The sequence below is a fragment of the Miscanthus floridulus genome, chromosome 10 (assembly GCF_019320115.1).
Source record: "Miscanthus floridulus cultivar M001 chromosome 10, ASM1932011v1, whole genome shotgun sequence".
Taxonomy (NCBI): Eukaryota; Viridiplantae; Streptophyta; class Magnoliopsida; order Poales; family Poaceae; genus Miscanthus; species Miscanthus floridulus.
This window is the reverse complement of record NC_089589.1, coordinates 108,534,166-108,606,254: the sequence shown is the minus strand read 5'-3', so window position 1 is coordinate 108,606,254 and position 72,089 is coordinate 108,534,166. Positions and strand designations below refer to the sequence as shown.

The 72,089-nt window shown below is 48.8% G+C and overlaps 1 long non-coding RNA gene across 1 annotated transcript; it reads left to right on the top strand.

The window, feature by feature from the left end:
* The first annotated feature begins 56,759 nt into the window (after nt 1-56,759).
* LOC136485285 (uncharacterized) lies at nt 56,760-57,769 on the top strand. The gene is made up of 3 exons (XR_010766390.1): nt 56,760-56,831; nt 57,439-57,510; nt 57,692-57,769. It is a non-coding gene; the product is annotated as an uncharacterized lncRNA (long non-coding RNA).
* Nucleotides 57,770-72,089: the final 14,320 nt, after the last annotated feature.

Sequence of the window (72,089 nt, the reverse complement as noted above, 5' to 3'; positions counted from 1 at the left end):
ATCGAAGGAGGGAGGCGGCAAGGATCCGGCAGCCAAGAGAGGAGGCGCGGCCTGAGGAGTGCATCATGATCTTCTGCGGGTCCGACACCATCTGGACTAAACGCCAGCATAAGGTACGCTACAGGGAGGCATGCACCGCCGAGACAGCCGTCCCCTCCATCCTCAGCTGGTCGGAGTCCCCGATCACCTTTGATTAGAGGGACCATCCCTCCTGCGTCACGAGACCAGGACGCTACCTGCTCGTCGTCAACCCCATTGCCCGCAAGAAGTGGCTCACCAAGGTGCTGATGGACGGAGGAAGCGGCCTCAACATCCTGTACATCGACACCCTCGATGCCATGCGCATCCCCTGGTCGGAGCTCCGCCTGGTGGGCTCCCCCTTCCATGGGGTGATCCTAGGAGCATAGGCATACCCGCTCGGACAGATCAATCTGCCCATCACGTTCGGCAGCCGGGCCAACTTCTGCTCGGAGGTCCTCACCTTCGAGGTGGTGGACTTTCTAGGGTCCTACCATGCCATCTTGGGGCGGCCATGCTACACAAGATTCATGGCCATCCCCAACTACACCTACCTCAAGCTGAAGATGCCGAGGCCGAACGGCGTCATCACCGTAAGTAGCGCCTTCTAGCATGCATTCACGTGCGACCGCGAGCACTACGAGCTCGCCACCGTGGTCGTCAACTCGTCTGAGCTCCGCGGCTTGGGGAGTCATCAACCCCAGCAGTCCTAGGCTGCAACAAACTGACCTCCTCGATGGCCTTCCACCCGCTCGAGGAAACCAAGGCGGTGGGTGTCAACCTCGCTGACCTGGCCAAAATGGTGCGAATTGGGACCCAGCTCCTAGCCAAATAGGAATGCGAGCTCGTCGACTTCCTGCATGACAATCGTGATGTCTTCGCATGGCAACCTTCTGACATGCCAGGGATACCACGGGAGGTCGCCGAGCATGCACTACGCCTTATCCCGGGCTCAAAGCCCGCCAAGCAACGCCTACGTCGTTTCGATGACAAGAGGCGTAGGGCCATTGGCGAAGAGATCGCCAAGCTCCTTGCGGTCGGATTCATCAGGGAGGTTTTCCACTCCGACTGGCTCGCCAATCCCATCCTTGTCAGAAAGAAGACCGGAAAATGGAGAATATGCGTCGATTATATTGGACCCAACAAGGCGTGTCCTAAGGATCACTTTCCCTTGCTGCGCATAGACTAGATAATCGACTCCACCTCGGGTTGTGAGATCCTCTCCTTTCTAGACGCCTACTCAGGCTATCACCAGATCATGATGAAAGAGTCCGATCAGCTCGCGACCTCCTTCATCACCCCGTATGGTTCATGCTGCTATGTGACCATGCCTTTCGGCTTGAAGAATGCTGGTGCCACCTACCAAAGGTGCATGCAGCAATGCTTCGCCGACCAAATCGACCCACCCGATCAGCCTGATCAGGCCGAATGGCCGAAACCAACAATCACCGTCTATGTTGACGACATAGTGGTCAAAATAGCCTGAGCGTGTGACCTAATCGCAAACTTGCCCGTGACATTCGCGAACCTCCGAAGGTTCAACATCAAGTTGAATCCTAAAAATGTGTTTTCAGGGTTCCAAAGGGGAAGCTGCTCGGGTACATCGTGTCCGAGCACGGCATCGAAGCCAACCCCGAAAAGATCGTAGCCATCTCCAACATAGGTCCCATACGCGATGTCAAGGGCATGCAGAGACTCACCGGTTGCCTAGCTGCCCTAAGCCGCTTCATCTCCTTGCTCGGCAAACGGGGGATGCCACTCTACAAGCTCCTCAAAAAGACGGACGCCTTTGTCTGGACTGAGGAAGCCCAGCAGGCTCTCGAAAGCCTCAAAACATCCCTAACGTTAGCCCTGATCCTCGTCACTCCCGAGTGGGGAGAACCCCTCCTCCTTTACGTTGCAGTAAGTAACCATGTGGTGAGCGCCGCCCTGGTCGTCGAGAGGGAGGAACCAGGACACCAGCTCAAGGTACAGCAACCCGTACACTTTGTCGGAGAAGTATTGACCGACCCCAAGGTTCAGTACCCCTAGGTGCAGAAACTCCTATACACCATGCTAATGGCCACTAGGAAGCTCCTACACTACTTCACCGACCACGAAGTCACAGTCGTCACTTCATACCCACTCGGAGACATCATCCGCAACCGCGATGCCACATGATGAATCTCTTAGTGGGCCCTTGAACTCATGGGCCATGACATTAGGTATACCCCCCACACCGCTATTAAGTCTTAGGCTCTCGCGGATTTTGTCACCGAATGGACGGAGGTTCAGCTACCGACCTCGGACGTCACCCATGAGTACTGGACAATGTACTTCGACGGGTCCGTAATGGCGCCCGGCTCAGGGGCTGGAGTGGTCCTGATCTCCCTAGATGGGAGTAGACTCCACTATGCCATCCGCCTCCACTTCTCAGCTTCAAACAATGCTGCGGAATACGAGGCCCTTATCAATGGACTCCGCATCGCCATCGAGCTCGGTGCCACGCGACTCTACGTCCGCGGCGACTTAGAACTAGTCGTTGATCAGGTCATGAAGGAGTCCTCCTACAAGAGCCCCCTCATGACAACATAGTGCCAAGAGGTGTGCAAGCTCGAGGACAAATTCCAGGGGATCGAACTGCATCACGTCCCTCTAAGGGACAATGATGCCGCCGATTTCCTCACGAAACTGGCCACCAGGCGGGATCCGTCCCCAAGCGGTGTCTTCATCCATGACATCCACGAGCCGTCCGCCCGCATCCTAGAAAGTCCGGCCCAGACACACCCCGACGCCTAGCCAGCACTCGGGGGCTCTGACCCCGACGCCCAGCTAGCGCCCAGGGACTTTGACCCTAGCACCTCTACGCCACCTATGAACATCGCCATACTAGCGCTCGATGAAACCAACTAGCGGGTAATGCTACTCACCTACCTCCTCGAGGAGGTTCTCCCACCTAAAAGGACCAAAGCCCGAAGAATCGCTCGATGCGCCAAGACCTTCATCGTGCTCGACGACGAACTCTACAAATGGAGTCCATCAGGGCTGCTCATGAAGTGCGTCCCCGCCAGCCGGGGGAAGTAGATCCTCCTCGAGGTCCATGCCGGGATCTGCTTGCATCACGCGGCCCCAAGGTCTCTAGTCGGAAAAACCTTTCGCCAAGGATTTTACTAGCCCACCGCGCTACAAGATGTAGAGGAGGTCGTCCACAGGTGCGAAGGATGCCAGTTCTACGCTCGGCAAACCCATTTACCGGCGTAGGAGCTCCAAACTATCCCAATCACCTGGCCATTCGTGGTCTAGGGTCTCGACATGGTGGGACCCCTCAAGAAGGGCCCGGGCGGCTTCACTCACCTACTTGTAGCAGTCAACAAGTTTACTAAGTGGATAGAGGCCAAGCCCATCACCAATCTCCCCTCGGAAGAGGTGGTCAAATTCTTCCTCGACACCATCTACCGATTCAGCGTTCCTAACTGCATTATCACTGACCACGAGACCAACTTCACCGGAAAGAAGTTCCTAGACTTCAGCAATGGATACGGCATCAGAATCGACTGGGCTTCGGTCGGACATCCATGAACTAACAGTCAGGTCGAACGCGCCAACGGCATGGTCCTCCAAGGACTCAAGTTGCGCATCTTCGACCGACTCAACAAACATGCTGGGCGATGGGTTGCAGAGGTCCCAGCGACCCTCTAGAGCCTAAGAACGACCCCAAACCGATCCATGGGATCCACACCTTTCTTCCTGGCTTACGGAGCAGAAGCCATGTTGCCCTCCGACCTCGACCACGGCTCACCAAGAGTAAAAGCTTTCGACCGCAACCGAGCCGCGGAGGCTCAACAAGACGCAGTCGACCTACTCGAAGAGGCCCGTGAGACAACCATCATCCGCTCCGCTCGCTATCAACAAACCCTCCACAGGTACCATGAAAGGAAGATCAGAGGAAGGATTCTCGAAGTCGGCGATCTCATGCTCCGGAGGACCCAATCAACGAAGGAAAAACACAAGCTCTCTCCACCCTGGGAAGGACCCCATACGGTAACCGAAGTAATCCGACCGGGCACCTACCGACTGGAGGACAACAACGGCAATGTTCTCAACAACACTTGGAACATTGAACAGCTATGTCATTTTTCCCTTAAATTTGGTCTAAACACTTTTGCTTAAAACACATGCTCATGTAAGAGCGCCCCTGCCCGAAACACTTTCAATCCAGGTCGCTCGGGGGCTCCATAAGTGTACAAATATTTAGTATTACCTCTCTTTCTCTTTACTATCACATGGTATACAACTTTCTCCCCGAACGGAAACACATTCCATTCCTTTGATTACCCTACGTAACCCTGTTCTTACTCCCAGACCGAACGCACCCCACCTTTCCCGACGGATACGAACAACTGAGCCTCGCGGGCCACGCCCCGGGCTCCCAAGATCGCACCTTACGAGACAAACGGGCAGGTACAAGAAAGAAAGGATAAAAACAAAGGTTATGCTAGGACAAAAACAAGGAAACAGATATGGTGGTTTTATCACAGGGGCAGTGCAGTTGTATTTATTGATACAAAGAAACTATTTACACGGGGACTTACCCACAAAACTTAACTATTACATTTTCTACTACTACAAATACTACTACGACCGCTCAAACGACATAGCCCGGAAGCCAAAGAAGAAACCGGATGCAACCACCAGGGACCCGCCCGCTCCGCTCCTTCGACTTCGGCGAACGCAATAGATACCTCCAGGGCGCCACACCTATAGATGCTCAGTAGAAGAACATGGAGCTCCTGACCTTCTCATGTAGTCGAGGCAGCTCCTGGGTGGGGGCATCACTACTGAGGTATGGTCGCCATGGCTAGAAGAAATCTCATCAAACTTTATGAACTGGCCGACTTGAGCAGCTATAGGCACGGAACCCTTCACCGGCACAATCATGAGTAACCTCCCCTCCAACGAAGCTCACCCGGAGAAAATCTACACGCGGCTCCATCCCGAAGAAAGCCTCGCAGATCAGATCTAGCATCACCTCCAGTCCGACATCACGCTCCGGGTTCACAAAAGGATCTGTAAGTCCTCCCCCTCGCTCTCTCTCTCTCTCACTTTGGAACCACCGCGACATACAGGCACTCTCGGTGAGAAGGAAGAAGGAAGAGAGATAATAGTTGGAGAACAGGCAAAGGACTGCGATAGAGAGCCCTCTCCCTCTCCCTATTTAAAGAAGAAAAGCAGACGATCAGAGCATGAGACTCTGACCCCATTCAATGCGGATGGGAAACGACGAGACACGCCTTGGCCGAGGAGACACACACTGACTGACGGAGCAACGTCGGCTCAGACGGAATGTCGCCTGGCAAGGCGAAATGTGGCCTAGCTATGGCCCACCACTATTGCATGACCAGGCGTGAAAACCGAAGCGTCACCACATGCGGGCAGCTCCCCACTTCCCCAGGATAGACCTGGGGAGACCAGAAACGGAATCTCCATCGGGAGACCAACCAGCCCCTGAGTCGATCTAATCACTCTGTATCCACACCGAGACACAGGTAGGAAGCGAAGGGACACCCCATGTAGGCCATGCCAACTCCGTCACGAACGACGAGTATGGGTCCCGGTCGGACGTTTCCGACTGAAAGCTCTCTGAGCCCCACCACTCTAGTCGTCAAGGTAAACACTATCAAAACCCCCTCTATTTCTTTATATCATTCATACATCCATACGCGCACTCATTTTATATGCCCGCGCCTCCTGGATGATTCAGGCCCTGAACTGCCCAGGGGCTCGGGAACTAAGCATCGCACGTGCAGTGAAATGCACCAGAACGCTCCGTGTTGCGTCACGAAGCGGTGGTTGCCTCATTCGACATGGGCAACCAACAGAGCCTAGGGAGAAAACCAGAGCTGAGCACTGTGCGGCCCTAGCCTGGTCCGGCAGACCAGGTCATCTAAACCTTCTCGCTCGATCCTGAACCTCTCGCCAAGCCCACAGAATCTCCATCGAGGGGAGGTCGTTAGGCCACCCGGGTCGGTCTCCGGAATGACCTAGGCATCTGCTGGGTTGTAGGTAAAGGAGTAGTGGAATGTCACAAGAGGGCTATGCCGACCCCGTCACGAATGATGGACCCAGATTCTGCTCGATCACACCCATTAGCGAACTCACCGAGCTAGTCTTCGAGCCCGAGCGATCGGGACAGGCGACGAAAACAGCCCCTCCGGTTATGAGGAACCGAGGATGGGGTAACGCATAATACTCACATCGACCCCCCTGACAGGCCCGATAGGGCTCCGGGGCTCAAGATAAACGTCAAGGACAGCGACCTCGAACTCGCCAGATCCATGACTCCGACTCGCCCAGTCCCACGGCGTGCACCCACGCCAGGATCCACGAGCATCGCCTCGTCCGATCTTTAACCAAACTACGCTTCAGCTTCGAAACGGCTTCACTTCTGACTGCGCTCCAATCAACCTGGGACCATGACTCCTAAACTCGCGTAACGGCTTCAAACGGCTTCACTTCCGACTGTGCTCCAATCAACCTAGGACCGTGACTCCTTAACTCGCGTAACGGCTTTACTTCCGACTATGCTCCAATCCACCTGGGACCGCGACTCCTAAACTCGCGTAACGGCTTCACTTCCGACTGCGCTCCCAGGATCCACGAGCTCCGGCTCGCCCAATTCCTGAACTAACTAAACTAAACTCTCTCGATCCTCGGCGCGCACCGACGCCTGGGTCTATCCATGGCTCCGCCTCGCTCGATCCCACAGCACGCATCGACGCCAAAGATCAGTGAGCTCTGACACATCCAAACCGAGCTATACCCATCCGTGGCGTGCACCGATGCCAGGGTTTACCCCAAACTAACCTTCTCACCCAGTCCACAGCGCGCACCAACGCCAGGGATCAGTAAGTTCTGTCTCATCTCCGCACCTAGAAACCGCCTCGGCTGCGCAACGACGCCGTGGTCAAACAAAAATCCATCTCAAACTAAAAACATGCATGCCCGCTGAAACAACACCCCCTAGACGGTTCCACCCAAACCGCCCGGGGGCTACACCCGTGGGTGCGCTCGCGCGCACCCGATGACACAACAAAAAAACCTCCCCCGCTGACGGCGCAGAAAACCCCCCAGCCGGTTCTGCCCGAACCGCCCGGGGGCTCGGGGGCTCGAGCGCACCCGCCGTCAAGACAAAAATCCCCCAGACGATTCGGCTCAAATCGCCCGGGGGCTCGGGGGCTCCTGTCGGGTTCATAAACCCAGGGTCCCTCGGGGACCGGCTTCCGCACTAGGGCTCGGCCCAGGAAAACAGCATGTAGTCCATGGGCTGGCCCAAGAGTCTAAGAAACAAACGGGCCAGGAGGATAGTCCGGTCGCCGACCGGGAGGTCTACCCAAAAGAACAAACGCACGCTCATCAACTTCTTTGGCCCACCTCTCTGACCGTAGCACTCGCTTCGGGCACCGGCCACCTCCAGGCAGTCCCTCCGATCGGAAGGCCTGGCCCAAAACGCTGCTTCCTACTCCGACCCCGTGACTCCGACCGGGGACCCGTAGGAAGCCTGCGTACCGCTCTTCTCCGACTAGCGCGGCTAGGGCCGACTGGAGCCATCCGACCGGGGTCGCCCGCTCTGAAGGGACCAGGGGCGAACGGAGAAGGCAACGCACAAAGTCAAACCATGATACTGGGACCATACCCTGTACGCCTACGGGAACAGTGCTCCACGACCGCCGTGACACAAACAGTATTGTAGGCGCCGACATTTGCGTCTACAGTATTGTAGGCGCCGTTGGACTCCCGTACAGCAAAAAGCCCCCCACATGCCTCTGGGCATCGATAGTGGGCGCCAGGATTCACCATACCTAGTACACATGGTGGGGCTCCTCACATACCAACAGTATTTTGCAGGTACCAACATCCACCCTTCCTGAAGAAGCCAACACAACCTCACATGTGCACCTGACATTCTACAATGACATCAACAGTATTGTGGGCTTAGAAACATCCGTACTCTCTCTCTCTCTCACCTGTAAAGCCATCCTCTTCATCTATAAAAGGGGATGCGCTCCCTCCAACGAAGAGGACGACTTCTTCAAGTTCAGACTCACTAGATCGATGGCTCACAACCCCTCAAGCACACGCTTAGACTTCTAGCTCAAAGCGGAATTCCGGTCGCCCTCGGCCCTTCCGGTCGGACCCGACCGGGTCTCTCGTACACCCCTCTTTTCTCCTTCTCGTTTGTAACCTCACTACAAACTTCGAGCACCTAGGTTCAGGAATAAAGTCACCGACCGACCCAGACTGGACATAGGGCACGTTGCCTGAACCAGTATAAATCCTGTGTCATTGAGTGCTAGGACACCTCTGATCACAACGTACAGCAAAACTACAAATATTCACTAGTTGGTCACTTTCTGTACCGACACTATTCACATGCTACATGTATCGATAGGTTCAGTCAGTTTTATTGAATACAAGTGTTGCCGCACGCATGGAGAAAAAATAATAGGCAAAACTTGATCTGGACGATCTTCATTCATAGCATGCTCAACATGTATGACACCTATTGTACTGCATTACTCTTCCCCTGTTCACGATCTTCGTTCATTGCATGCTAAAGGACCATCCATACTATTTTTTTATTTTAAAGCACTTTCTTTGGATCGTTGACGCTGATTGATTGGACCTCCAAGTTCCATGTTGTTACGACGACCCTTGTGACATTCGCTGCAAATGGGAATCAGAATTTTGATTCACATCTAACCTCAATCCCATGACAGTTCAGAATACATGCCATTTTTTTCCTGATCTGCGAGCACGTCCATAGCCACTTGAATTAATAATTCGGTATGCATTATTATTAGCTTGTGATGCTGATCAAGTTGGTTAGGTATCTAAATGATTTCAGTATCTTCCAAAACATGCTTGACATTTATTTTTTAACAAAGGGTGCCTCTTGAGTTAATATAACAATTTGATAAATATTACTGTATTAGCTTGTGGTGATCATACATCACGTATTCTCTAAAGGGAATATCAATATTTCAGTATCTCCTGTGATACGCTTGACAGTTACTGCCTACGCTGTCTTTTATAAGGCACACAAGCATATCAAGGTTTAAACATTAAAACTTTGGCCAATAATTTGGCAAAAATATTTTTTAACTATTATAATACAAACTTGATATGATTAGATCTGTAAGCAATTATAATATACCATCAGTTTATAAGCATAAACTATATAATATAAAATAATGATTTGTCAAAGAGTCGTCTTATAAAAACGGAACCAAGGGAGTAAATTTCAAAAACTAGAATAAATTAGAAAGCAGGCATATCTTAAGCTGAAGCAAATAAAACAGTGTTGTTTCTTTTCTGGCTGATGAGAGAATCATTCTTATGCAACGTATAGGGGCATGAATCGAGAATTTTTTTTCTGACTCGGGTAGACATTAAAATTATATCTATTGTTTTGTTTGTTGTATAGTGACTCAAATCCTACTTGGACTCGGGCTCAAGCAAGATGTGCTATGAGAACTTCTAGTTCTGTTAGGACTTGAAGTAGGACTCCTACTTGCATGTATATATAGGGTCATGGATGAAACTATATAAACAAGGGTTAATCGGATTTGTCCTATTATAATTGTTCCAAATTTTGAGATACACTACTATCTACACCCGAGGCCTAGATGTAAGGACACATACTATATTTACCTATGGACCCTTTTGCCCTTGTTCAAACACATAGCGTCATGAGCTCACACCCCCTGAAAGGTCCTAATGGCTAGAGGGGGGTGAATAGCCTATAAAAATTTCTACAACAACACTAAGCCAAGTAGTTAGATAATTATGAGACGAAGCAAGTGTTGCGCTAGCCTACTAAAAATGCAAGCCACCTACCAATAATTCTAGTCAATTATGATCACTAAGCTCTCAAAGGCTATGTCGCTACTTTCTACACTAGTTGAGCTAGCTAGGAACTAATTAGAACTAAGAAGCTAAGCTACACAACTAGCTACAACTACCACAAGCTCTACACAAGGTAAATATAAAGTAATGCAAGAGAGTGGTAGAGGAGATATATTGCCGTGGCAAGTGATCAGTCAATGAATATCAAAGAATACCAAGGAGAAAATGATGACACAATCAATTTTTCCTCCGAGGTTCACTTGCTTGCCGGCAAGCTAGTCCTGGTTGTGGCAATACATTCACTTGGAGGTTCACGCGCTAATAGGCACACACGCCTAACCCGCAACCGAGTGCCGCACAACGAACATAAGATGAGGATCCACAAGCCATGCGCAATCCACTAGAGTTACCTTTGGCGCTCCGCCAGGGAAGGCACAAGAACCCCTCACAATCACAACAATCGAAGCCGGAGACAATCACCTTCCTCCGCTCGACGACCACATCGGTACCTTTTTAGGTTGGCGAACGTTTCTTCGAGGTCGGCGATGAGATTATCGGTGGTCTTGGACTTGATGACCACATCGTCGATGTAAGCTTCGACGTTGCGGCCTATCTGTTGATCGAGGCACATCTAGATGGCCCTTTGGTAGGTCGCCCTGGCGTTATTGAGTCCGAAGGACATGGTGGTGTAGCAGTACGCACCGAAGGGCGTGATGAATGACGTCTTGATCTGGTCTTCTTCCTTGAGGGAGATCTGGTGATAGCCGGAGTAATAGTTGAGGAAGGAGAGTAGTTCACAGCCGGCGGTGGAGTCTACAACCTCGTCTATCCGAGGCAGACCAAAGGGGTCTTTAGGGCAGTGTTTGTTAAGATCAGTGTAATCAACGCACATTCTCCATTCTTTATTCTTTTTATGAACGAGAACAGGGTTTGCTAACCACTCAGGATCATACACTTCTTTTATGAATCCGGCAGCTACGAGCCGTTTTATTTCTACCCTAATCGCCTCCTTGTCTGGCGTGAATCATCGGAGTTTTTGCTTGATCGGTTTGATGGTCGGTGAGATATTCAAGGAGTGCTCGATCTTCTCCCGTGGTACCCCGACATGTCTGCATGTTACCAAGCAAACACATCGGCGTTGGCACATAGGAAGGAGATGAGCGTGCTTTCCTATTTGGGGTCGAGGTGAGCCCCAATCTTCACGGTCTTGGAGGGGTCGTCGAGGCCGAGGCCGACCTCCTTAGTTTCCTTGGACTTGGCGGAGGCACGAGGAGGCTCCAGCGATGGGATCTCCACGTCGTCGGCGGGCACCATCTTGGCGTCGGTGACCACACTGGCCATCAGGATGGAGCGGTCGGTGGCTTCGGCGAGGGCGAGACTCTCTGTCTCGTAGGCATAGGCGATGGAGAGGTTGGCCCGTAGGGCCAGGACTGCTGTAGGCGAAGGCATCTTCAGCACCAGATAAGCATAGAAGTTGGCCAGAGCTAGCCGACCAAGTATGACATGGTAGGTGGTGTTGAAGTCGATGACATAGAAGTTGATGTGCTCGACGCGGTAGTTGCTTGCCATGCCGAAATGTACTGGTAGGGTGATCTCTCCAAGCGGTTTGGATGCCCTGCCAGGTACCACACCCTAGAAGGAGGAGTCGGAGGGTGTGAGATGTGTCATCCCGAGGCCCAGCTCCTTTAGGGCTCCGACGAAGAGGAGGTTCAGAGCGCTCCCACCGTCGATGAGCACTTTTTTGAAAAGCACTTTCTGGACGGTTGCATCAAGGACAAGTGGGAAACACCCTGTGTAGGGGATGTCCACCCACTGGTCGGCCCTGCTGAAGGTGATAGGGACCTCGGACCAAGGGTGATAGCTAGGGTTGGCAACGGCGTCATCTGTAGTGACGGCAAGCACCCGGCGGGCGGTGAGCTTCCGTTCTGTTCTGCTCTCAGTGGAGGCGAGGCCCCTAAAGATGGTGGCGGCCACCTTGTTGTGATCCTGGAAGGCATTGTTATTGCCCCCAAGTGGTCGGCAGCCTCCGGCACCGTTGTTGTTGTCGTCGTCCAGCTTTTTGGCCTGGAATTCCTTAGCCAAGCCGAGGCAGTCCTTCATCTTGTGCTTGGCATTCTTATGGAGAGGGCATGGGCCATCGAGGATCTTCTTGTATTGCTTGTCATAGTTGCGCTTGGTGCGAGGTTCATCGATAGCAGCGATGATATGGTCTGGCCGACGGCGACGAAATTGACCAGACTTGGATCCTTCTGGTCGATCACGGCCGCTGTCCCGATGATGACTGCGGTCGTCGTAGCAGCGGTCGCTGTGGCGCTGGTCGTCGAGGCGATTGTTTGATACCCCTACCTTCGTGGGATATCCCTCGGAGGATTGCCGATGATATTCTGTCGACAGTTGGTGTGCCAGGTAGAAGTTTGCGTGTTGTTTCCATGTCGAACAAGATGGTATTGTGTCTATCATGTCCGTCAACACAGACAAATTCGTTGTCAAGGTTGCGGTGGAGTTGGCGTGGCCTTCCTTATGAGTCAAGCTGAGGCTCGGCCATCGCAAGGGCCACCTCATTTGCTCAGCGCTGCACATGATTGATGTTCCTATTGACGTGGGCGGCATGGTCCACCTCGATTTCCCCATCCCACGGGGGGCTGTTGACGCTGACGTTGAAGATTGTGCCACCACGAAAAGGAGGGAGAGGAAGTTGTTCGGTGGTGGTCTTGGCAACAGTCTCCGTAGAACCCTAGGACTTGGAGTCTAGATTCTCCTCCAAGATGGTTTGGAGGGATGCTCTAGGGCATCGACCGACGTGCAGCATGTTGACGGCCGACGGAGGCTGGTCAGCGATCTGGTCGGTGGGAGGTTGGACATCTCCAACCTAGTCGGCGAATTTGCCCCGTAGTGCCACTTGATAAGTGGCGGTGATGTTGGTGAGCCTGAAGGGCAGAGCCGCAACCCCTAGAGTTTCTAGAGCCGAATCTGCTGGAGAGGCAATCGGCGAGCTTCTGACCAACCTGATCGATGGATGTGATCAGATTGACATTGTTGATTTGCCTCCTCTGGTAGCGAGGAAGCAGGCGGCGAGTTGTCGATGAAGGCAACTTCAGAGGCGGTTTTGGGATCGGATCTGTAGTCGTAAGTGTTGGGGTGATCGGCGCAGAATCGATCTGCACCGGCTCGATGAGCTCTCCGACTACGTCAGCGTTGATAATCCACGAGATCGATCCGGCCATGAAGATTTGGCCGGGCTATGGGAGGGACGAAGAGCCTGCAGAACGTACCATCTTTTTTGATATAGAAACAGCATGCACACCCCTACCTGGCACGTCAACTGTCGACAGAATATCATCGGCAGTCCTCCAAGGGGTATCCCACGAAGGTAGATTGATCGGCAGAGATGCATGTAATCAAGAACAAGAAGGCAATAGAGACACATGAGTTAGATAGGTTTAGGCCGTCAGTATGACGTAACACCCTACTCTTGTGGTCTTTTGGATTATATTGGCTATCGTATGATATTGCGTGAGTTTGGAGGGGGTCCCTACCCACCTTATATAGTCCGGGGGCAGGGTTACAAGTCAGTTAGATCTAGGAGATAACCGGAAAGTAATAACAGATTATAGGAATCATGGGATCATACGTATCCTAATAGATCTCGTAGTATCTTTAGGATATCTTCCTGGTTGTCTTGCGGGAGGCGTCGAGCAGTGTCGTGCCCTGTAAGGCTTCGTCATGAGGGCTGGGCCGCCCCTGGGGGCACAGCCCATGTGGTCTGCCATGGGTATCCAGGGTCATACCCCCCACCTCCACCAATCAACGGGCTATCTAGGTGTCGGCAAACACCAAGAGTAATAAGATCTCCACTAGCCCAAATCGCCCAACTAGTGCCACATGATGCTAGAACACTAACCAATGCACTAGAGGCTCTCCAATCTCACTCAAGATGATGAAATCAAGTGTGCAAGTGAGTGGAGTGGTGTGCTCAGCTCCCAAAGGGTGTACACAGGTGTGGGAAGTGCCAAGAGAGTGGCCAAGGCCGGCCACCACCTCTATTTATAAGGCCACAAGCAAATAGAGCCATTACCCCTTAGAGTTGGTTTCTACGAGGGCACCGGACACGGCGGTGCCCTTCCCAATGGTCAAATTCCAATGGCTAATAGCCGTTGGGGCACCGAACAGGGTGGCGGTGACCACCCAGGCCAGCCCCTCGGTTTCCCTACTCTCTGGAAAAAAGTGGTGGTGCACCACCCTAGGCAGGGCAGTGCCCTAGCAGTGACCAACCCCACTTCGGCACCTTGGGTGAAAAGCGGCGACGGTACCGCCCAATCAGTGGCGGTGACCAGGTAGTGCACCGCCCTCATCGAGGTGGTGAACACCGGACATGGCGGTGACCATGCCCACGCTGCTCTTCTCGACCGAGTCTAGGTGGGCACCACCCTAGGGGTGGCGGTGGCACAGGACTGGGTGGTGTTGCCCTGCCCAAACTTCTCTCTCTCAGCCTCTCCCAGCCGATCACCGCCCTAGGGGTGGCAGTGCATTGGACAAGGCATGGCAGTGCCCCCAGGGCAGCACCCTGAGCCTAGTTTTGCCTCCTTTTCTTCACCTTTTTTACCACCTTTGCAAATGTGCCAACACAAGTGTTTCACCATCAAGTGCAAGTGTGTTTGTTAGCATTTTCACAATCATTTTTCAAAGGTTAATCACTTCTCACTGATTGTGCACTAGGTCTAAAATGCATATGCAAGTTCTCCAACACCTAGTGGCACTAGATGATTGAGTTGTCTAATAAGAGCTCCTCTCTTAATAGTACGACCATCTATCCTAAATGTGATCACACTCTCTATGGTGTCTAGATCACCAAAACAAAATTTCCCTATGAAAGGTCCTAATATGGCTAGAGGGGGGGGGGGTGAATAGCCTATTTAAAAATCTACAAACCAACTAGAGCAATTTGATTAGTATAACAAATAGCGAAAAGCAAACTTGCTCTAGCTCTACAAGGGTTCCAAGCCACCTATCCAACAATTCTAGTTACTATGATCACTAGGCACACAATTTACTAAGTCACTACTCACTAAGAGCTCTCACACTTGCTACACTAAAGAGCTCCACTAAATGAACTTAAGCTACAAAGCAAACTCTCAATTCTTGCTACACTAAAGAGCTTACTACAACTAGTTTGAGGGAATGTAAATGAGTAAGCGATGTGATTATACCACCACGTAGAGGAGTGAACCAATCACAAGATGAATACTAATTCAATCACCGGGAGAATACCAAAGGGCAAGAGACAACCAATTTTCTCCCGAGGTTCACGTGCTTGCCAACACGCTATGTCCCGTTGTGTCGACCAACACTTGGTGGTTCGGCGGCTAAGAGGTGTTGCATGAACCTCGTCCAAACAATTTGACACCACAAGAACCTACCCACAAGTGAGGTAACTCAATGACACGAGCAATCCACTAGGGTTACCTTTCGGCGCTCTGCCGGGGAAGGCACAAGTCCTCTCACAATCACCGAGAGATGGCCATGAACAATCACCAACTCATGCCAATCCTCCTCTGTTGCTCCAAGCCGTCTAGGTGGTGGCAACCACCAAGAGTAACAAGCAAATCAGGCAGCGAAACACAAACACCAAGTGCCTCTAGATGCAATCACTCAAGCAATGCACTTGGATTCTCTCCCAATCTCACAAAGATGATGAATCAATGATGGAGATGAGTGGGAGGGCTTTGGCTAAGCTCACAAGGTTGCTATGTCAATGCAAATGGCCAAGAGTGTGAGCTAGAATTGGCAAAACAAAATTTATAGACACCCCCAAACAATAGAGCCGTTGGCTCAATTATTGGGCTGACTGCGGGACGATCGGACGCGCAGGTCGTGTGCACCGGACGCATCCGGTGTGGTGACCGAACGCGTTCGGTCGCTGTATCCGAACGTAGCTAGGCCGCCACATGTCACTTTCAAATTGTTTAGCCACGCACAGTAATACTACATGATCGGACGTGCTTTTAGGAAACAAACGGACGTAAGAGACGCAGCATCCGGTCGAGTCTAGAGAGCACCCAGAGCCGCTCTGGGCCGACCGAATGCGTCCGGTCACACCGGACCGGACGCAGGAGATGCAGCGTCCGGTCGAGTCCAGAGAACTCCGAGAGCCGCTCTGGGCCGACCGGACGCTCCCAGAGTCTGATCAATTATAGCGCTAAAAACCCGAGACTCGCTGGTTCACACCGGACGTGTCCGATGTGGCGACCGGACGCGTCGCAGCGTCCAGTTCTGGTCGAGTCCAGAGAGCACCCAGAGCCGCTCTGGGCCGACCAAATGCGTCCGGTCACACCGGACCAGACGCAGGAGATGCAGCGTCCAGTCGAGTCTAGAGAACTCCGAGAGCTGCTCTGGGCCGACCGGACGCTCCCAGAGTCTGATCAATTATAGCGCTAAAAACCCGAGACTCGCTGGTTCACACCGAACGTGTCCGGTGTGGCGACCGGACGCGTCGCAGCGTCCAGTCGCTGTCTACGATCCTGCTTCGGGCTATATCACATTAACCTAATGCTAAACAGTAACACGTCAGCATTCGGTCACTCCACTAAGCTAGAGTCCGGTCACTTTCACTTAGTCGCTCACCTCGGGTCCAAATATCGGACGCGTCCGGTAGCCAGATCAGACGCGTCCGATCACTTCCGTCTGAATACCCGAATTCTCGATAAAATATCGGATGCGTCCGGTAGTCATGCCGGATGTGTCCGGTCACTCTATGACCAGTGCGACTAACTCCTTTTCAACTCTGTCTTCTTTACCCTTGCTCAAATGTGCCAACCACCAAGTGTGTCACCTTGTGCACATGTGTTAGCATATTTTCACAAATGTTTTCAAGGGTGTTAGCACTCCACTAGATCCTAAATGCATATGCAAATTAGTTAGATCATCTAGTGGCACTTTGATAACCGCATTTCGATACGAGTTTCACCCCTCTTAATAGTACGGCTATCGATCCTAAATGTGATCACACTCTCTAAGTGTCTTGATCACTAAACCGAAAAGCTCCTATCAATTTCACCTTTGCCTTGAGCTTCTTGTTTTTCTTTCTTCTATTCCAAGTCCAAGCATGTGATCATCACCATGGCATCACCATCATCATGTCATGATCTTCATTTGTTTCACCACTTGGAATGTGCCACCTATCTCATAATCACTTTGATAAACTAGGTTAGCACTTAGGGTTTCATCAATTCACCAAAACCAAACTAGAGCTTTCAATCTCCCCCTTTTTGGTAATTGATGACAACCCTTACACAAAGATATGAATTGAAATTTAATTGAATACATGTTGCTTGCCCAAGCATATTTACTATGTGTAAAAGGATATGGACAAGTTTCATGAATCCCATATGGTAGCCATTGCTCCCCCTACATATGTGCTAAGAGTTTGGATTGTAGCTTGCACATATGCTTAGATAGGAAATGTAGGAGACAATGTCTACCAAATGATGCTAAGGTATAAAAGATGGACCTTTGAAGCGTGATACCAATCGGAGTGCACCAATATACCATCCTTAGCACCATTAGTAACTAGACACACACAAAAACTAGAATACCCCATGAGATCAACACTAGAAGTGAGGGTCTAGTTATCATAATGTGAGCATAAGTCTAGTTACTTGACCTATGCTTGCTAGTTTTTCATTTCATCATTCAAACCTACAACTAGCATACACCACACAAGCATGGATATTGAAATTTAAAACTTGTGCCATGCAAGCAAATATAATAAATGCAACATACAAGTTTAGAGCTTGCTCCCCCTACTTGTGTGCAATTTTGATTGATCCCCTTACAATGTCATTTCATTTGTTTGCTCCCCCTATCTTACTATCTTACCCTATCTTACTATCTTTGTGAATTTCTCTCCCCCTTTGTCAACAATTAGCACAAAAGGCGAGCTCAAATTTTAGATAGGTTGGGGTGAAACCATGTGAAGTAAGGATCATTTTTCCAATTTGGTTCAATCTAGATCACTTGTAAAAGATATTTAACTCGGTTTGATCCAAGGACAAGCTTCTTCACACCTCCAAATAAGGGTTATCTTGTACCATGTTAAGTTAAACACTTAGAGTTCATTTTGTAGATCAAACACTAGGTTTACAAGCCCACAAACATGTCATATGCTACCACTAGACCAAATTAAGCATAGAAGCAATAGTGGTACCATATAAGCATCAAATTTATTTGATTTTCATGAATGAGCCTAGAACATGATAGGAATGACTAGATGCACTAAACAAGTCCTTAGCAATGGATGAATGACATGTCAATCAACTTTACCTTGCTTTGCTCGAAGGAGAGGCATGTCATATAATGGGGGGTGCATTAACACATATTTGTGAAATCCAATATGTTCAACTCATTCGTTAACTTGCAAAACCTTTTCTCATCTAATGGCTTGGTGAATATATTGGCAAGTTGATCTTCGGTGCCCACACTCTCAATGCAAATGTCCCCTTTTTGTTGGTGATCTCTTATGAAATGGTGGCGGACATCAATGTGCTTTGTTCTTGCATGTTGAACCGGATTGTTGGTTAACTTAATTGCACTCTCATTGTCACATAGCAATGGCAGTTTCTTGAACTTCATTCCAAAATCACTCAAAGTAGCGTTCATCCAAAGTAATTGAGCACAACAACTACCGGCCGAAATGTACTCCTCTTCGGCGGTTGAAAGTGCTACACTATTTTGCTTCTTTAATGACCAAGACACAAGTGATCTTCCCAATAGTTGACATGTGCCCGATGTGTTCTTTCTCTCAACTTTGCATCCCGCATAATAGGAGTCTGAATATCTAATCAACTCAAATTTTGCTCCTTTGGGATACCACAATCCAATATTTTGTGTATGCTTCAAGTACCTCAATATTCTCTTTATTGCCTTTAAATGACTTTCTCTTGGTGAGCTTGAAATCTAGCACACATGCATACACTAAACATCACATTCGGCCTTGATGCGGTCACATAGAGTAGGCTTCCAATCATAGACCAATATATCTTTTGATCCACCATATTGACACTTGCATCACTATCCAAGTTGTCATTTGTTCCCATTGGTGTACTAATGGCTTTGCTATCACTCATGCCAAACTTCTTGATCATGTCCTTGATATACTTGCCTTGACTCACAATTGTGCCATTCTTCATTTGTTTGATTTGAAGACCAAGGAAGTAACTAAGCCCTCCAATCATGGACATCTCAAACTCACTTGCCATCATCTTGCCAAACTCCTCACAAAAATCTTGATTTGTTGACCCAAATATGATATCATCAACATAGATTTGCAATACAAACGAGTCATTTCCAAGCTTCTTGGTGAAGAGAGTGGTGTCAACCTTTCCCATCTTCAATCCCTTAGAGAGTAGGAAATCCCTCAATCTCTCATACCATGCTCTTGGTGCTTGTTTTAATCCATACAAAGCCTTTCTCAACTTGTAAGCATGGTTGGGTTTCTTTTCATCTTCAAAACTAGGAGGTTGCTCAACATACACAAGCTCATTGATGTACCCATTGATAAATGCACTCTTCACATCCATTTGGTACAACTTGATGTTGTGGGCACAAGCATATGTTTCTCCAAAGTCAAGACCTTCAATTTGTGTATAGCCTTGTGCTACCAATCTTGCTTTGTTCCTTACTACTATCCCATCTTGATCTTGCTTATTTCTAAAGACCCATTTGGTTCCAATCACATTGTGTCCCTTTGGTCTTTCTACTAATTCCCATGCTTAATTTCTTGTGAAGTTATTCAATTCTTCATGCATAACATTCACCCAATCAACATCCTTCAATGCTTCATCTATCTTCTTTGGTTCAATGGTTGACACAAACGAGAAATGTTCACAAAATGATGCCAATTTAGATCTTGTTTGTACACCTCAAGAAATATCATCAATTATAGAGTCCAAAGGATAATCTCTTGCGACATTGGTTGGTTGGAGCACTTGCATTTGATTGAACTAGCCACTTGTTGTTGATCTTGCACTTTGTCAACAGTAGCACTTGCTTGACATTGATCTTAAGAACCACTAGCTTGTACATTTGAGTTAGAGAGCACTTGATTCTTGTCATCTTCAACATCAATCATCTCTCTAGGTCTTATATCACCAATGTCCATGTTCTTCATTGCATTGACTAATTGAGTGCCTTTCACATCATCTAGATTCTCATCTTCCTCTTGGAAACCATTTGTTTCATCAAACTCCACATCATGAACCTCCTCAAGAGTACCACTAGCCAAATTTCAAACTCTATATGCCATGCTAGTAGTGGAGTAACCAAGCAAGAAACCTTCATCACATTTCTTTTCAAACTTGCTCAATCTAGTGCCTTTCTTCAATATGCAGTATTTACAACCAAAAACCTGAAAGTATGATATGTTGGGCTTTCTTTCATTCAATAGCTCATAAGATGTCTTCTTCATCATGGGGTGACAATAGAGTTTGTTGCTATAATAGCCAGCCGTGTTGATTGCTTCGGCCCAAAATGAATGACTCACATTGTACTCACTCAATATTGATCTTGCCATGTCAATGAGTGTTCTATTCTTTCTCTCAACAAGGCCATTTGATTGTGGAGTGTACTTGGCCAAGAATTGATGTCTAATTCCAAATTCATCACACAACTCATCAATTCTAGTGTTCTTGAACTCACTACCATTGTCACTTCTAACTCTCTTGATGGTTATTTCAAACTCGTTGTGAATGCCCTTGACAAATGATTTGAATGTTGCAAACACATCACTTTTGTCCACTAGAAAGAACACCCATGTGTATCTAGTGAAATCATCCACAATCATAAATCCGTATTTGTTTCCACCAATGCTAGTGTATGTGGTTGGTCCAAACAAGTCTATGTGCACCAACTCAAATGCCCTAGATGTGCTTAGCATGCTCTTCTTAGGATGTGTGTTACCAACTTGCTTTTTGGCTTGACATGCACTACATAGCTTATCCTTCTCAAATGTGACATCTTTCAAGCCTCTAACTAAGTCATGCTTGATCAACTTGTTCAATTGTTTTATTCCAACATGACCAAGCCTTCTATGCCATAACCAACCCATGATAGACTTAGTGATCAAACATGTTGATAATTGAGCTTCTCTAGCATTGAAATCAACCAAGTATAGATTCTCATATCTAAATCCTTTGAATATCAAGTTAGAGCCATCTACACTTATGATCTCTACATCATCCACACCAAATATGCACTTGAAACCAAGATCACACAATTGAGCTACCGACAATAGGTTGAAGTTCAAGCTCTCTACTAGTAGCACATTGGAAATGCTCAAGTCATTGGATATTGCAATCTTACCAAGACATTTGGCATTGCCTTTGCCATTGTCACCAAATGTGATACTATCAATCCCATTGCTCTTATTTTCATTGACTGAATTGAACATTCTTGGATCACCGGTCATGTGTTGTGTGCACCCACTATCAAGCACCCAATGCCTTCCTCCGGCTTTATAATTGACCTACAAAAGAAGATCAATTCTTTTTAGGTACCCAAACTTGCTTGGGTCCTTGAAGGTTAGTTACCAAGATCTTTGGTACCCAAATGGCCTTCTTCTTTGGGCCCACAATTGGTGTACCAATGAACTTAGCCTTCACACCATTGGCACCCTTAACAAGCATGTAACAAGAATCAAATCTAATTGAGGATACATTAGGTTGCTTGTTCTTGTTAGTCTTGCAATATTGCTGTAACAACCCAAAAATCCACACACCAAAAATCCCAACTACAAAATTTTTTTTCTTCAAAACCCCATGTGATGATGAGTGACATTTGTAGGAGTTAACCCTAAGTGTTGCATTAGACATAAGCATAGCATGTCACTTGTTGTATAGGTGTGTTTAAAATCCCTAACACCTACATTCATGCATGCATATTAATTCTAAACAAGTGAGTTGCTTTTCATTGATCTTTTGATTGTGCAAATAAAAGAGAAAGGAAAACAAAATAGAAAAAGAATAAATAAAAGAGAAAGGAAAGAATAGGGAGCAGCAGCAGCAGCCCAGGCCCGCTCGGCCTTGCGCACCAGCCCGCCTACCCTCCCACACGCGCACGCGGCCCACGAAGCCGGCCCAGCAACGCCCTACCGCCCCCGCGCGCACAAGCCACTGACGAGCCGGACCCGCCCGTCAGACGTCACGCACCGCATGCCGCCGCATCAGGACAAGCTGACAAACGGGCCCCCTCTGTCAGCCGCCCAGCCACAGCGTTGTCGTCTTCCCCACGCTCCCTCCACCACGTGACCGGGAGCCGACCGCGGAGCAAGCGCGGGCCCGGGGTCACGCAAATCGCATGACCCTATTTTTCCCTTGCGCCGCGCCTACGCTACCGTACACGAGCCGTCGGATGCGCTCGACACATTACCACTGCCCGATCACCGTCCGCCATCGGAGCCCTTGAAGCCCTTGGAGCTTGGCTATAAAAGCCAGCGTCCGTGAACCCTAACCCTCACCCGTTCACCGCCGCCGCTGGTGGCACAGCACCACACCGCGACAAGTCAAGAGAAAAGGGAGGAGGGAGAAGCACGGAGGAGAAGGAGGCCGCTGCGGGGAGGAGCTCGCCGGATCCAGGAGCGCCACCCCGATCAGCTACAGCGACGTAGCTGCTCGGCATGGCACTGCATCGCCTCATCACGGCCTCGTCTCGCCAATGCACCGCCATCCTACCGCCACGAACCCTACGGTGAGCCATCTTGCTGAGACCACCTCCCTAGCCAAATGGAACGTGCACCGTCATGATCGGAACCTTGCTGAAGCTTCGAGCTCCGGCCTAGCCCAACTGGTCAGCTAGGGAGACCGCCATGGCCATGCTTGTCGAGACCCAGGGATACGCCGTGCGCGCTGCCATCGGCCAAAAGGAGGATCCCAGTCGTGATGTAGTACATCGGAGCAGGAGCACACCGCACCTTGTCGGAGCGCCACTGCCTCTGTTTGCCCTCACCACCGTGGCTAGAGCCACTGGGAGCATCAGGAGCTCCTTCAACACGCCCACCATGGCCATAGAAGCACCGTGGAGCTCACATGCCTCTCCAACAGGACTCTCGCTACCACTACAGCCCTGTCCATGCATGCCGACGGACCCACGCCGCCGTTCACTGTGGCCGGGACCCTAGGAAGCCCCAGCCGCCACCTTGACCCCACCACTGCACTCGTCGAGGCTTGGCGACGCTTTTGCCTACCTTAATCGCGCACCAGTACCGCCCGAGAGGCTCGCCGGTGACCTCACCGCCGGCGGTAGCCCCGTCAGGGAAGAGCAGGGGATAATTCCCCTCTCCGACCACGACCACGTCGACCACATCCCGAGCAGCTCCGCCGAGCACTGACCACGTCGACCACATCCCGAGCAGCTTCGCCGAGCAGCTCCGACCACGACCACGTCGACCACATCCTGAGCAGCTCCGCAGAGCACCGACCACGTTGACCACATCCCGAGCAGCTTCACCGAGCAGCTCCGACCACGACCACGTCGTGCATGTGAACCGAACCCTGGGAAGGAGTAAGTGGACCAAGTCCTTCACAGACTGGCTCTGCGGTCTATGGACCAACACAGGCGGGTTCACCATGAACCGCGCCTCGCCTGCGCCCGTGGACCACGGCCCGTTAGTGGCCCAGTATGACGACATGGTCGCACCAGCGCGCGCCACATGGTGGACCAAGGTCCAGCCCGTATCCAGGCTCAACCGGCCCAGTTTGGACCCGGCCTGTATTGATCGTTGACCGGGGCCACATGTCAGTGACACCGTCAGCAGGACCCACCTATCAGCCATGGTTTAGTTCTGATAACGCCATGCTGACGTCATGCCGATGATGTGACCATGTCAGCATCGAGGACCTTGGTGACCTCTCCGACCACTTCGGCAAACCCTCCGACCACCTCGGTGACCTCTCCGACCACTTCGGCAAACCCTCCGACCACCTCGGTGACCTCTCCGACCACCTCAGTGACCTCTCCGACCACTTCGGCAAACCCTCCGACCACCTCGGTGACCTCTCCGACCACCTCGGTGACCTCTCCGACCACCTCACCAGCTGTTTCACCACTCCCATAACTAATTCATACGAACTCAGAAAAACACTAGACCAGGACTAAAATTCATCGAGATGAACCCCTGTTTGAGTGCATTTGGCTCTTTCGAATTCTTATTGCTTCTTTGTGCTATTCTATAGACGTCGCTAACGCGACTATAATACGATCATTTGCAGACTCAGAGGAGAACCAGATGGACGAGGACCGAGAGTACCGAGAGGAGTACAGAGACGACAACATTGAAGGTGCCACATCCCACCCAATCTCGTAGCACCTATTACGCATGGCTCATGTAGAACTGCTATTGCTTTACTTTAATGTTATACACACGCTATAATAGGACTTGCATGGTAGTATGCTTTCATGATGGCCTTTACCTTGACGCAACCTTACCCCTGCTCACCCTGCTATTAGGCTAAGTCACACGCTTGCTCTATATTTCACTGCTTACTACTTCTACTACGCTTTTACTACATTGAAGCGTGGTGGAGACTGGTGTTATCTGGACCATGGGGAGAGTGCTGCGTGTGTGACTTGGGTGCGTGGAGGGTGAGGGTTGTGTCGACCGAGCTGGAATAACGACGAGCCTGGGGCGAGTCTTGCCATGTGGTGCTACTTGGGCACTTGGATATGGAATACCTATGGCGGGTAAATGGTAATTGGAGGTGGCCTCGGGTGTGAACCTCGAAGAGGTGGAGCCCGGGGTAGAGGTGCTGTGGTGGCACGGTAATTGGAAACCCTGGTGAAGACATTCTGGCTTGGTCATCCCTAAGGACTTACTAGTACTCAGATTCACTGGGAAGCCTTACATCCCACTCGCCCTATATGGTGTGGGACGGTCGGACTACTTGATAGAGCGGTGCCACTACTGCTAGGCGAACGTGTGCAAGGAGGTACGGGGTGCGCGGTTCCCCCCACACCCTTCCGAGACTTTAGGAGGCCTTGTGGACCCAGCTCCTGACATCCGGAGGGCCCTGGCTCTGTCTACGACTCACAATATCAGCCATCCTAGACTAGACTTGGGATGTTCCAGGGCTGAGAGGTAGGGTGGCATCGTTCTAGGCTAGCAAGCGGCCGGAATCTATCTAGACGGGGCACCGTCAAGGATGGTTATCTTGTGGGTCATTGCCAGGGGCTACGGGCCTTGAGACAGTGCCGAGAGGGAGTTGGCCTGTCGACTGGGTGATGGTGTGGTGATGATGTGGAATGGTATGGTGGAAATGAGGTGATGGTATGGAGATGGTGGTATATCGATCCCAGGATCGAAACCTGGCTCTGGATGGGAATGGGGTGGAATGTGTGTGGGAATGGTGTTAGAACTTGACCAACTTTTATTATTTATTTTGCTAAACATAGGAAACCCTAGCCTTATAGGTTCCTTTTGATTATATCCAACTTGCATCCAATTTCCACAAAGCATTGCTCATAGGGTGGGAGTGGCCAGTACAAATCATACTGATAAATTTTGGCACACAGGTTCTGCTGAGGAGTACAGCTCCGAGGAGTTTGACGGTTGAGGGGTTCATGCCTACGCTCGAGTTTGGCGATCTTATCTTCAAGCTATTCTGAATGAATACTGCTTTTAATTCCGCCAATGCGGTAATGTAATAATTTATGTAATTTCGCACTATTTGTACTCTGATATTACGATGTATGGATGTGATATTCGACTGGAATTTGGGTAATATGATCTACATCGGTCTTATTACACTTCGACTCTGTGGATTTCAATTCATGGAAATCAGGGTTGCTTCAGTTGGTATCAGAGCCATACTTGACCCTAGGACGAAACCCTCAGAAATGGATGATAGAATAGGACGTGAACAGCCCCTCTTTCGGTTATATACCGACCTTGCATTTACTTTTATGCAAGGCTCATCTATTTATGGACCTGCTAACACATGTTTCCTTAAAACTTACAGATGGCAACGAACGTCGATTGGCCGCCTCTAGGACCGCTACCTCTGGACCACGCCAAGCTTACCTTCGACCTACGTGAGCTCGGGGGTTTTGCACAGACCCTTTACCGAGTTCTCATCACGTTAGGTGTCCCCGACGAGCTTGTCAAGGTCACCTACACCGGGAAGCCAGCTCAGGCAAGAGGAATCGAAGGACCGGTTGTCACCTCAGTCGAGTTCCCAGCTAGCACTACCTTACCTTCTGTCCTAGCTTTCACCGAGTTGACTATAGAGGACACAGTCGAGGAGGGACTGTAGGCTATCTCACACAAGGCACTTCGTAGAGTGATGAGGGACCACTATGAGCACCTGAAGACGACAGAGTTCCGTCTACTTCCCCAGGCCCTTGACCTCAGTCTTACCCCTAGTGAGCAGAGCTTCGCAGCCGGCAGAGTTATCTTCGCCGAGGAGGACAGATGCCTTCGTGTCTCAGCTATCCACCTACTGGAGCAGGACAGGTACGTGACCCAGCTGGAGCAGAGGAGACGTCAGGACTAGGCCCTCCGGTGGGAGTACTAGGAGTGAGACTCGCAGGGAGCATAGGAGCGGGCTAGTCTGCTCAAGACAGTTGCCAAGCTACAGGACGAACTCAACCATCGAAATGAAGTCCACTGGGCCGAGGTCGCTGACTTACAGGACAAAGCAGCCGACCTAGGCAACAGGAACTGCTACCTCGACAGCAAGGTATTAGAGTTGCAGAGAGAGTTGGACGACAAGAAGGCCGAGTTCAACCATAGAGGAGACAGAGAGAGATCCAAGGGGATTGATATGCTGAAAATCCAATCCAAGAACAAGACCATGACTCGGGAGCTAGAGGAATTCAGGAAGAAGGCCGTTCGCAACCAGGGTCACCTGATCGAGGCACTCTGGCAGAACGAGTACCTATAGGACAAGTGTGAGAGGACTTGGCAGGCTTGGCAGAAGTCTGATAAGAAGCGCCTCAGGGAGATGAAGGGTATGTGGGATCAGCTACCCAAGGAGATTCGCAGCAAGACGAAGCCTAGGATAGAAGAGTTTGAGTTAGCCCCGACTCGCCTCAACCTAGACGCCTACCCTACCCTACCTGGAGCCAAGCCTACTGAGGAGCTCGCCGAGGCCTTGAAGTACGTATCCTGACTTCACAAGTCTGACGAGGAGATCGAGATCGAGAACAGTCGTATCCTAGCTGTGGTGTACGAGTTAGAGTAGAATGACCCTGCGTGGTCATGAGTCATGTCAGTAGCTTTCGTAAGTTGTACCCCATGATGTACCCCTTATGAGATGTATTATGAGACATTATGCGTAGAACGATTCTCACACGTCTTCAAGTGTAGCTACTGGAGATGATGCTATGTAATAAAACCCATGTAATGAATGTTTTGGATCTTATTGCATCTTATGGATCTTATCGCTTCTTTGTAATGAGTGTTGGATAGTATAAGTGTTTTTCTTTAAATCGTCAAAAAAACAAGTAATCATATCAAATTATAAGCACTTATGGCACAAGCACTAAGATTCCTATGATTCGTGTTGCAGATGCCGAACCGCCGATCTAATCGCCTAATGAACCGTGGATGTGCGCCCACCCCCGAACCAATCGAACCAAATGGGGGGGTGTGGTGGCAACAATCGTGGCCGTGGACGTGGAGGGATACCCTTCCACCTGGAGAATACCCCACCACCCGAGGAGAACATTCTGCCACCACCACCACCGAACCTAGCAGAAGTGATGGCACAACAGACCCAGCTTCTTGCAGCTCTTGTTGAAGGAGCAAACCGTCGCCAGGGAGGTCAGCAGAACGACTTCCAAAGGAAGCTGGAAGGATTTCTGAAGCTAAGGCCACCTACCTATGATGGCACCGACCCTGACCCGCTTGTAGCTGATGACTGGCTCAAGGAGATGGAGAAGAAGCTCGACCTCACTACTTTCACCGAAGATGAGTGTGTTGGAGCAGCCGCACACCAGCTCATAGGTGCAGCACGTGCCTGGTGGGATAGTTTTAGTGATTCTCATGAGGACCCTGCCAACATCTCGTGGGATGAATTCGCCGAAGCCTTCACTGAGTATCATATTCCCAAGGGTATCATGGAGGCCAAAGCTGAGGAGTTCCGCAACATCAAGATGGGAAAGGATAGGGTGACAGAGTACACCACTCGCTTCACCAACCTTCTGCGCTATGCACCTTCCTATGTTGTGAACTCTGAGAAGGAGAAGCTGTACTATTACCACAAGGGACTTAACCTGCACATCAAGCTGAAGTTTGGCGGTATTGAGAGTAGCACACTACGTGCGCTGGTGGATCGCTGCATTCAGATCGAGAAGAACCATGCTGAAGCTAGAGAGGAGTACAAGGAGAGGAAGCGTAAGCCTGAGGAGTCCTTCCGTGGCCATGATCGTAAGAGGTTCCGCAGAGATGCACCATCCAGGGAACGCTCTCTCCACAACAGGGATGACAACCCTGGATCGAGTAGGGGTAGTGGAGGCTACACCAAATACTCCCGCCCTGCTCAGGATCGTTACACCCGGGATTGTTATGCTCAGGACCGCAACACTCAGGACCATTTCAACTGTTCCTGCTCTGTGAATGAACGCCCAGCACAGAACCGCTCTGCACTAGGCACTAGAAACTGGAAGGCACCCGCGCCAACCTCTACAGGCGGTACGCCTTTCACCTACTTTGCTTATGGCCAACCAGGTCACAGAGCCGCTGAGTGCCCTCAGAACTCAGCCGCTCAGAAGTCTCAGTTCAAAGGGTCTGCTACTCATGGGCGTCTCAACCATCTGGACGCCGAGGAAGCACAGGCTACCCCTGACATTGTATACAGTATGTTTTTAGTTAATGGCAATACTGCATCAGTTCTATTTGACTCTGGAGCAACTTGTGCTTACATATCATCCAAGTTTGCATGAGAGCATGACTTACCTGTGACCCCATGTGGAAAGCCTATCATCACCAGCTCACCTTTAGGAGACCTTAAGTGCACCCACATCTATAAAGAAGTGAGTCTTACCATGGAGGGTCTCATCTTTAAAGCCGACCTAACCCTGTTACCTTCCACAAACCTAGATGTCATCTTAGGCATGGATTGGCTAACCATTCACCGAGGCATCATATCATGTTCACCTAGATACGTCCAAGTGACCCACCCATCAGGCCAAGTTATTAGATGTGAACCCCAGTCTGGAAAGTCCACCTCTATCCTATGTGCCCTTAAAGCCAGTTCAGAATCACAAAAAGAGGAGAAGACAGTGCATGATGTGCCTGTGGTCAGAGACTATCCCGATGTATTTCCTAAAGAATTACCGGGTATGCCACCAGACTGTGATGTAGAGTTCATCATTGATCTTTTGCCGGGAACAGGACCCATTGCCAAGAGACCCTATCGCATGTAAGTTGACGAACTGGCAGAGCTCAAGAAACAGCTTGATGAGCTCATCTCGAAGGGATATATCAAACCCAGTGCTTCACCCTAGGGATCCCCTATTCTGTTTGTTAAGAAGAAGGATGGCTCAATGAGAATGTGCATTGATTACCGGAACTTGAACGCAGTCACCATCAAGAACAAGTACCCCCTGCCAAGGATTGATGATCTGCTTGATCAGCTTTGAGGTGCCAAGTATTTCTCCAAGATTGATCTCAGATCAAGCTATCATCAGATGAAGATTCGAGAAAGTGACATCCCGAAGACAGCCTTTGTGACTAGGTATGGACAGTTTGAGTTCACCGTGGTGTCCTTTGGACTCACGAATGCTCCTGCATACTTCATGAACATGATGAACAAGGTTTTCATGAATGAACTGGATAAGTTCATGGTAGTATTCATTGATGACATCCTTGTTTATTCACCCACCGCCGAAGAACATGAACATCATCTGAGAACTGTGCTTGAGAAACTAGCCCAACATCAGCTCTACGCAAAGTTCAGCAAATGCGAATTTTGGCTACAGAAAGTTGCCATTCTAGGCCATGTACTATCAGCTGAAGGAGTCGCAGTTCACCCAGCCAAGATTGAAGCTGTGAAAGAGTGGGATCAACCTCGTAATGTGACTGAAGTCAGAAGTTTCTTGGGATTGGCTGGATATTATCGCCGATTCATTGAGAACTTCTCCAAGATAGCCCGTCCAATGACCAACCTTCTGAAGAAGACCAAGGGATTTGAATGGGCGCCCGAGTGCGAGCGAAGCTTTCAAGAGTTGAAACAGAAGCTTACCACAACTCCTGTGCTAGCATTGCCTGATATCAGCAAAGATTTCGTGGTCTATTGTGATGCATCCCGTCAAGGACTTGGTTGTGTACTGATGCAAGATGGAAGAGTGATAGCATATGCTTCTCGACAGTTGAAAGAACATGAGAACCATTACCCTACCCATGATCTTGAGTTAGCAACAGTTGTGCATGCTTTGAAGATCTAGAGACACTACTTGATAGGCAACAAGTGTGATATCTACACCGATCATAAGAGCTTGAAGTACTTTTTCACTCAAGAAGATCTGAATATGAGGCAATGCCGATGGCTAGAATTGATCAAGGACTATGACCTAGAAATTCACTATCATCTGGGAAAAGCTAATGTAGTCGCAGATGCTCTCAGTCGCAAGAGTTACTGTCACACTTTGATCACTGAATCCGTACCACCTGAACTCAAGGAAGAGATTGATGAATTCCAACTTGAGCTACCTGAGGAATTAGCGGGTGTACATCCCGTATTCCATGTCTCACAGCTACGCAAGTGTTTGAGAGTGCCCGATGAAGTAGTTCCAACTGATACACTCGACATTCAAGACACTCTCGAGTATAAAGAACATCCTATCAGAATTCTGGGTAGAGATACCAAAGAGACCCGAAGCAAGACTATTCCTATGTGCAAGATCCAATGGAGCAATCACACTGAGAGAGAAGAACCATGGGAGAAAGAGTCTGACCTTCGGCTACAATATCCTTACCTCTTCGAAGAGTATGTTACACTTTAATCTTGGGGACGAGATTCTGTTAAGGGGGTAGGACTGTAACAACCCAAAAATCCACACACCAAAAATCCCAGCTACAAAAAAATTTTTTCTTCAAAACCCCATGTGATGATGAGTGACATTTGTAGGAGTTAACCCTAAGTGTTGCATTAGACATAAGCATAGCATGTCACTTGTTGTATAGGTGTGTTTAAAATCCCTAACAGCTACATTCATGCATGCATATTAATTCTAAACAAGTGAGTTGCTTTTCATTGATCTTTTGATTGTGCAAATAAAAGAGAAAGGAAAACAAAATAGAAAAAGAATAAATAAAAGAGAAAGGAAAGAATAGGGAGCAGCAGCAGTAGCCCAGGCCTGCTCGGCCTTGCAAACCAGCTCGCCTGCCCTCCCACACGCGCACGCGGCCCACGAAGCCGGCCCAGCAACGCCCTACCGCCCGCGCGCGCACAAGCCACTGACGAGCCAGACCTGCCCGTCAGACGTCACGCACCGCACGCCGCCGCATCAGGACAAGCTTACAAATGGGCCCCCTCTGTCAGCCGCCCAGCCACAGCGTCGTCGTCTTCCCCACGCTCCCTCCACCACGCGACCAGGAGCCGACCGCGGAGCAGGCGCGGGCCTGGGGTCACGCAAATCGCATGACCCTGTTTTTCCCTTGCGCCGCGCCTACGCTACCGCACACGAGCCGTCGGATGCGCTCGGCACATCACCACCGCCCGATCACTGTCCGCCATCGGAGCCCTTGAAGCCCTTGGAGCTCGGCTATAAAACCCAGCATCCGTGAACCCTAACCCTCACCCGTTCACCGCCGCTGCTGGTGGCACAGCACCACACCATGACAAGTCGAGAGAAAAGGGAGGAGGGAGAAGCACGGAGGAGAAGGAGGCCGCTGCGGGAAGGAGCTCGCCGGATCCAGGAGCGCCGCCCCGATCAGCTACAACGACGTAGCTGCTCGCCACGGCACTGCATCGCCTCATCACGGCCTCGTCTCGCCACTGCACCGCCATCCTACCGCCACGAACCCTATGGTGAGCCATCTTGCTGAGACCACCTCCCTAGCCAAATGGAACGTGCACCGTCATGATTAGAACCTTGCTGAAGCTTCGAGCTCCGGCCCAGCCCAACTGGTCAGCTAGGGAGACCACCATGGCCACGCTTGATGAGACCCAGGGATGCGCCGTGCGCGCTGCCATCGGCCAAAAGGAGGATCCTAGCCGTGATGTAGTACATCAGAGCAGGAGCGCACCGCACCTTGTCGGAGCGCCACCACCTCTGTTTGCCCTCACCACCGTAGCCAGAGCCACTAGGAGCATCAGGGGCTCCTTCAACATGCCCACCATGGCCATAGAAGCACCGTGGAGCTCACATGCCTCTCCAACAGGACTCTCGCTACCACTATAGCCCTGTCCATGCACGCCGACGGACCCACGCCGCCGTTCACTGTGGCCGGGACCCTAGGAAGCCCCAGCCGCCACCTTGACCCCACCAATGCACTCGCCGAGGCTTGGCGACGCTTTTGCCTACCTTAATCGCACACCAGTACCGCCCGAGAGGCTCGCCGGTGACCTCACCGTCGGCGGGAGCCCCGTTGGGGAAGAGCAGGGGATAATTCCCCTCTCCGACCACATCGACCACACCCCGAGCATCTTCACCGAGTAGCTCCGACCACGACCACGTCGACCACATCCCGAGAAGCTCCACCGAGCACCGACCACGTCGACCACATCCCGAGCAGCTTCGCCGAGCAGCTCCGACCACGACCACGTCGACCACATCCCGAGCAGCTCTGCCGAGCACCGACCACGTCGACCACATCCCGAGCAGCTTCACCGAGCAGCTCCGACCACGACCACGTCGTGCACGTGAACCGAACCCTGGGAAGGAGTAAGTGGACCAAGTCCTTCACAGACCGGCTCTACGGTCTATGGACCAACACAGGCGGGTTCACCATGAACCGCACCTCACCTGCGCCCGTGGACCACGGCCCGTTAGTGGCCCAGTATGACGACATGGCCGCACCAGCGCGCGCCACATGGTGGACCAAGGTCTAGCCCGTATCCAGGCTCAATCGGCCTAGTTTGGACCCGGCCTAGATTGACTGTTGACCGGGGCCACATGTCAGTGACACCGTCAGCAGGACCCACCTGTCAGCCACGGTTTAGCTCTGATAACGCCATGCTGACGTCATGCTGATGATGTGACCACGTCAGCATCGGGGACCACGGTGACCTCTCCGACCACTTCAGCAAACCCTCTGACCACCTCGATGACCTCTCCGACCACCTCGGTGACCTCTCCGACCACTTCGGCAAACCCTCCGACCACCTCGGTGACCTCTCCGACCACCTCGGTGACCTCTCCGACCACTTCGTTTACCTCTCTGACCACGTCACCAGCTGTTTCACCACTCCCATAACAAATTCATACGAACTCAGAAAAACACCAGACCAGGACTAAAATTCATCGAGATGAACCCCTGTTTGAGTGCATTTGGCTCTTTTGAATTCTTATTGCTTCTTTGTGCTATTCTACAGACGTCGCTAACGCGACTATAATACGATCGTTTGCAGACTCAGAAGAGAACCAGACGGACAAGGACCGAGAGTACTAAGAGGAGTACGGAGACGACAACACTGACGGTGCCACATCCCACCCAATCTCGTAGCACCTATTACGCATGGCTCATGTAGAACTGCTATTGCTTTACTTTAATGTTATACACACGCTATAATAGGACTTGCATGGTAGTATATTTTCTTGATGGTCTTTACCTTGACGCAACCTTACCCCTGCTCACCCTGCTGTTAGGCTAAGTCACACGCTTGCTCTATATTTCACTGCTTACTACTTCTACTATGCTTTTACTACATTGATGCATGGTGGAGACTGGTGTTATCTGGACCATGGGGAGAGTGCTGCGTGTGTGACTTGGGTGCGTGGAGGGTGAGGGTTGTGTCGACTGAGCTGCAATAACGACGAGCCTGGGGTGAGTCTTGCCATGTGGTGCTACCTAGGCACTTGGATATGGAATACCTGTGGCGGGTAAATGGTAATTAGAGGTGGCCTTGGGTGTGAACCTCAGAGAGGTGGAGCCTAGGGTAGAGGTGCTATGGTGGCACGGTAATTGGAAACCCTGGTGAAGACATTTTGGCTTGGTCATCCCTAAGGACTTACTAGTACTCAGATTCACCGGGAAGCCTTACATCCCACTCGCCCTATATGGTGCGGGACGGTCGGACTACTTGATAGAGCGGTGCCACTACTGCTAGGCAAACGTGTGCAAGGAGGTACGGGGTGCGCGGTTTCCCCCCACACCCTTCCGAGACTTTAGGAGGCCTTGTGGACCTGGCTCCTGACATCCGGAGGGTCCTGGCTCTGTCTACGACTCACAGTATCAGCCATCCCAGACTAGACTTGGGATGTTCCAGGGCTGAGAGGTAGGGTGGCATCGTTCTAGGCTAGCAAGCGGCTGGAATCTGTCTAGACGGGGCACCGTCGAGGATGGCTATCTTGTGGGTATGTGAAACCTCTGTAGAGTGTATGGTTGATCGATCGATACATATGCCGACTTGATGGCAATGGACCTTTCCTAGGTTTCGCTTAAACTAGATAGTGAGATGAGTCTTTCTCTTCTTCCCCCGGAAGAGAGTGTCGGTCGTAGCCAGGGGCTACGGGCCTTGAGACAGTGCCGAGAGGGAGTTGGCCTGTCGACTGAGTGATGGTGTGGTGATGATGTGGAATGGTATGGTGGAAATGAGGTGATGGTATGGAGATGGTGGTATATCGATCCTAGGATCGAAACCTGGCTCTGGATGGGAATGGGGTGGAATGTGTGTGGGAATGGTGTTAGAACTTGACCAACTTTTATTATTTATTTTGCTAAACATAGGAAACCCCAGCCTTATAGGTTCCTTTTGATTATATCCAACTTGCATCCAATTTCCACAAAGCATTGCTTATAGGGTGGGAGTGGCCAGTACAAATCGTACTGATAAATTTTGGCACACAGGTTCTGCTAAGGAGTATAGCTCCGAGGAGTTTGATGGTTGAGGGGTTCATGCCTACGCTCGAGTTTGGCGATCTTATCTTCAAGCTGTTCTGAATGAATACTGCTTTTAATTCCACCAATGCAGCGATGTAATAATTTATGTAATTCCGCACTATTTGTACTCTGATATTACGATGTATGGATGTGATATTCGACTGGAATTTGGGTAATATGATCTACATCGGTCTTATTACACTTCGACTCTGTGGATTTCCCTTCGTGGAAATCAGGGTTGCTTCAATTGCTCTATATGCCCAACTTGCTTGCATCTATTGCAAAACCGACCATTGCCCTTCACAAAGCTAGCTTTGGGAGTTTCAAAGTCTGCCTTGCCTTTCTTGAGGGTATAGCCTAATCCCTCTTTGTTGAGAGAAAACCTTTGGCTACCCAAGCACTTTAGCAAGCGGGCATCTCCACCATAGGCATTGCCTAAGGCACGAGTGAGCTCATTCACCTCCTTCTTGAGGGTCTCATTTTCCACCATCAGTGAGGCATCACAAGTGAAACCATCACTCAAGGGTGAAGTTGAAGTAGAAGTGCTACAAGAAAGGTTAGTGGGAGCAACAACAATGGGCTTATAAAAAGATTCATCAATAATATCACATGTTAGTCCCACATCACAAGACACAGTCACTTGCTCCTTCTTGGCTTCCTTCATTTTGACTTGCTCAATGAGAGAGGAGTAAGCCTTTTCAAGCTTAGAGTGAGCTTTGCCAAGCTTCTCATGGGCTTCTAATTGCCTCTCATGAGCGGCATTGAGCTCATCAAGAGATTACTCAAGAAATTTGACTTTCTTGTGCAATTCTTTGCACTCCTTTCTCTTCATCTCAAAGCAAGTGTGCACTTGCTCACACATGTCCATGAGCTCCTCCTTGGTGTACTCCTCCTCACAATCATCACTCTTACAAGCACCACTTTCACATTCATCATCATCACTCACATCATATTTTACCTTGGTAGGCTTTGCCATGAGGTATGTCGATGGAGTATCGAAGATGGAGGGCTTGTTGTTGATGGCGATGCTTGCTAGTGCTTTCTTGATAGATTTCTTGCTATCATCACTAGAGTCATCAGTATTCAAAGAGCCATCACTATCCCAAGTGACCACATAGCCTCCACCCTTCTTCTTCTTTTGGAAGGTCATCTTCTTCTCCTTCTTGTGCTTCTTCTTATCCTCATCATTGCCACTATTGTAGGGATAATCCGCTACAACGTGATCGGGGCTCTTGCAATTGTAGCATCTTCTCATATATTCTTTGCTTTTGGTGTGATCTCTTCTCTTTCTTGCGCCATAGCCCTTCTTCTTCATGAATTTGCCCATCTTGCGCACCAATAGAGCCATGGCTTCATCATCAATGTCACTAAGATCCTCATCATCACTTGATTCTTTCTTGGACTTGCCCTTGTTCTTGGATGATGAGCTAGCCTTGAATGCTACACTCTTCTTCTTCTTGTCTTCTTCCTTCTTGTCATCCTTGTCAACCCCTTCCCTTTCCACACAATATGTCTCTTGTGTCACGACATCACCTAGAACTTGGTTAGGGGTAATCTCCTTTAATCCTCCTCTTATGATAAGCAATCTCAACATCTCAAATCTTGGAGGTAAGCACATCAAGAACCGATGAGAAACATCATCATCATTGATCTTCTCTCCCAAACTTGGTTAGGTGGTGTCAGCATTTTTCAGAGCCCCCGGGCGTACGCATCCACGGGGGATGCAAGGCCATAGAGGAACCGGTCGTACGGTGGTTGCGGTGCGGACAACGCGGTCCCTCCGGATAATCGGCAAAAGGTAGTAAATAACAGTATGTACATCACTCATAGCGGGATTTGAGCAGAGCGTTTGCTCGGAATGAAGCGTAGGCGCCTTGTCGTTGAAGTCATTGGGTGTCCCAGAGCCGACAGAGGGCGCCCCTCCGATGGGGGCTGGGATGGGTGCCTCCTCGTGGAGGTGTAGTACGCCGAGCTAATCGGTGACAAAGTCTAGGCTTCCAAAGAGGAAGGGCTAGGATGGCTCGAAGATGGGTGGAACCCACATCCCAACATGTGGTAGTGTGGGAAAATCCAGTGAGCCAAAGCGAGTCGTATCGCTCAAGCCCGCCATGGAGAAGGTGTCAGAAAAGTGGACCATCCGATGACCAAAAGCGTGAACGTACAGCGTCTTCCCCACAGACGGCGCCAACTGTCGGTGCAGAAAGTGACCAACACGTAAATATTTGTAGTTTTGTCGTACGTTGTGATCGGATGTGGCCTAGCACTCAATGACATAGGGTTTATACTGGTTCAGGTAATGTGCCCTACGTCCAGTTAGAGTCGGTCGGTGACTTTATTCCTGAGCCCAGGTGCTCGAAGCTTGCTGTAGGGTTACAAATGGAAGGGAGAAAGATGGGGGATGCAAGGAGTCCGGTCGAACTCTGGTCTAAAGGGCCGAGAGTGATGAGAGCTCTGCTATGTGCTAAGTGTTCGAGCGTGTGCTCGAGGTTTGAACCTAGTGGTTCTTGTTGTGGTGTGTGAGTGAACTGATCGATCTCCCCTTTTGGGAGAGAGTGCATCCTCTTTTATAGATGAAGGGGATGGCCTTACAAGTGAGAGAGGGAGAGTGCATGTATGTTAAGTCTTGTTGCCTGCACTGTTGGGTACAAGATGATTGTAGACGCCCATAACACTATTAATGTCAGATGCATGTGGGAGGTTGTGTCGTCTTCTTCTGGTATGGCAGACGTCGGTGCCTGCCATACTGTTGATGCCCAGAGGCATGTAAGGGGTTTTACCATGTTCGCCTGGTATGCTAAATGTCGGCGCCCGTAACACTGTTGATGCCCAGAGTCATGTGGGGGGAGCCTTACCGTGTTTGTCTGGTACGGGAGTTGATGGCGCCCACAACACTGTAGGAAAATGTCGGCGCCCACAACACTGCTTGGGTTCTGACATGCCAGAAAGGTTGCAGGGTACTATCCTACAGGTGTACAGGGTACGGTCCTTGGTATTGAGGCTGACTTGAGTGCCCTGCCTTACTTGCTCCGTCTGTTTCCTGGTCCTCATCGAGCGGGCGTCCCCGGTCGGTTTGTCCCAGTCGGCTCCGACTACGCCAGTCGAAGAAGAGCTGTAAGCAGGGGTTCAGCGCATCCCCGGTCGGAGAGCGCGGGTCGGAGTCGAAAGTGGTGTTTGACCAGGCCTTCCGGTCGGAGAGGCCATTCGGAGATGAGCCGGAGTTGGAAGCGAGCGATGTTCCTCCTTAGTGAGGCCTTCCGGTCGAAGAGGTGGGCCAGAGTCAGAAAGCGGGCGCCGTTCCTCCTCGGCAGGCCTCCCGGTCGGAGATTGGATTGCCCTTCTGGCCTGTCGTTTAGGTATTTGGGCCAGCCTAGGAGTTGCGCGTCGTTCGCAATGTTGTTTGCTGGGCCGAGTCTTTGCGGCCAAGCCGATCCATGAGGGACCCCGGGTTTATGAACCCGGCACTATCTCAAATTCACACTTAGAGCATAGGGTAAGTCCAAATAGGTTTCATCAATTAACCAAAACCAAACTAGGGCGTTCACCCCCATACCCGAACCATTCCCCGTTCCCTTCTCCAATCCCTAACTCTAGACCGAGGGTAGCTTTTTCTTCACCAACGACGTCCAGGAAATTGGCAGTCGTTCACTTGGTCTCTGGCGAAAATGAGGTGAATTGGGCATCCTCGGTCCAACATTGTTGACATCAGTGCTACAATGGCAATCCAATAGTGTTGCGATGGCTATCACAACTACAATAATGATTGTCAGCAATGAGAGCATTTTTGGGCAGAGAAGGCTCCTGATTGAGACACTTCTATAGTGATGTGGGGGCTTCCTCTGGCCTTGTATCCTCACTAGGGATCAGCATGGAGGAGACCAAGGGTTCGCATTGGGAAAAAGGAAAGCAAAGGTAGGACTAACAGAGCAGTTAGGCGTTGTGATAAATTCTGGAGTAAATGCCTATTAATTCATCATCGTTATAGTGCCACCAACCTGGGTATTTATAGACCATACCCAGGGGTGGAGTGAATTTACATCGCGCCCTCACCAATGGGTCGATTCTTTATAGGTGTATGGGGGCAAAATAGTCATTTCCCATGCTCTACCCAACTACCCTCGTTGACGACGCCATGACCACACGTACTATATTTGCCTATGGCCCTTTTGCCCTGTTCAAACACATAGCTTCATGAGCTCACACCCCCCTACCCGAACCGTTCCCTGTTCCCTTCTCCAATCCCTAACTCTAGATCGAGGGCAGCTTTTTCTTCACCGACGACGTCTAGGAAATTGGCAGCGGTTCACTTGGTCTCTGGCGAAAATGAGGCGGATTGGGCATCCTCGATCCAACAATGTTGACATCAGTGCTACAATGGCGGTCCAATAGTGTTGCGATGGCTATCACTACTACAATAATGATTGTCAGCAACGAGAGCATTTTTGGGCGGAGGCGGCTCCTGATTGAGACGCTTCTATAGTGATGTAGGGGCTTCCTCTGTCCTTGTATCCTCACTAGGGATCAGCACGGACGAGGCAAGGGTTCGCATTGGGAAAAAGGAAAGCAAAGGTAGGACTAATAGAGCAGTTAGTCATTGTGATAAATTCTGGAGTAAATGGCTATTAATTCATCATTGTTATAGTGCCACCCACCTGGGTATTTATAGACCATACCCGAGGTGGAGTGAATTTACATCGCGCCCTCACTAGCGGGGTCGATTCTTTATAGGTGTATGGGGGCACAATAGACATTTCCCATGCTCTACCCAACTACCCTCGTTGACGATGCCGTGAACACCGTTCCTGGTACCACTATCTTCCGTCATTCGTCAGACAGTGCATATCCGGCTCCACAAGGGTCATGCCTCCTTGCGAGGGGACCTTCGCTGGGCGATGTCAAATCTGTAGCTGCATAGGATCGGGGTTACCTATGTTGGAAGGGTTAGTTAGGAAACCTTCGTCGTGGATACTGCTCAGTAGGGTGACTCTGCTGAGGGTGGATGAGGGTCTAGCTTGTGGGCGAGGGTGGACTGGGGTGGTGCATTGGAGGCGTTTCCCCCGATAGTACCCCCTCGGAGGTTTGGTCCAGCCTGATGGGCTGAAGTAGCGCAAAACCGGCGGAGGGCGAGCGGAGCTCGAGCCCATAGCCCCCCTTGGCCCAAGCGACGCCCCGTCTGCCTTCGGCAACTAGCGATGGACTCGAGGTATTTTGATGGGCGCGTCTTTTGAGGAGTTAGTTATGCGTGATGGCGCGAAAGGGAATGCGTTTTTGCATGTTTCGGTGAGTCGCTCCTCTTTTTTCAGGATCACCCCGATCCCCGCGGGCACGTGGGGTTTTGTGCCTATAAGTAGAAGCAGTAGGTGGGATGCATTCTTTCCTGGGTTCACATGTTGTCTATTGTTGCCACACTACGATGAGATGTTGTGCAAAGGTTTTCATTGAGCGGAGGTTGGGCGCATGGCGAGGGTTGTTGTTGCTAAAGGTTCTTTGGCGAGTGGATCTGTTGGCCTTGCTTCGGCTTGAGTACTAGTGAGTTGTTCTCCTCGCTTCGTAGCTATTCGATGGCTTGGTTGGTGTTTCGTGGGCTAAGTGGTTATCTTGCTTTTGTTAGTGGTGGCTCGTACTAAGGGGGTGTTTGTCACGGCTCCTTTTGAGGGCTCCTCAAAAGGAGCTAGAGCCATTTTGGAGGAGCCACAATTTGTGGCTCCAAAACAGTTTCGGCTCCTCTATTTTTTACTGAAAAATGGCTCCTCCAGAAAAACGTTTAGCAGGGCTCCTCCACAGGAGCCAGAGCTAGGGAGGAGCTTTGCCAAACTGGCCCTAAGCAGACCGCGAAACTGGTTGTGGGCTTGGAAGGCACATCCAAACTAGAGGTTGAATCTTCTGATTTTGGGGCTTCTCTGGTTACTGAGAAAGATTTGGGTTTGTTTGCTAAGCGGAAGTGGTATGCGGAGGGTAATGCGAGGGTCCTTGAGGGCGATACGGTGCCGCAGCCTCACGACGAGGAGGTCTATGCTGGCCTGCGGTTTAATGATTGGCCAAGGAGATGATTCTTCAGGAGTTGACATGCGTCTCTCATTGGGCTTCTAATGGCTGAAAAATTTGCAGCTGTGCTGGTGCGATACTCGATCATGAGGAACTTCCTTGGGATGTGGGCGATCACTATGTTGGTTGGGTACAACAACGGAGGGCTCCTAATGGGGATCCAATTCATTAGCCACACATGGTCAGATGCCACACTGCACCTCGCCTACTCCATGTAGGAGGCGTGTGGAGCAGAGTAACTGAAGGCCAATGTGCACTACGACCTCATCAGGAAAGAACAGCTCCAACCTCTGAACAAATGGTGTACAAGGAGTTAGGAGGCAGTTAGTACAACTATAGATTGATTGAATGATTGAGCTCGTGGTCAGAGAGCTGGAGAGAAGTTTAGTGCCACCAATGTTACAACACATTTAAACTTAAAATTACCATAGCATTATTTTGTTCACGTTGCAATGCACGGACATTTATCTAGTAGTACCAAAGATAAGTATCAACTCCCCCTAACCCCCGCCCAACGTCTCATTTTTAGAAGCTTTTACTTTCACGGCATTCAAATATTTTATTTGAGTTTGTAGTGTCCCATTCTATTTCTATAAATATTTTTGGAATTTTTAGATCTTAGAGACATTTTTAGATCTGATGTTTATCAACTTTTTAAAATTAAAAAGTATGAAACCACCTTGAAAACCATTTAAGGGTTAAGGGATAATATGTTTAATTTTAAAGTTGGAGGAGCAATAAGATAAAAAAGGGAGAGGAAGGGATAGTCGATGGTCTACTTCTGTCTAGGTATGCGGGCGGGGAGATTTGTGTTGCCATGTGGTCTAACCAGAGCATCTTCAGCCGGAGCCGTCGAATTAGAGGCCCTACGTTTGATTTGAGGGCTTCTCATATTTGAGGGTCTTATTTTTTGCCTCTGCTCCAGGAGCCGTCAAATCCTTTTAATAGTCACTGACAATCAGAACCTACCTATCATCTCAATGCTCTATTAGCTAAGCTATCACAACGCAAAGAGGAGCAAGGAGCGCCTCGCTCGTCTGCCTCATTCGAGCGGTAGGCTGAGCAGGGGAGCCTCGACGGCAATGCGGGAGGGTGCCCGTGATGAGGCACCAGAGGAGCCGTGCACGGGATGGGCCTCGCCGATTCCACGCCGGGGAGGGACCTCGCCGGATTCGCGCTCGGGAGCCGTCACCTGTCCATGCTGAGGAAGAGAAGGCAGGGATGCCGCCGATGGATGGGCCTGTGGTAGAGGCCATGAGCGGTAGGGAAGAGAAGGAGACGCTCATGGTAGGGAAGAGAAGGATCTAGCGGCGGTAGGCACGCTGCCGGTGGTAGGGGCGCTGCCAGTGGATGGGCCTGCGGCAGGGGCACAAGTCTACGATGAGGAGGGAAGAGAAGGCGTGCATGGAAGGAAAATGGCCAACTGCCGGATTGGGGGGTTGACAGCTCGCGGGATTGAGTTTTTGGAGGGTGAGATTTGACGACCTTCCAAATTTGAGGGTTTGAAACTGTGTTTTTGGTGTGGGCTCTTAAATTTTAGTTTAGGGGCTTGTTTTGAGTGCCTCTTAGTCCTGATTCAGCACCGGTTCGTAGAAGAAAACGATTGTACGCGTTGAACTAAACATTATGGATGGGCAACCACTATAATAAAATGATTGATAAATATTAGTATAACTTAGTTAGGACGTTGACTACAAACGTGTGGATGTGAACATGAAAAATTTTCACACTTGGGACAATAGAAATTTACATATAACAAGGTAAATTATAGCATGGAACAATAAAAATCCTACAGATACCACAGGACGTTAAGAAAAATCATGAAATATTTGAATTACATTATCAGTACAATATTTGATGACCAATGAAATCAGTTGAAAATAGAAGATGATCGAAATACACCCAAGAAAAGAAATGATGAAGCTAACTGAACCAAACATACTTTTGTTGGGCTGAAACATAGCGTATATGGGCCGGACTAGCAAACAAAGGCCAACAAAGAAGCCGCATTGTTGACGGAATTGTGCGTGGCCGAATAACAGCCCAACAATTCATTTTTGTTATATATAAACAAGAAAATATTTTTTTAGAAAAAAAAATAAAAGAGAGGGGGCTACTTCAGTCCGCATATATGCTGGCTGAAAGCTGGTTCAGCACGGATGGACCTAATTCCGGCCGAATCCCGCTGTCGCCTGACGAGTGACAAGGTTTGTCATTCTACCAAAATCATCAAGGGTCATACGGTTTTTTCAAAAAAAAAAAGCAAGGGTCATCTGCCGTGCCACGTAGACGCACGACACGCACACCTGGCCGGCCGCACCTGTCGGTGTGCTGTTCGTCGCCGCTTTTGGCTCAGCGCCACCGGTACATGACCTTTTTAGATGGTTTCTGAGAAACGAATTGTAGAGGTGGTTGTGATTGATAACAGTCTCTAAAAATCGACTTCTGAAGGAGGCTGGGCAGTCATCTTTATGAATCGCTTATTTATCTCCTGCCACTAAAAAGAACAAAATTAAGACAACGACAATTGTTGGGGTCGTCGCTCTGCCTTCCTCCATGCGATACCGCGATCAGCCCCCGATGGCGCGCGCACGCAAAAGGAAAACCTCACGCAAACGCCGCCATCGCTCGCGCGCGCAAAAGGAAACCTCGCTCCTCGCCCGCACGTGGCTTCGCTCGCCCGCACATGCAGTACACCCGGCACCGAGGAATCAATGCAATGGAAACGCAATCATCGTGCGAGCCCCGAGGATTCACAGCAATCACCGTAATCACCGACAGCTTCGCCGCCGTCCCACGCAATCAACCGCAGCCTGCCATTCCTTTTTCTCTCGCTCCTCCTTCCCGTGGCTGCCTGATCCCGCTCCCAGCCCTGCGCAAACACAGCCCCACTCACAGCCCTGCACAAACACAGTCCCGCTCCCAGCCCGTCGCGGCGTGGAGGATTCCCTTCCGTGCTCCTCTGTTGCGCCTCTGTCCACGAGGAACCACGCCCGGCGCGGTGTCTTGGGGATGCAGCGACTACGGATGAGGCCAATCTGATCCGAGAAGCACGCGACGACCTCGCCACGACCACGACCGTGCCCTGCGCGACGGATTCGCTGAGCCGAGGGTGCCGGCTAGGACGCGACGACACGGAAAAGCTCTTGCCCGCCAAGCCCCTCGACCGAACCACGGCGACACTGCAACAACTCTCCTCGGCAGCCAGATCTTCCCGCGTCGCGCACACTCTCTCCTGCGCGCCCATCGGTGAGTCACCATGGTCCCCAAGCCATGTTCTATTGTTGACCGGAACGCGTGATTTCCTAACTGCGACATGTGCCAATTTTACTGTCAAAACAAATAATAAGAAGGCCAGACACTTCTCGATGATGATATTTGCATATAATGAGAAAAAAATTCAGGTGTCCAGATGAGGAACAGTGTAGGACCGTTGAACCAGAATTGTAATCCGATCGTTGAATCTTTACAAAATGAAGTATACTTGAGTGTAGAGATTGGTTAACGGGTGGATCCCTTATGCTGTTGGCAGAATCTGCAAGGCAGACTTCAGTGGAGATGTTTTGGAGGTACATTGAGGCGTTAACTGCACTGGAGAATGCCATTGTTTGGATATCTCTGCCTCTCAACTCTTCTGTTGGTCCATACTCTTAAATTTTTGTCCGCTGCAGTTGTGATATTTGGGCCGGTGATTCTTCTCTAGCAAGTCAGCGACTAGATTATATATGGACGGCTGGGTGTTTTATGAGGCACTAGACTTGCTTCTGAATTTTTCAACGATTGATATAGTTCTCGTTGACAGATGGATAGTTACCATAGAATGGCCTCTTGCTAAGCTCTGGTTCATACTTGAACAAGAGCAAATAGGAAGCCAACTGAATCTCTTTGCAGCCCTTCAAAACCAGGACCTTTTCTAATTGTCATTGTATTTGTTGAGTGGCTTTCTACCTTTCAGTAGATACTGATTATAGCATGGTCATCGTTGCAGATTGCTACCTGATATTTTTGCTGGATCAGATAATGCCAAGTGGAATATGTGTTGAGACACCCAAATATTCCAATTTTAGGACTGCATTACCAATATGGCATTTCTCCACTGAGTTGAAGTTTGGATATATACTCTAATTAATCTGCAGCTGTAGAAGGCTTTGAGCGTTTTCTAAAGTCTATCAATATTTCAACAATAGGTTTCAACCACTTGACAGGAGGTGCAACATCAATCTTTTATTGCCTATTCAGATGAGCGTTTCCACTCTAAGGTAACAAAAGTGCTTTTGCATATCAAAATATATGCTCTAGAATTATGCACTATGCTGCTGTGCAACTAAACCATCTTGGTGAGATTACCATGATCTCCTTATTAATGACATTATTTTACTTTGCTTATTAAGCGCTAAAAAATTTGGTTTGCAATTAATGAGCAGTCTTTTATCTTGAGAATTGTACTCCCTGTGGCTTGTGAAGTGAGGCTCTGACCATCAGCTGGTTCTCCAAATTGGCAAAGGCATGGACGAATGCAGGATATGTCTATGTGCGCCTTGACAAGCTTATCAATATAGTGTTGACCTTTGCAAGATGTTCTAGAAAACTGTAAATTCACTTCATAAAATTGAATCATTAATTTGTGTTTGATGGTGAATTTCTTGTCATCGATTTTGTCAGAAAAAAGTCAGAAAAAAAAACTGTCCCAGTTTTGGACTCCATGCTGTTAATCCTATAAAAAAATGAACTTTGGAACATTTAGCTATTAATAAGTGTTTCACCAGCAATTCATTTGTTTGTAACTATCTGGACCTCTGGGTTGTTCTAAGTTGCAAAGTAATGCTTCTATAGCAGGAATTTGGTAATATTATTATGCTCAGGTGATTTGTCAGATTCAGGAATTGGATACATTGTTCTGACGCCTCTAGGTCCTCTTGTTCCTTCTTACCTTCTGTAGCTAAAACCGTCATTTCTAGAGAGACACCTGCAGTGTTCATTGAATTTCTCATGAATGATAGTCTTTTTCTTAGTGCCCTCCTTATTGCGTCCAACCACCCCTCTCACGAAACAGTACTGGTTCTGATCCAGATGTGTATCACATATTGATCATATTTTTATTTTTGACTAAAGTTTTATTTCCTTCTCTTTGTTTGATTTGAATTAAGTTCACCATGTGTTTTTAGACCTAAATGGCTGGGGTCTGCCTTTTATAGTTATATGATAAGTTAAATATGATAAGTTAAACAAGACTCTGGGAGGCGGACCGGTAAAGACCAGGGTGATTAGAACCCAAAACAACACCCTAGGCGGCACTCGGAGTCGCTCTCCTCGATCTTGTGTCGCTTGTTTCCTAGATAGGCGTCATTTGAGTTGTGAAAGGTGGTACTGAAGTCGTTCTCAATCTCGTGTCGATCTTTGCCCAGATAGCGTCATTATGGTGAGGAGGTGGTACTAAAGTTGCACTTCCGTCATTGAATCCCGTCGTGGCAACGCGTGTTGGTCTGTCGCCGCCGCTCTAGATTGCGCTGAGGTGGTCAGACATTATTTTGTTCCCATTGCAACACAGTATATTTATACTTTCAGAGTTGATAGACCTATGTGACAACATCTCCTAAGAGCGTCTCTAAGAGTTTGTAAAAACCTACTCCCAATCTTGATTTTTTGGCAAGCTTGAAAAAAACTGCTCTCCAACGACTATCTTTCGCACTTGGGAAAGTCGATCCAATGGCATGGAAATTTATGCGTGTGTATCAATCGGCCAATCTAGATATGGGAGGATGTGGGGAAGAATAAGGAGTAAGGATATGATTCCCAATGCAAATGTACAAGAGAAAAAAAAAGAAAATGGTTAGGGTGATTTAGAAATAGTCCGGAATTCATGCTGCAAAATGTCTTGTATCTTTTAGGAGTAGGATTTTTAAAAATAGTTAGAGGAACCCAACAAATATGCTTCCAACTTTTTTGAGCCACTTAGAAAACTCATTAATTTACCAATTGTTTTTTTTTCAAAACTATTGGAAATTCTCTGAGTTAAATGCATGCATTTTACTCTTCAAAATCTCAAAATCCAAATAAACATGGATAATATGAGATACCGCATTCTAGGAATCCCTGACCAATCCAAAGGGGGACAATAGTAAAGCAAAAAGGTTGAGAGTAGTAGATAACAAATATCATTAGCACTAGCAGGCTATGGAATTTAGGATGTAAACTACAGAGGTGGGTTTTGGCGCACGAAAGAAATGGATATCGGAGATTTATTCCTGCCGGTATAAAACATTATCTTAGCCGCATCATGAAAAGGTCTATACAATAGAGTTTGTGAGCCTGTGACGCCGCGCTCTCCATGACCGTGTTAATTTTACGAACTTTGCTTTTTGGATTAAATGTCACTTTAACGTTGGTATTTAATTTCATAGTATCATTATCTTATCATGCGATCCGTGTGTTTTTAGTACAAAAGTTTAGCTATCCCGTAGAAACGCACGGGCACGCTAGCTAGTAACAACATAAGCTTAAAACAACCTGGCCTAGCCGCCTCTATAGAGTATCTATACCTCCCTCCACAAATTGGTTGTAGTAGTGAACAAAGGCAAATTTGAGCTAGGGAGAATCTTCTAACAGGCAAAAGTAAGATATTCATCTCACCGATATCTAGCTAGGCACTTTTAAGCCGAAACTGAAACACCGAACCGAACCGAGCTGAACCGAACCAAAATTTTGGTTTTTCAATTTCGGCTTCAATTTTTAAATCCTAGAAGTTTAGTGTTCAGTGTCAGCGAGGAATCAAGAAACATAGAAATATACGTAAACCAGCCTGCTGTGGTCCTAGCAAAGCCCAAAAAAAGCATTGAGCCCACCTAGGCAACCACTCCATCCAACCCCCTAGACGACCCTACCTGGCCATCACAGCATGTCAGCGAGACAACAACTACTCCTTTCCAAACTTTATCCCTATCTCCTTGCACCCTATGGTGGCGCGGCGGTTGCCGTGAGTGCGCGCTACGCGGGGGCGAGACTCGACTCTCGAGCGGGCGAGGCTGCTAGGGCGACACGACTGCTGGCCCGCGAGCGAGCAAGGCCGCAGCCGGTGTGGGATGGCGCGGTAGGTGCTGGGCAGGGGCGGAGACGGGGGCAGGGGACGGCGCGGTGGGCGCTGGGCGACTGAGCGTCGCCAGTCACTGAGGGGGTGAGCAGCAGGCAACGAGCGTGTGCGCTATGTCGAGTGGAGCGAGTGCCAAGCGGCAACACGTCCACGGCTAGGAGGCGGCGACAAGGCGCATCTGGGTGCAGATAGCATGAGGGATAATGGGCGAGGCATGCTTCGGTTTTTCCAATCTTAAACCGAAAACCGAAGTAAGAACCTGACACCGAACTCGTCGGTTTTGTATTGTTTAATAAACCGACCGGTTCTCAATTCATGGAAATTGAAGTTTTGAAAACCGGATACCGAACCGATGTTTCGGTTTAAACTGATCGCCCAGCCCTACACCAACAATTGTGCATTAATGTGCCTACTCCCTAATTAATGTATCGATTGGATCCACCGGCCAGCAATAGTCATCAATTCAAATGATTGACAAAGTGGTAAACGTATAAAAAGGGTTAAGCAATATAACTGTGAATTAGATTCAAATAACCAATGACAAATCGCAGACTTTGACACCGATATCTTATTGTTGTTAAGAGAGGAAAGCTAGGTCAACGTTATGCTGAAAGAATAAGCACAACCAGATGGCACAACTGCAGCGAAACAAACACCGCCACGGTGCTGACCAGCTCGTTGAAGAGGGTTGTTTAATGGACTGTCGATTTGGCGCACGACCTATGGCAGCTCGCTAAGCCTCCAAGGCAGCCGGCTGTGGGCATCAGTAAGCCGAAGTGGAGAGCACCGCCTGAGGGATGGTTCAAATGCAACTTTGATGGGGCTTTCTATCCGATCGTTGGTCAGGGGTGGAAAAGCGAACTGGCACCCCTTCAGCCTGGATGCTCTGACGATGGAAGTCACAGCATGTAAAGAGGGCATAATTTTTTTTTAGAAAGGACGGCAAAAGCTTTGCCGCTATTTTTATTAGACGAAGAAAGAAAAAAGACAAGTGCCAGCCCAGTTTTTTGAATGGGAACTGGGCTAGAAAAACCATACAACTGAGGAGAGTGCCCTACTCATCCTGCATAAGTTTTGAACAACTGTCACAACTCACGCCACTACTTGTAGCTTGGTCGTATCTACTCAAACTAACAACACCTACCCAACTAACAACAACTTGGCCGAAGGAAAAAAACCCAACTAAGACACCTCAACTAGAGAAAGACAACTTGGAGAACAGTAGGGAGCACCGAGCACCAACACCGAGCATTGTCATTGTAGGAGAAGCGCCATGACCGACGACAAGAGGTTCACAGTGGAATCTAGATCGCCTAGCAAAGCCTTCAAGAAGGAAATGAAGCCAAGAGCATCGACAAGCTAGCCCGATGAGGGAAGGTTTTCACCTGCGACATCCAACACGGTAGGAAGAGAGGTAGTAAAGGACACCTCCAAAGAGGGCACGGCGTCCGCAGATGTCGCTGTCCAAGCTTTCGTCCTGACCTCATGCTTCTTCCATATCCGCCGCCGCCGGAGTCCCACAGAGGTAGCCTAACCCGAGGAACCAGCCCTGGCAAGGGAAAGGCAGGTGGCGGGGAGAAGAGGGCCGGGATCAGAAGAAGCCCCAGTCGCCCAGCCCACCACCGTCCCAACCCCTGGCAAGCAGTCCCAGCGTCAAAACCCACCGCGCAGTGCCTCCAGCATCCCCATTACGAACTTCCACCATCAGCACGCCGGATCCAGCAGAGGAACGCCAGCCCCGACCAAGGAGGCCAAGGCCGACTGCCACCACTACATCTGTTCCCAGCCCCACCAGACCCGAAGGGTGCCGCGGCGGGCCGCCGCCCCCGACGTCGGTGAAGGCAGGAGAGCACCTCCTCCGCAGATCCAGGGCGGAGAGTGCCGGCTCCGCCCACCACGGACCGGGTGTGCCGTCGGTCGAGTCCCCCCGAAGAGCACGCCGAGGAGCCCCCCCGGGAGAGACGCGACTACAGATCCTGGCCGGGGAGAGCAGATCCGGGCGGGGGAGGGAGGGGTCCTCCCGCCCCGGTGCCAGAGGCGCCGCCGGCCGAGGTTCCCCGTGAAGAATCGCACCGGAACCTAACGGACCAGCCCGAAATGCGCCGGCACCACCCCCACGCCGCCCGAGCCGGATCTAGCCGACGGGGAACCAGATCCACCCACAGAGAGGCCGGATCCGGGCCACCAGCCAACACCATGAGAAGCGCGACGACGGCGCAGGTCTTCACCGGGAGAGGGATGGAGAGGGAGGGAGACACCCGGCCACCGCCGTCCTTGCCCTCCACCGGAGCTCCGGCGGCGAGCACTGGTGGCGGCCGAGACAGGGAGGATGGAGGGAGGGGCCCAAAGGCGGGGGCGACGGCGCCGCCCGAGTCGCCCTCGGGGGAGAGCGACGCAGGGGCCGAAGGGGTATGTTGCCTCTTAAGAGGGCATTATTCTGGCTGGTGACATGGGCATTCGCAGAGTATAATTCGAAACGGACAGCCAAGAGCTGGTGAAACTTTGGGAGATGGGAGAGCTGCAGCGATCACGTATTTCTCCGATCATCAGGGAAATTTGAGAGCTTAGTGCTTCTTTCATGATTTGTCTCGGATGACAACAGGATGGGTGAGTGGCGTTGAGCCCCAACCTGTATTGCTAATCTGTTGATTGAAGATTGTAATCATGATGCTTCCTGATTAATCAAGGATTTCATTGTCGCAAAAAAAAAACCCGATGGCAGAACCACCGTGCGTGATTAATTAGGCAGAACGACCTAATTAATTTAATGCATCAACACATCAGTGATCAAGACTAATCCTAGTTGGATCCAGCGGCAATAGTGATCAGGTCAAATGGTTGACAAAGCCATAAGCATATAAAAGGGTTAAACAATATAACTGTGAACCAAAGACAACTCGCGGACTTTGACACAGACATTTTTGTGTTGTTAAGAGAAGCAAGCTAGGTCAACGTTATGCTGAAAGAATAAGCACAACCAGAAGGCATGAACACAGTGCGTGTATATATATCAATCTAGAGGATGTTACATGATCACACAAACATTTGGGATTGGCCTCATTTGTTGGGTCAATAAGAGGTAAACACGCCCACAATAATAATTGCTCACTGTCCTACATTCTTGTTGTGCTAATGAACACAAGGGCCAGAACTCCTAGAGCTGCCATGCATGCATGATACTCATTGGCGATTACATTGCATGATCTTCAGGAAGGGGCAGGTCGGCGATTGGAAAAACTACATGACCATGGACATGGCGGCGAGGCTGGATAAGATTGTTGACGAGGCCAACCCGAGGTTCTGGGCTCACCTTTGGGGACTCCTCACTCCTCCATCTAGGTTAACCAATAAGCGTTCTCACCATCATCTTAGATCGATGGCACTGTGTTCGATCGAGAGATTACTCTTCCATCATCGGAAAATAAAGGTTGATTTCTTTACATGCTACAACTGGTGATTGCATAGATCGTTACTGGAGGTAGTGGTGTATCGATCCATAGGTTTGGTGTTTTGCATCCATATCTCACATATGGTCAGGAGGCACTTGGCTACTCTAGTCTAGTATGGTAAGTGTGAACGTTGTGGTGTGTGTGGTTATACAAGAATGGATGGATCGCTTTACTCCTTCTATATCTATAATATTTATCTCTTCTCTGCACTTAAAAAAGACTCTGAAGTAATCATCTATCCGGTGAAACCAAATCCCACCTATTCATATAGGACCCGGTGTCAAATATAATATGCAAATCTCTACACTTTTTTATTATATTTTATTTTTATATAAATAAAATAAGAAAAAAGGGAATCATCTGCGTCCGTGCCACCCTATCGCCTCACTCCTTACAACACGTGCGACCCTCACTCTGTCGATCGCGCGTGACACGAAACTGAGACCGTTTGTCTGTGTCGTCAGCTGCGTTGCACGCCCACGTACAATACACACCTCAAACCGCCAACCAAACACATGCCTTAACCACGCAGCCCGCCTCCGTCGATTTTACAGGGATGTGGCCCCTGTGGAACTTGCGAAACAAAGACCGTCTGTGCCCGTCGCGAGCTGTGGCTCCGTCGGTGGCTGCAACGCGTGGTGTGGCGCATCGCCGACCTCCGCGTGGCGGTGCTGTTGGGCCACCCGGGCGAGCAATACCCAGCGCGCACCAGTTGCGGACCGGCGTGGAGCCCTACTATGCTATGCCCTTCGTATCCATCGCGCGGATTAATCCACGGCCCGCGCCAGCTAGCTTGCTGCCGGAGACCGGAGTGCCGCGTGCGGCATGATCCATGCAGAGCGCGCGGCTCAGTGGCTGCATTGGTTCACATATTGCTGCTTCTGCTGCGTGGTTACGCATGAATTCTGAAGAGATATCACTCGTGTCCAACAACCAATATGCTGAACACTACCAACCATAGGTTCATGTATGTGGCAAAAGCACAAGCAAGTGGAAACAACGTTTTTTAATTATTACTAAGTTCAGTCAAAAACATCATGGTCCCCGTACAACGCACGGACATTTACCTAGTAATGAAATTATGTTCTTAATTTCACATATGATCCTTGTTAGAAGTACATAGATAGATACGATTAAGAATAGAGACAGAGTTCTAAAGATACAATAGGTTTAGAAATAGTATCATTCTCAAAATAGATGTAGAGTCATACTCAGTCATGTACCAAGACCTACTAGGACATGTATCAACTAGACTATATAATAATAAACACTAAACACACACTACTACTACGGAGGCAAGCAGGGTGCTCGCCTCCATTCTAGCGCCTGCGTTAATGGCACTTTACACAGGCGGGTCCCCTAGCTTCGGGTGGGCAATCTCCTCACCGGAACTATTGTATTACAAGCCTCAACTTGCAAATAGCGACCCCAGCAGAAGGAGATCGTAAACTAGGGTTTTTTCCGTAGCCACTGACGTGGCTAGGGCCCCCTTAATAATACTGCCAATCACCCTCAATCTGCCGCAAGCCGTGTTCCCGTAGGATACTGGAGGGATCCTGCGTGATCTCAGCAACAAGATGAAAATCAGAGTGTCCCATGCTCTTACGGAACCGGGAAGAGCAGTCCTCGCTAGAACTCTAGATGGGTCCTATCGTGACGCGATTGTGGCAGCGGTGCTAGCCAGCAGCTCCTACAAAGGGGAGATCCCCTACGAGATCATCGAATGCTTCTCCATCACCAAAATCGTAAGAACGAAGTCAAACCCTAGGTTGGGATATTCGTTGCCGCCTTGGAATCGCTTAATCGTCCTTTCCATCATTTCCGAAATAGACTCTACCATATTTTCTTTGGAGACAGACTATCATTATTTAACACACTACGATTTTTCTAATTACTTTTCTAACATCATCCGCCAATAAAAGTGAAAAACAAAATATAAAAAAAATATCAACCCTAACCCCCCTCCCCCGCCCAAAGGTCTCATCTTTAGAAGCTTTTACTTTCACGGCCTTCAAATATTTTATTTGAGTTCATAGTGTCCCATTCTAATTCTATAGATTTTTGAGATCTTAGAGAAATTGTTAGATCAGATGTTCACCAATTTTTTAATAAAAAAATAAAGTATCGAACCACCTTGAAAACCACTTCAGCACAGGGAGATAATTTCAATGATTTTAGGAGTTAAGGGAGGGGGGTTAAGATGTTTAATTTTAAAGTTCGAGGAGAAATGAGGCACTGCGACAGTTTAGTGAGATAAAAAAAGACTTTTTTCCAAAAAAGAAAAGGTAGAGCAAGGCCTAGCCTTCTTTTTGATTTTTTTAGAATTACCTTTTTTGATAAAAGAGCAAGGGCTTTCCATTATGAATCGCGATTGTATGGCCAACCATTGCGGGTAGAATGCTAGATGCCCGGGACCACGTTACTACTATTTCTTTCTCCTCCTTCAAATTGATCTTTTTGATTTTTGCCAATAAATGACGAGCTATAAAAGGATTTGTTTTTTTCGTGGCGAACTTAATGGAGTAAGGAAAAAGTTTTAATAAAAAGAAGAATAAATGGATTCATGATTAAACCCCTCCTAACTACATGTTTGCTAATATGACCCGTGTTCTCAATCTATCACCCCGCTTACTTCAACTCGATTTGCTACCCCTATGGCTAGCTCGACAACATGAGCTCACTAGGCGGCGGAGTAGATTGGCACTACGGCACTAAGGGTACACTACTAGCTGTTGATATGTAGATTTTCATAAATAGAAGAAAGAGTTAGTTTTCTCGTCATAAGTGCCAGCAATCTCATTCAGGTACTAAACTAGTTTTGGGGTTCACTCTAATCTAAGAGCAGGGGATGGAGATGGAGCTGAGGAAAGGAAAGAACTTGCAACGAACAAGCGACGAATTGCCTTCCTTCTTCCTTGAAGGTTGGACTTACTCGAATTACTACATTTCCTGTTTCCGCAAACCCCATTTGTTCGCATATCAGGTTCGGCTTGAGCGCAGACAAGATACGTTTTGACCAGAAGCATTGTGTCGGCATTAGTTCGTGAGTCCGTGAATTTGTTCACAGATAATATGGGCTACTTGTCTGCACATGCAGGCTGAGAGATTTTGTGTTGTCCACTTGGTCCGATTAGTGCAGGTTCAGCGGTTCAGCCACTACGCGAAAAACGGTTTGTAGCAACGGATCAAATTTTTTGTAGGGGCGGCTGGTGATGGAGCCGCCCCTACAGTGGCGTTCTCGGGAGCCGAGGGACCAGCCGCCCCTACAAATGAAACAGCAGGGACGGCTGGTGATACGAGCCGCCTCTACAAAGGGGTCTGATTTGTAGGGGCGGCTCACTCACCAGCCGCCCCCGGTGTTTCTATTTGTAGGGGCGGCTGGTGATTAAATCGCCCCTACAAATGCCCCGCGTATAATTACCTGCTATTTGTAGGGGTGGCTCAATCACCGGCCGCCCCTACAAATGACCCACATATAAAAAACAGCAGCACATTCTTCCACCTCGGGTCACTCACTCCAACCCGTGAAAGAAAGGTGGAGAGGCCTTGGGCACCTCCCAAAAATTGCTCTACTAAGGGGATAAGGTTTTGGTCTCAAATCCTTTGGTGGAGAGGTTGTAGAAGGTAAGAAAATGCTAGTCCACATTTTTTTTGAAGTTTTAATGGTTGATTAGTGAGTAATTAGAGTTTTGTTTTTCTCTCTCTTCTATGGTGCTTGAGCTACTTATGAAGCGAATTAGACCCAAGTTTTGAATGTACTAGGATAAATTAGGTAGGGGAACAAGATCATACCTTTATTTGGTCCATATTTCTTGATTTTAGTGACCAATTAGTTAGTTTTATGGATGTTTCATGTGCATGTAGATCTAGATCTAGGGTTTTGTTTTTTTATTAATTTTGTTTTTATAAATTTGTGTTTGATGAAATTAGACTAGGGTTTGCATGAAAGATATTGGGTAAAATATAATTGTTGGTAATTATTGTCTTTGAAATTGTTTATTGTAATCAACAAATATAGGGGCGGTCCCTACAAATCGATTTGTAAGGGCGGCTGATAACACCAGCCGCCCCTACAAATCGATTTGTAGGGGCGGTCTGGGAACCGCCCCTACAAATGCATGATTTGTAGAGATGGTTTGTTAGGGGCCGCTGATCAAACCGCCCCTACAAATGATCTTGAGCCGCCCCTACAAATCTCTACTATAATTGAAAACTTGAGACTCATCACGGAGGCTTCAACGCTCCCGTCACCCGCACCACCTGCGCTTCAACGCACGCCCTCTGCGGCCACCGCAACCAAGGATCGAATCTCCCTGACCATAGCCTTTTTTCTTCATCTCTACTATAATTGAAAACTTGAGACTCATCACGGAGGCTTCAACGCTCCCGTCACCCGCACCACCTGCGCTTCAAAGCACGCCCTCCGCGGCCACCGCAACCAAGGATCGAATCTCCCTGACCATAGCCTTTTTTCTTCAAAAAAAATGAATCATCAACGCTCCTCGGGGAAGAGAGCACGCATGCGCCCAGGATGCGCCCCACCGCCGCCCACGAGTCCAGGCGTGAGGCCCAGCAGGCAGGATCCATGCGCGCCTGCTGGGATCTCACGCGCCGCCAACTCTGTGATGATGGTTGAGATGAGGCAGATCGCCGCGGCGAAGCGACCGGCGGCGGGGGACGAGGAGGAAAAGGGCGCGCCGGCGCCCGCGGAGAACGCGGCGGGGGGTCCGAGAGCGGGTGACGATGTCGCGTCGTAGCAGCCTCCGAAGCGCGCCAAGGTTCTGATCACCCTCCATCCCCGTGCATGTGGCTCCTTCAGGTCTATGGTTTTGATCTGATTTTTGTTGTTATTACGGTCTCGCTGGTGGTAAGGTTGGGTGCGCGGAGGCGGATACCGCAAAGCTGTCGGTGGCGGCGGCGGCAACCAGCGCCGTTGCGGATCCACTGCCCAACACGAGTGGGCTGCAGGCGGTGACGGGTGCCATGGACAAGCTAGAGGCCTTCTTGAGGTTCAAGGAGGCTCAGTCAAATTGGGTTGATTTTTCACCAGTGCCTTCAATTGGGTTGATTTTTCACCAGTGCCTTTCTCGGTGGAGCAAAGGGAGTCCAGTGAAGAACCCGTTGTATCAAAAACCTCTGTGGCCCAAGGTCAGTATCCATGATTTGAAACGAAGATCTTTTGTGAGGAATACATGTCGGCGTTGATTGCCTGTTGTATTTGGCATATTCAGGTGACGGTGATGGAGTCATGCCTCAGTAAAGAGGTGTGGATAACTTCGAGAAGCTGGTTGAAGAAAATTTCTACTTAATCACTGAGGTAAGCGGAGCGGCCAGATTAGTCCAACAGTGCTAATTTGTTTCCAAGTGAATATGAAACTTCAGCTGGCTTGCTTGTTTAGCTTTCCCGGCCCCTTCTATTTTGCCCCTCTTTTCCTAACCAGAACTTGTTATTACTTTCTCCAAACAGCTAGGTGAACAAGGACGAGTACCTGTACTTCTGTTGAAACTTTTTTAGTTGATGAGTTTGCTTTTGAAGGCGTATGCCTCCAAGTGTTACATTTGTGTTGCTATCATGGTGAAAGGGCCAGCAATGAGACCACTCATATGGATGTAACCTATTTATCATGGACCTAATGACCCAACTTACATCATATAGTGCCCATTAAAATTGAGCAGGAATGTATTCATTTATTTTTCTTGGCTTGACCCTGCTACTTTTACTTTTAAACTCAGGCACTGAAATCAGCTTGGTGGGGTGGGGATACGATGCCTTTTATTTTTGACACGGAACTATATTTTAATGCAGTTCTTATAGCTGTAACCGCTGTAGGGTAGAATGGTATTTGCATCTAATTTTTCTTATATCAATAACCGTCTTGGGTTTCTCATGATTATGTTGATTCAGTTTGAAATTGATTTCTCAGGATAACAAAAAGAACGAGATTGAGAAGGGTGACACTTTCTACAATATCTTGTGGAATTGATGAAAATATAAGGTTACTTTCCAAGTTTCCACTATGTCAAATTGTGATGAGCGTGCCCTGTACCCGTTGATCCACGTTTTTAAGTTCATTGTATTACTGCTCTGTAGGCCATCTATAAAAACATAGAGCTTTCTAACTGCCATATTGTTCATTCAGAAATTGATTTTAGAAGGTAAGCATTTTTCTCTCACAGGCTTTGCAGAGAACATCACTACGGAGCAAGGGAAGATGCTGAAAGATGCTTAGGGCGGCGTGTTCCATGGTCTAGGTTAGTTCCCAGGTTATGGAAAGCACGCACTTGGTTTTCTTATTTGGTTTGACATCAGGAGTAATTATCTTAATGCACACATTTGGTTTTTCAATTCCGTGCTTGCTTTAATTCTTACAAGAAAAGTTTCTTCTGACAGTATAATTAGAAGAGTGAAATCAGTAAAGATAAATAAGTTAACATTTCAAGGTGTGAAGTTATGTGGTCTTTGCAAGGTAAAATATAGGCTATGGTACAATGGCAGTCAGTCTCATAGTTGTGCAATTAATTATGCAATGTCTTGGTCAAAGGGAAGATCATAACCGATCGGAAGTTCAATGTCTCTACAAGCTTGTTGTACAATCTGATATCCTATTGAATTATTATTACTCTGTATGTTATCCTACTAATTATCCTTCTTTTCTTTTTATTCTTTGGAATGCAGAATTAACGACAAAAGACCAGGGTCTCAGGGTGTGACTTCAAATACATTCTTTACTGTGTGGTTAGATCATATAATGATTTATGTGATAGACTTTCTTTACTGTGTGGTCAGTCATACACTGATTTATGTGATAGACTGATAATGAAGGAAGTTGATAGTACAATAGTTAGTCGGCTTAGTTGTGCTCTTATGAAGTAATCTTCATAAAATGTCATATAACTCATGGCCATTTTATTTTTTAGAGAGACAGAAACCAAATAAATTGAGTACTATGAAGTGCACTGTTAACTTCATCAAGCCTACAATTAAGAAAGACTACCATTGAAACTCGTGTATATACGTCATGTCAGAAATCCAGCTTCATTATCAACATATTTACATAAACCATATATATATATCGTCGTTTGGTTGTTTTTAAATGAAGCCGTAGCGTTAGCACGGGCACTATACTAGTAATATTAGTGAGCACTGGTCCGTAAGATAAAACGTTCGCACGCATTGTTTTGAACTAAACATGGATGTTCAGCCACTATATTATAAAATGATTGATTAATATTAGTATAATTTATTTATGACGTTCCATATAAACATGCGAAACAAGAAATGATGTAATCCGGAAAAATTGTACACGTGGGACGACACAATTGAAGTCGGCATAGAACAATGTAAAACATAGCGTGTGTGGTACAATGAAAATGCTACAAATAATACCACAGTACGTTAAGAAAAAACGTGAAATAATTCAGTTAGATTATTATCAGTACAATATTTGGTGACCAATGAAATTAGGTTAAAAATAGAACATGAACGACACCCAGGAAGAGAAATGGTGAAGCTCAACCGAACCAAACATACTTTTGTTGGGCTGAAACTTGCCGGAGCCGGACTAAAAGAGAAAGGAAGGGCCAGTTGGTGGGCTACTTCCGTCAGCGTATGCTGGCCGAAAGATTGGTGCAGATTCCGCACGGATGGGCCTGACGAGGGCCATCCCTAGAGCCTACTAGCCCACATGCGCACCGGCACCCCCCAACTCTGCCACAATCATTGAGGGTCATGGAGGCACGCCGAAAATATATTGCACATGGAGAAATTTACTACGGTCGGCTATTTAGTAGTGCAACATTCAAGAAAGCAGAAAAGACAAAGCCAAAAAAATATATGTTTGTCGGCTCTGTGAGGTGGATATTACGTGAATTATTATTGGCATATATATATATATTGTAGCTGGTCATAGAATAACTTATTCTGTAACCACTTTGAGTTACGATAATTACTATTCTAATTTACAAGATTACAGTAATTCTTTACTAAGTGATTTACTATATATATGGACATCACCTGCAAAGAAGGCAGCAAATTTCAGCATGCGGCTAGTATGGAGATACATATATTCTAATGACGTGATTAGCAACATGGCCAGAATATTTTTTATTATTTATGGTTTGAAGCACGTCAGGTTGAGTCGCTGTTTGCTTTTGGTCCAGATTAGTTTTGGTCGAGTCCGTTTAGGTGTCCTTGTGTCTTGTGCTGGTGCGTACGAGTTTTGGCTAAACCAGTTTTTAGTTTTGTCCGGGTCCAAAGTGGAGTCTTGGTGCCAGCGTGCATCAACATGAGTCGTGGTGCCTGTGTCCATGAATAAAAGGTGTCGATGCCTTTATAATAGATTAGATTGGATTTTATTTTGTGAGTGTTTCGTCTAGGCTTTCTCCTACGAACAGCGAGAGAACGTCTCCTCTCATCTACCTTGCCAATCCGTCCGGATTAAAAATTGTGCGCGTTTCGTCTTAGTTGCGTCCTAGATTTGTGTGGAATCCTCGTCTTCTGATCGTGGTTCGTCGTGGCTGCAGGTGGAAGAAGTTCTCTAGGGTTTGGATTGCATCTTGTAAGCCCATCCCTTATTTAATAATAATACTGTTGCTCGCGTTCGATTGGCCAAAGGAATTATTTGGATTATTTGTGCTACTCGGCCGTTACTGTTATTGGCCAATTCATCATATATTTATACTTTATACGTACTTCTTGAGTTCAGTTCAGCACTGGTCTCTTGCTGCATCTTTTGTTTGGGTGTATATTGGCTCCGGGAAACATTACGGCTGCCTGTTTGGGAATTGATTGATCTAGTCACGAAGCAGGCTTCTAATTTACTGCTGGCTGTTTGGGAATTGGTGTTGATATATAGCTGAATTGAGGACGACCTGCTTGTGCTTTGTTACTTGCCGGCTACCTGTGCTAGCTTAACAGAGATTGTTGCAGCGACTTGTTCATACAAAAATTCAGATTACATTAATTATTGATTTCTTGTACCATGAAAGATTAGGCATATTCTTGGACATCGTTGGCATGTCCTCACCACAAGTGGAAACAAATATGTTCACAACATGGATGACATTAATGCAGTAGAGAGTGGCATAGATAGCATGTCTGAGATCTGAAGCTCACTCCTGCCAATGGTGGTTCCACGGTTACGATGGAAAGACTTGAGGTGCTGGTGTTTAATTGTTGGCATGATGATAGCTCTAGCAAACATTAGCAGCATTCTGATGAATCTGAGCATGTCTTAGGTCAAAAAGACAACTATGGGTCAGCAAGAGAAGGTAAAGAATGATGTAAAATTTAATTTATAAGAGGTATAAGGAACTGAACAATTTATGTGATACTTGGACTATAATTTTATCGAGAAATGGAGCTTGAGATAGAGCATGTTTGGATCCACCCAACTAAAGTTTTGCTAGTTAAAATTTCAAAGCCAAACTTTAGCCAGCTAAAACTTCTCACAGCTTTTAGATGGGGTGTTCGGGTCCGTCAACTAATAGACTCAGCTAAACTTTAGCTAGGATGAAACATTAAACTCAGCTAAACTTTAGCTGATCTCTTTTAACTGGGCCGTTTGGATCTCTAGCAGCTAAATTTAACTAGTGGATCCAAGCAGGCCCATAGTAGTGGAAAAAAGATGAGAGAACAATATTTTGAAGCCAAGAATTGGTCAACAATAGCTATATAAACTTTGTGCCAATAGATGTAGCATGGGAGCTTGAAGGAAATTACAATCAAACAAATAAAAATCTATTTGCAAGTTTAAGTAAAAACAAACTCAAATATTACAATAAATTAAAAAGCTAGCTACCTACACTATATGTGACCTTGCTAGTTAATCTGATTTTACTATCCTTAGCTCTTAGGCCAAAATATAATGGAAAAGTGTATAAATTTGGTACCTTCCCAAGGACCATAAAAATGGCTCCAAGTTAAAGGGATGTTACTACATGGTCCTGCTTAAAGCGTCCCCAACAAGATAGCTCTGAGCTAGCTTGCTGCTGATATACAGATCCTGGGCTTAGCCTAGGTCTTATATCTAATCAATACAAACCAATAGAGCACAGGACGTAGGATTTTACGTCATCTTGACGGCCTGAACATGTATAAACCTTGTGTCTTGTGTCTCTGTTACCTTCTAGTTCATGATCATGCGCACCTCTACCAAACAATCTATCATCGCACAGTCTGTACACTGCACCTTGCGGTGCATGTACTAATTATTCTTATTAATGGTTTTCAGCTAAGCTAGGGACTGGCTGTGATCGGTTAGCATCTGGAGTCTTCTCTTTTTTTACCCTGGCATTACGTGAATTCTTCACCTACCGCCAGGCTCGGGGACTAAGTCGCCACACTTCACCTGACGGTGAATGTAGTGTTTTTTTCCTGATTTATCCTCGTTATTGACTAAGTCATGGATGATAATCATCCGACCTCGCAAACGGAGTGTAAGTGGCTACACTTCTCCTAAGGGGAAGAATTTTCAAATTTTATCTTTAGCCCCTTACATCCTTCTGGCAAGCCTTATATGGCTAAGTCTGAGATCTGCTACCCAGTTAAACTGGCCGGCATCCATTTTCACCGCTCAGATTACAAGTTAAACTAGTCGGATCACTAGTTAAACTAGTCGGCTTCAAGTTAAATTGCTCAGACATGATCAAGACGACATTGCTCAGCGGATACAAGGCGCTCGGGGACTAGTTGTGGGGGGTATAACCTCAGGTACCCACGCCAAGGGACGTGGGACGCAGCATCATGGAAGGTCCAGCCCACGACATCAAGACTTGCGGCGCACGGCACTACTCGGCGTACACCGCAAGGCACATAAAAGATCTAATTGGATACTATAGATATTGTTATTTAAATAGAAAAACCTACCATGTAACCAACTAGAATACTTTCCTTGTAACCCTAGCCCTCCATAGTATATAAGGAGGGGCAGGGGTCCCTAGTCGGCAGATTTCCAGATACCTCATCATAATATACAATCCACCGAAGACAAAGGACGGTATTACGTCGAGCTGACAGCCTGATCCCGCCTAAATTGATGTATCTACGTCTGTGTCACCATCTAGTTCGTATCTCGCGTACCTCCACCGATTCATCTACTACCATGGGCATACCCCTCGGTAGACTGCCAATCATATTTCATCGACAGCGATGCGCCAGGTAAGGGAGTGCTCACTGATCTCATGGTGGCAGGCCTGGCCCTGGGGGTTCGAGCTGGGCCGCCGCACTGGGCCCTCAAGGCCAGGGGGCCGAACACTAAATAGGTAAGTAGTAGTAGTATTTGGCCCATAGGAACAGGCGAACAGCAGAACCAGGCGTACGAGATACGACTCCGCGTTGCCTTCCGCGTCCGCGACTCCCGTCACGTGCCCTTCTGCCGCGCGGCCGCTACTCTGTTCCTACGCGAGTGCCGAGTGAGCGACTCCCGTGCGAGGCTGCGAGCAGCGATCGATCCCGTGTGTCTTGGCGATCTTCGCGAATCGCGACTCCGGGCGAGTGCGACCGGCCGGCCGTCGGCCGGTCGATGGTACTCTGTCTGTTCCTGCTGGTCTTCGTATACGGAGGTAAGAAACTAGGCCTTGGCCCTAAGCGGCCAAGCCCCCTTAATCACCCCAATCTTTATTCTTTATACTTCTTTAGATTTTGGGTTTAGGAATCCCATATGGTGTAGCAATCATGTTGAATTTAGTATGGCATATTTTTTTAATTACTTACTACTTGTCTGAATATGCAGTGAAGTCATGTTGCCCAAAAAACATTCATCTGGAAGTGAGAAAAGAAAAAAGAAGAGATGGATAGAGGCCTTGAAAGAATCACAAAAGGGATCTATTCATAAAATTTTTAAGAGCACTACAAGCACTACAAGAAATTCAAATGAATGGGCAATAGTTGTTGTGGAGGATCAAACTACGCAACAAGAAGATAGCCCTATAGAAGATAATGTTGGCATCGACACGGATGATAATAATGTGAGTGACCATGAGCCCATATTTAATTCTCCTACGACGGAATCTACTCGTGTTGATGAAGAACCAGTTTTTACTATTGATATGTATGATCCAGTAAATTGGGACAATCTTGATAACAAAGCAAGGGACATATTAGTGGAGAAGGGGCCTATTAGAGAAGAAAATATTGTGTTTCCAATGGATGCCAGATCAAGACGTTTTGCATACACTCATTATTCTAGAAAAATGAGAAATGGAGAGGTACGTGATAGGAAATGGTTGGTCTATTCAAAAAGTGTTGACAAAGTGTTTTGCTTTTGTTGTAAGTTGTTGGTTCTAGTAACTGCAAGAGTTCATTGGGGCATGATGGGTTTAGAGATTGTAGCCATGTTAGTGAAAGACTTAAAGAGCATGAAGTTAGCGTGGATCATATGACCAACATGAACTCTTGGAATGAACTGAGAGTTAGATTAAGCAAACACGAAACAATTGACAAGGAGTTGCAACATCAAATCACAAAGGAGAAAGAACACATAAGGCTAGTTCTACTAAGAATTGTTGCCATTGTGAAGTTTCATGGTAAACACAGTTTAGCTTTTAGAGGATCTAGTGAGCAACTTTCGTAGCTTGTTGTGAGATGGTTGCTGAATTTGACTTGGTAATGCAAGACCACCTTAGACGCATTCAAAACAAAGAGCTGCAATATCATTATCTTAGTCATAAATTTCAGAATGAGTTGATTTCGCTTATGGCTTCTAGCATTACAAACTCAATCATAAAGATTGTTAAAGAGGCCAAATATTTCTCGGTTATCCTTGATTGTACCCCAGATGTGAGTCACCAAGAACAAATGAGCTTGTTGGTTCGATGTGTTGATATGTCTGATGGGAAAATAAAAATTGGGGAGTACTTTCTTGGTTTCTTGAAAGTGGATGACACATCTGGCTCAGGGCTTTTCGATGTATTAGTTGACTCCATCAAGTCATTTGGCCTTAATGTTGATGATATTAGAGGTCAAGGTTATGACAATGGCTCTAATATGAAAGGAAAACATAAGGGGGTACAAAGTCGTTTGCGTGATATAAATCGAAGGGCTTTGTATATGCCATGTGCATGCCACAGTCTTAATCTCACTCTTTGTGATATGGCTAAATCATGCAGTAAAGCTATTTCATTCTTTGGAATTGTCTAGAGGATATATGTATTATTTCCAGGTTCTACCAAAAGATGGAATATTTTGCTTGAACATGTTCAAGATTTGACCGTGAAATCATTGAGCAATACTCGTTGGGAGAGTCGCATCAAAAGTGTCCGAGCAATTAGATATCAAGCTCCTCAACTGAGGTCAGCTTTGTTGTGGCTAAGTGAGGATAGAGATACTGAACCAAAGGATAGGAGTGATGCAAAAAAATTATATGACGTGCTTGGCAGCTTTGAGTTAGTTCATACTTGGTATGGTTATCTGGCATGATATTTTATATTCTGTAAATATTTTGAGTAAGAAGTTGCAATCACCGTCCATGTGCATTGATTCCACCTTGCAGCATATAGAAGGTATGGTAGATTACTTTCACAGCTATAGAAATAATGGGTTTGCTGATAGTCTGGTTGCTGCCAAAGAAATTGCATCCTTTCTAGTAAAGCATTGTTATGTTAGGAAGAAACAATTTGATGAAACTGACTCCAATGAAGCTATTTTGCAAGCTGAGAAGGATTTTGAAGTAAGTTATTTTAAGAGTTAAATGCACCAGAGATCCATTAACTTATGAGGAAGTTTCAGTTAGCTCCATCAACTTTCAAAGTGACTTTTTGGGTCTATAAACTTTGTATGTCGTATCATTTAGGTCCATACCCCTCCACGTGAGCTTCTCGTGCTGACATAACATGCCTCGTTGACCGGTCCATATCCTCTCCAAACGGGGCCGTGGCGCTGTGCTGGGGCCGCGCCGACCTGCTCGCGGCGGCCGTCGCCGCGGCGCTCCACCTCCTCATGACCGCCCCCGGCCAGCCGCGCCTCGCGCTGCCCGCAGTGCGCAAGGACGTGGACGCGCCGCTGTCGTCAAGCAGGTGGCCGATGAGTTCTCGGCGCCCGGGAGGGGAGCGGCGCAGGGGCCGCTGCAGCGAGCGTGTACATGGGCCCCCCGGCCGCTGCAGGCGCAGAGGCCACCGGCCACGGGCGTGGCACGGCGTGCGTGCCCAGCCGTGGGACGTGAAGACCGTGCCCTCTTGGCCACCCGCCGCGGCCTCGCCAACGGCGACGGCCAAAGCACGCTCGTCCCGGTGCCGTTCGAGCAGGGCCTCGCGCTGTCGCTGCAGCTGGTGCCCTTCGCGTGCGGTGGCTTCGCGCTGGTGTGGGGCATGGACCACCTGCTCGTGGACGGCCATGGCCTGTTGGCGCTGCCCAATGCCTGGGCGGAGATGCTCCAGCACGAGCGGGCCTCGCTCTTCCTGCCGCGCTCACCGCCGCGGTACGCCCCGTCCCTGGATGCTGATTTCACGCGGTACGCGCCGGACAGTCTCCCCAGCTCGCTCCTGGTGGCCACCCTCGTGTGCCGGATGTACCTGGTCTCCGCCGCAGACCTCGACCGCCACCGTGCCACGGCTAGCACAGCCGGCCGCCGAGCCACGTGGCTCGAGGCCCTGTCCACGCACGTCTGGAAGCTGCTCGCGGCAGTCGTGGGTGGCTCCGACATGCACTGCCACCTCGCGTGGTTCGTCAACGGCCTGATGCACCATCACGCGCTCCTCGCCGTAGCACGAGGAGAGGCCATGGGGTGGTGTCCAGCAGGCCAAGAGGGCGCTTGCCGACGTGCTGCGGAGAGACAGGAGCCTCGGAGCGAGCGACCCTGACGACAGGTTCGCCACGGCGAGCAGTTCTGGTGTGGGACTCGAGTCCGCAAACACGGTGGTGCCCGCGACGGACCGGCTCGCCGAGCAGGAGGAGAGGGCCAGCACACAGGTGCAGCAGCTGAACGCCAGGCTTCACAGGGCCAGGACCCGGCTGGACGCCGCCACGACCTGGTGCGAGGAGGCCGGCGCCGTGCACGCTGATGGCGCAGCTCACGTCCAGCCGCAACGGTGACCCGCACCGGCAGCAGGAGCAAGAGGCTAGGCGCTCTCGTTGATGATGGCGGCGAAGGCTGTGTTAGGGTGTGGCTCGAGAAGGCCACCGGCGCCAGGTGCTACGCGCTGTCAGAGCGGCGGCTCAGCCTGCCCTGGGACGACGGCGAGTTCAGCTGGCGGTGGCCACCCCACCCCCTGTCTAGGTTCCCGGACGTGTCGGAGCTGGTGGACTGCACGTGCCTCGACATCTACAGGACCCTCTCGACGGCCGCGCTCAGGCCGGGGACCCCCTACGCGGCGTACCTGGTGTACGGCACCGCGGAGGGCAGACACCGCGGCCTCAGCTTCCCGGACCAGGAGACGACGGTGGCCGTGGGTGGCCGCGTGGTGGCGCGCCAGAGGTCTAGGAGAACTTGCCGCAGCCCGACGCGTGGCTGCGGCGCCAGGCGCCCTCGTACATGCTGTCGTCGATCCACAGGAACTTGCCCACGCCGCTGGGCAGCAGCTGCTCCGCCTGCGTGGCCTCACCGAGCGCCTCGGTGTCCTCGTCCTCGCCGGCGCGCGTCCGTGAGCGGGAGCAGCGGGCGGTGCGTGAAGAAGCCCCTGAGCGAGCTGCCTCCTGTGCGGCCTCCCGTGAGGGAGAAGAGCAGGGACAGGGCCCGCTCGCGTCCTCGTCGTCGCACTGCTTCTCCGAGGCCGAGATGCATGTCATCGTCGTGGCGCAGGAGCAGGACCAGCAGCAGCAGGTCGCAGCCGCAACCGCCGTCGTCCCTGAGGCCGCGCTGTGTATTCATGCAATACTACCGCAAAAATACACAGAAACATCAATCTTTGTCCCCTCTTAACTCCGAATCCGTTTAGTTTTGGCACAAGAGGTAGTAACAAATGTTGTAGATCTACGTGAGATCTCCAACTTTGCTTAAAGTGCCAAAGTCTAATTCGGCCTGATTGGAGAGATACAAGCTTCCAAAGTGGGGTGGCGCGGCGCCGTCCACCGGCTTCTGCTCGCGCGCCCCCGGGGCAGCGGCTGGCCTGCATCGCCACGGCATCATGCCACGTCAGTACGAGAAGCCAACGTGGAGAGGTATGGACCTAGGTGATACGACGTACAAAGTTTATGGACCCAAAAACTCACTTTGGAAGTTGATGGACCTAACCGAAACTTCCTCACGAGTTAATGGACTTATGGTGCATTTAACTCTTATTTTAATGTTATGGTTGATATGGCAATTAGTTCATTGAAAAGCAGATTTAAAGAACTCCAGTCCTTCAATGAAAAATTCAGATTTCTAATGAATTCAACATCCTTGAAGTCATTGGATGGTGCTGATCTAAAAGACCAATTCATGAAATTTGCAAAAACTTTCTCTTCGGATGGTTCGTCGAATGTTGATGTAAATGACCTGATTTCGGAGTTAGCTGTTATACAGTTTACTTTGCCAGATAAGCCAATGTCTGCTATGGAGATTTTTGAGTTTGTCACAGAAGCGGATTGGTATCCTAATATTTCTATTACTTATCGGATCCTATTCACTATGCCTGTGACTTTGGCCTCAGCTGAAAGAACCTTTTCAAAACTGAAATTATTGAAGAATTATTTGAGGTCCTTAATGTCCCAAGAACGATTAAATGGTTTGGCAACTTTATGCATCGAGAAGAAACTATTAGATGAAATTGATATTGAGGCCATCATCCATGACTTCGCAATTTAAGGTAAGATAAGATATATAACTTGTTTCATATGAATATTTTTTTATGCATTACACTTATTAGAAATATCATTATATTATTAGAGTTGTATTAGAGGGCCTATCGTTGTGGCTTCGCTCCAAGTCTATAAATTGACAGGACCGAGCCTGCATGGTGAACCAGATGGCGTACCTCAAGATCAACAGCACATTCTCGGCGATGGTCCTGTGCATCTAACCGCTTGTATGGGCTGCCGCTGGGGAGGTGCAAACAACATGGCATGCTCCCCGCTTGATCCGATCTCGAGATGTCGTTCATGAGCTCCACCATGTTTGCATGCCGGATCGTGCTCGGGATCTCCACCAACATCAAGATCAATCTACTCGGCAATTTCTTCCATGCCGTGCGGTCAACAACTCGGCGGAAAGTACGCTGCCAAGTGACATCAGTACCTCCGCAATCGCGTCGATGGATCGCTACTCGGTGCCAATCTACATGCTCAGTGCTACACCGGATTATCTGGAGGAGGACCCAGCGATGGCGGTGGTGCGCGAGCACATGCAGTACAATGACAATAAGGCTGCGTCTGAGACATGCCACGCCATCTACAGCTTCATGCATGCTTGATGACACAAGCAAGCAATCTATTGAAAGAACCAATCTACATGTAAGCCAATGGCAAGCAAGCAAGCTAGATCATCATGCAAGCCACAGATACTTCCATGTATGCATGCATCTATGCTCGACGTTCTCACGGACAATTTGGCCGCGCTCGTGTTCTCATCTTGGTGCATAAGCCCGACTATGTTCTAGTCGGACACGCCCAAGGACTTCGCCCCTTGTCCAAGTTCGGCTCTGACTCCGACTCACGTACGAGTTGGGAATTTCCTACGATGATTTACGGGCCAACAGAAGGCACGTACAAGCCAGAAGCGAGCCGCTAAGCGAGCCACCCGAGCCGTCAAGTGAGCCGGAAGCGAGCCGTCAAGAGAGCCGTTAAGCGAATCGCCCGAGCCATCAAGTGAGCCGCACGAGTCGTAAGCGAGCCGTCCACGCAACATCCACCTACTCGGACATCGTGACACACTGACTACTCCACTCGATCGTCAATCAGAATCGAATGCGATTATGATCTCCCCGAATCTGATATGCCAAAGGCCGACCAGTAATATAAGTACGACGTCGCCCGGACTACTCGCTCCAACTGTCTACCGTGTCGCAATGATGATCGCCGCGAAGAACGAGGCGTTATGACGACCGACGACAGGCCGGAAGGCTCGAGGGCCGGGCAATTTCGTTGACGCCGACCAGATAACGTCACACACCGCCGACCAGACGTTATGTCTAAAGCTAAGTCACCCTTCGTATATGCGCATTTAATAAAGTTTTCTCCTTGGTGTATCTCCAATTATTTTTTCTCCATTTATTTCTCCATGCTTAAGATACTCCGTCAATTCTCCGTGCGTAATATCTTTAAGATACTTCATTTGTTCTCCATCGAACTCGCCGACTAGCCATGTTCTCATTCGTGTTATCCAGAAGTGGTCCTTTTCTCGATCTCGCACCTACACGTCCACGGGCGCCAGCGCTCTGTGTTATGGGCGGTCGGCAGCGGCTCTTCGGCAATGCTTGTGCTCTTACGCGTAAACGGGTGCCAGTTACTCCACGCTATGACGTACGGGCTAGTCAGGGCTGGTGCCGCACTGACGAACCAACCGGAAGAAAAATACTCATATTTTAAATATGAAAACTTTAAACAAACATAATGTTTATCTACTTTGCTCTGCTGCCTTCTTCGCTGAGTTCATATATTTATTTTTACATCATGTACTACCCAATCTACATATTTATATTTCAGGGGCTAGGTTCGGTCGACGAGTTTATTTTTTTACGCTCGGGGACTGGATCAGTTGGGACGGACAAGAGGATCGTCGTCTGGGTGGTCGCACCACTTGGTAGTCGGACTTCACCACCGACCAGACTACTCGACGCTCACTTCTGCTCGGCGTTCGCTTCATCGCCGACTAGCTGGTCAGATTGTTCGTCGTCTGAGCTTCATCGTCAGCTACGCTGGGGGCTCGCCAGCTAAGCTAGGGACTCCTTGGCGTTCGGACTCTTCATGCAAGCATCACCCCAACTTCCTCATTTAACAAGTTAAATACTCTTCCTAATATATGCTATGCTCGTGAGGTACACACCACCTGCCTAAGCCCCTATCCCTAAGATGCCCATGTCTGTGCATGCGTTTCACCTACATACGTACATCACGTAGCCTTATGACGACTATCCAGATCGCTCTACTCGGATCAGATCGAAGCCACGCGATGGACACCAGCAACTTCGCCGGGCCATGCTAAGCACATCCCCCGTTTCTTTGATCTTGACAATATTTTGACTTGATTTCTTTGATCCTGCTAAAAGATTTATTTTTCATCTTCTAGCAGGCTCAGGGACTAAGTGTGTACATTTCACGCTTGGGACTAGGTGCTTCCTCAGCTATGCTTGGGACTAGGTGCTTCCTCAGCTACGCTGGGGACTGCCTTTTTTCTACAAGACCCTGACACCAGGTATATTCTACACCTAATCTCAGGCTCGGGGACTCTGCACCTTGCAGTGCATGTACGTTTTCTTCTTCATGATGTTTTGACTACATCAAGTCTGTCACTTAATGCCTTTGCTCTGCTCTGATGATCACGTCATCGGCACAATCGCAATTGGCACTTAAAGTGTGTACACTTCACCGACCATGAATTTTCAAATTTTCATCTTGAGCTCCTTACATCCTATTGGTGAGCCTCACTTGGATGAGTCCGAGATCTACTAGCCGTTTCAACTAGTTGGCAGCTGCCCTCACAGGTCGGCAGGCCAGTTAAGTTGATCGGCGCTTACTTTCATCGCCCAGGCAACTAGTTAAACTGGTCGGCTTTCATTTACACCGCTCGAATCGTCAGTCAAGCTGATCGGCTTCGTGACAAACTACTCGGATTTGATCAAGACGGTGTCACCAAGCAGATACAAGGCGCTCGAGGACTAGCTGTGGGGGTCTGACCCCAGGTACCCACGACAATGTACATGGACCACACCAGCAGGGACGGTCCAGCCCACAAGACGAAGGCTTGCGGCGCACGGCACTGCTTGGCGTACACCGCAAGACACCTCGGCGACATCTCGAAGATAGCACAGGATCTGTTAGGATATGTCGAATATAATATTCCACGTAAAGATTGTATCTTACCTGATCGGCATGTAAACCTACCACCCGGGCTATATATGGTGGGTAGGGGACCCCCTCAAAACACACGCAATCTCATACGATGACCAATACAAACTGGCAAAACATGGGATTAGGGTATTACGTCTAGCTGACGGCCTGAACCTGTCTAATCTTGTGTCTCTGTCATCATCTAGTTCCTGTTCACGCGCACCTCTATGATCAATTTGCCACCGTGGGTACCCCTCGGTGGACTGTCGAGCATCTTTAGTCGACAGTAGGAAACAGAGTGCAGAAAAACAACTCGTTGGCGACGGGATACAAGATGTCTCGCATGGAACCTAATGACTCTCTCTCTCTTTTGGCGATAGTGAATAGCATGTTTTTCATTAAGCAGAAAGGAATTTTGCCGAATGTTTTTTTAGCACTCGGCAAATTAATAAGTTTTTTTTCTCTTCCAACCTTGAAACTTTTTCTACAGTCCACATACAACATGTGGTACTCTATGTTAAGATTTGGTATATTTCTAGATCGGTTTGCTATATTTAATTAATTTATTGTATTTCAAGGAATTTTTTTGTATAAGTCAAATTTGAACTGCAAGTGATTCAAATAATAGAATAAAATGAGTAGAAAAATAATATTGGTGTTATTGAGTCCGATGTG